Here is a 72,089-nt window from a genome sequence, read left to right as displayed (position 1 = left end):
TTCCTATTTTAATAGCTTTTTCTGAATGTGGCCTATGCAAAGTGCCAGGATATTGGATCAGGCCCACCATAGAAAATGAGTTTGACACCTTGAGGTAGACAATGTCAACCAGATTCCCCCATCCACCAACCTAACAACTTCTTTACAAACTCAAGCTAGCTTGTAAGACGTGACCATGTTTACCGGAATCCATGTTCAGTATCTCTAATGGCCCCTTCCCTTTCCCCATGATGGAAAACAGCATCTCGCAGGATCCCTTCAAGCACCTTCCCAGTGATTGAGGTCACGTTGATGGGCCTTCAATTCCCGAGCTCTGACTTGTGCCCAATTTGAAAAATGGGAACTACGTGTGCTACCTTCCAATCTCAGGGAACAACCCATGATTCTACTGAGCTGTTGGAGATATGGGCAAGGGGCTAACAGAGCACCCGTCCCATCTCTTTAAACACACTTGGGTGGATATCATCCGCACCTTACACCATCAAGATTACCCCGCTCGGTGACTTTGCTGACAGTGAAGTGTGATGAGAAAGACCAAAGTGCCGTTTGCCCCTCTCAGTGTGATCCTGAAGGACTGTGCCCATGCTGAAGTTCTCCCCCCATACAATCCTCCCCACAGATTGTCCTCACTGAGCTCCAGCCAGGTGATGCTAAACACTCCCGCATGGTAAAGACAAAAATCCACAGCAATATGTTGAAAGCAACACTAATTTATTTGTCTATATCGCAAATATTAAACTCCAGTCAAGTTACAGGAGTTATTAGCATCAGCAGAAACAAACCTCAACTGTCAGAATGAACATGGTTCAGTCGGGATGTGATTAACAGCAGCAATAATAGCAGAATCCCACCCCTGCAGTCACTTGTGAACTCTCTGGTGTTTCATCACGGTGGATGGCTGAGTGAATCCCTCCCCACACTCGGAGCTGGTGAACGGCCTCTCTCCAGTGTGAACTCGCTGGTGTATCAGCAGGTCGGCTGACCAAGTGAATCCCTTCCCACAATCGGACCAGCTGAATGGCCTCTCCCCAGTGTGAACTCGCCAATGTGTTTCCAGCTTGAAACATTTCCCACAGTCCCCATATTTACACAGTTTCTCCCCAGTATGACTGCACTTGTGTCTCTCCAGGTTGGCTGATCGGCTGAAGCCTTGTCCACATGCAGAGCACGTGTACCATTTCTCCCCACTCTGAACAGTGCTTTTTGCTTCCATGGTCAAAGGCCGATGATATTCCATTCCCGATGAATTGAGTGACTCCGTCATATCTTAATGTGATGTTTGGTTTGAGCCTCTGGTCGACAAATCTTCTCCTTTTAATAACCTGTAAAGTGAGTTTCAAACAGAAAAAAGGGTGGGTGAGAGAGAACCCATAAAAACACAAAGGCAGGTTCTGAAATTGAGCTGAATGAACCTGGCTATTTGTGCGGCCGCCAACAGAAAAAGTGACCATGAAAGCTGCCGGATTGTCATAATAACCCAACTGATCACCAATGTCCTTCAGGGAAGGGAACCCACCACCCGGTCTGGGCCTACACAAGACTCTGGCCTCTATGGGAGGAGGGAGAGGTGGGCAGGGCGATGGGGAGGGAATTTAAACATCTGTAACTCGACCAGAACTTTGACAGAACCTCCCAAACCCACAACCTCTCCCACCTAGATGGACCAGGGCAGCAGGTGCATGGAAATCCATCACCTCCAAATTCCCCTCCAAGTCTCACACCATCCTGACTTGGGCATATATCACCATTCCTACATCGTCACTGGGTGAAAATCCTGGAACTCCTCACCTAACAGCATTGTGGGAGGGCCTTCACCACACGGACTGCAGCGGTTCGAGAAGGCCCACCATCACCTTGTCAAGGGGCAAATGGAAATTGGAAATATATTCTGGCCATACGAGCGACACCCACATCCTAAGAATGGATTCAAACAAATCTGTATATTGAAAGCCTCTGTAGAAATACTTGTTCCTAAAACAATACGCTTCTACCTTGTGCGGGCAGTGTCTGTTTCACAACCTAATCTCCCCTAGAATCCACCGCCGTTGATAGTCTCTCATCGGAAATTGTTGGTCCCGACTGGGCCCAGAGTTACTGGGGGTTAAACCCAGCAGCTTCTCCCCCCTCTCCAATCCAGCTCAAACTGATGCATCAAACCGATCCACACAGGAGGCCAGGGAGCGACTTCCGCATCCAGCACCCACCCTGATACAGAGCGGCTCTGGATTGGTCTCTCTGTGTTTCCAGTATCGATGGACTTACGATCAGCATATGAGGGAGAAGGGAATGGAGGCTTATGCTGAGAGAGTTAGAACCATAGAATCAGAGAATGGTTACAGCACGAAACAAGATCATTCGGCCCGTCGAGCCCGTGCCAGCTCTCTGTAAGAGCACCTCAGCTAGTCCCACTCCCCCACCCTTACCCCACAGCCCTGCCAATGTTTTTCTTTCAGGTACTTATTCAACTCCCTTTTGAAAGCCGTGATTGAGTCTGCCTCCACCACCCTTTCAGGCCGTGCAATCCAGATATTAAACACTCGCTACGCAAAAAGGTTTTTTCTTGTGTCGCCTTTGTTTCTTTTGCCAATCACCTCAAATTTGTGTCCTCTGGTTCTCGACCCTTCTGCCAATGGGAACAGTATCTCACGATCTACTCTGGCAAGACCACTCATGATTTTGAACATCTCTATCAAATCTCCGCTCAATCTTCCCTGCTCTAAGGGGAACATAAGAAATAAGAATGAGAGTCGGCCATTTGCCCCTCAAGTCTGCTCCGTCATTCAATAAAATCATGGCTGATCTAATCATGGACTCAGCTCCACTTCCCCGCCCGCTCCCCATAAAACTTTACTCCCATAATCGCTAAAAAATCTATCTATCTTCGCCTTAAATATATTCAATGATCCGGTCTCCACAGCTCTCTGGGGCAAAGAATGCCACAGAATTAGAACCCTGAGAGAAGAAATTCCCCCTCATCTCAGTTTTAAATGGACAATCCCTTATTCTGAAACTATGCCCCCTAGCTCTAGATTCCCCTATGAGTGGAAATATCCTCTCTGAATGCACCTTGTCAAGCCCCCTCAATATCTTATATGTTTCAATTATATCACCTCTCAGTCTTCTGAACTCGAATGAGTATAGGCGCAAGCTACTCAATCTTTCTTCATAAGTCAACCCCCTCATGTCAGGAATCAACCTAGTGAACCTTCTCTGAGCTGCCTCCAATGAAAGTATATCCTTCCTTAAATACAGAGACCAAAACTGTACGCAGTACTCCAGGTGTGGCCTCATCAAAACCCTGTACCGTTGTAGCAGGACTTCTCTGCTTTTATACTCCATCCCCCTTGCAACCTCAGCTGCTCCAGTTGTCCAGGTAACTGAAGTCCCTCATCCCTGGAATCATTCTCGTAAATCTTTTCTGCACCCTCTCCAAGGCCTTCACATTATTCCCAAAGTGTGTTGCACACAATTGGGCATAATACTCCAGTTGAGGCCGAACCAGTGTTTTGTACAGGTTCATCATAATATCCACGCGTTTGTACTCTATACTTCTATTTGTAAGCAGTGATACTGTCTAGTGTAATATAAACAGGGACAGGGTCTAGTGTAATATAAACAGAGGCAGGGTCGAATGTAATATAAACCGAGACAGGGTCATGTGTAATTATAAACAGTGACATGGTCTAAGGTAATATTTAAAATTACTCCTGGTGCCATGAGCTAGTGAGTACAGAAATAGGAGGATAGAGCAGATGAATGCGTGGCTGGAGAGATGGTACAGGAGGGAGGACTTTAGATTCCTGATGCATTGGGACCGCTTCTGGAGGGAGGTGGGACCAGTACAAGCCGGACGGGTTGCCCCTCAACAGAGCCGGGACCAATATCCTCGCCGGGGGTGGGGGGGTTTGCCAGTGCTGTTGGGGAGGGTTTAAACTAGCTTGGCAGGGGAATGGGAACCTGAGAATAGATTCAGTAGGTAGGGAAGTAAAGCTGGAATTAGAAAGCAAAAATGTAGAAAGTGAGTTTGAAGGACAGAAGAAAAAAGCAGCAAAAACAGGTAAAAAAAACAAATTTAAAAGTTCTTTGTCTAAATGCATATAACATTCGTAACAAAATAGATGAGTTGACGGCACAAATAGATACAGATGGGTATGATCTGATAGCCATTACAGAGACGTGGTTGCAAGGTGACCAGGACTGGGAACTAAATATTCAAGGATATTTGACAATTCGGAAGGACAGACAGAAAAAAAAGGAGGTGGATAGCTCTGTTAATAAAGGATGAGATCAGTGCGTTAGTGAGAAACGATATTTGCTCAGAGGATCAAGATATTGAATCAGTTTGGGTGGAGATGAGGAATAATAAAGGGAAAGTCACTGGTGGGCAGAGTCTATTGGCCCCCAAGCAGTAGCTACACTGTTGGACGGAGTATAAATCAAGAAATAATGGAGGCTTTTAATAAAGGAACGACAATATTTATGGGTGATTTTAAACTTCATATTGATTGGACAAAGCAAATTGGCCAGGGTAGCCTTGAGGAGGAGTCCATAGAGTATATCCGGGATAGTTTCCTTGAACAGTACGTTGTGGAACCAACCAGGGAGCAGGCTATCTTAGATATAGTACTGTGTAATGAGGCAGGATTAATAAATGATCTCGTACTAAAAGATCCTCTTGGAATAAGTGACCATAATATGGTTGAATTTCAAATTCAGCTGGAGGGTGAGAAAGTTGGTTCTCAAACTAGGGTCCTAAGCTTAAATAAAGGAGACTGCAGAGGTATGAGGGCAGAGTTGGCTAAAGTGGACTGGGAAAATAGATTAAAGAATGGGACGGTTGATGAGCAGTGGCAGACATTTCAGGAGATATTTCATTACCTGCAACAAAAATATATCCCAATGAGAAGGAGAGACTAAGAGAAGGGATAACCATCCGTGGCTAACTTAAGGAAATAAGGGAGGAATCAAATTGAAAACAAAGGCATACGGTGTGGCCAAGACTAGTGGGAGGCCAGAGGTTTATGACATTTTTAAAAGCCAGCAGAGAACGACTAAAAAAATGATTGAGAGGGAAGATAGATGATGAAAGTAAGCTAGCACAGAATACAGAATACAGTAAGAGTCCTTCATGGTAGAAGACACTAAAAACATCCCAGCAGTGGATAAGCGAGGGGCTATCGGTAGGGAGTTACGTAATACAATCACTAATGATGTAGTATTAGGTAAAATAATGGGACTAAAGGCAGAACAGTCCCCTGAACATGATGGCTTGCATCCTAGGGTCTTAAGAGAAGTGGCTGCAGAGATAGTGGAAGCATTGGTTGTGATCTACCAAAATTCCCTGGATTCTAGTGCGGTCCCAACAGATTGGAAAGCGCAAATGTAACTTGCCGATTTGAAAAAGGAGGCAGACAAAAAGCAGGAAACCATATACCAGGTAGCCTAACTTCTGTCGTTGGGAAAATGCTGGAGTCCATTATTAAGGAAGCAGTAGCAGGACATTTGGAAAAGCATCATTCATTCAAGCAGATTCAACATGGTTTTATGAAAGGGAAATCAAGTTTACAAATTCGCTGGAGTTCTTTGAGGATGTAACGAGCAGGGTGGATAAGGGGTAAGCAGTGGATGTGATGTATTTGGATTTCCAGAAGGCATTCGATAAGGTGCCACCTAAGAGGTTACTGCACAATATAAAAGCTCACTGGGTTGGGGGTAATATATTAACGTGGATAGGGGATTGGCTAACTAACAGAAAACAGAGGGTCGGGATAAATGGGTCATTTTCCAGTTGGCAAACATGACTGGTGGGGTGCCGCAGGGATTGGCGCTGGGTCCTCAACTATTTACAATCCATATTAATGATTTGGATGAAGGGACCGAGTTTGCAGTTGTTACAAAAATTGTGTGGAAGACACAAAAAACCTGCAAAGGGATACAGACAGGTTTAGTCAGAGGGAAAATATTTGGCAGATGAAGTATAATGTGGGAAAATGTGAGGTTATCCACTTTAGCAGAAATAATAGAAACGCAAATTATAATTTAAATGGAGAAAAATTGCAAAGAGCTGCATTACAGAGAGACTTGGGGGTCTTGTGCATGAAACACAAAAAGTTAGTATGCAGGTACGGCAAGTAATCAGGAAGGCAAATGGAATGTTGGCCTTTATTGCAAGGGGGATAGAGTATAAAAGCAGAGAAGTCCTGCTACAACTGTACAGAGTAATGGTGAGGCCTCACCTGGAGTACTGCGTACAGTTTTGGTCTCCGTATGTAAGGAAGGATATACTTACATTGGAGGCTGTTCAGAAAAAGTTCACTAGGTTGGTTCCAGAGATGAGGGGGTTGATTTCTGAGCATAGGTTGAGTAGGTTTAGCCTCTACACATTGGAGTTCAGAAGAACGAGAGGTGATCTTATTGAAACTTAATGATAATGAGGTGGCTCGCCAAGCTGGATGCAGAGGGGATATTTCCATTCATAGGGGAAACTAAAATTAGCGGAAATAGTCTCAGAATAAAGAGCCGCCCATTTAAAGCTGAGATTTCTTCTCTGAGGGTTGTAAATCCATGGAATTAGCTGCCCCAAAGAGCTGTGCAAGCTGGGTCTTTGAATATATTTAAGGTGGAGAGAGACACATTTTCAGCGATAAGGGAGTAAAGGGTTATGGGGAGCGGGCACGGATGTGGAGTCGAGTCCATGATCAGATCAGCCATGATCTTATTGAATGGGGAGCAGGCTCGAGGGGCCAAATGGCCTACTCCTGCTCCTATTTCTTATATTCTTATGTTATAGACTGCTTCATCTCCACTCCCAATTTTCCCCACCAATTCTAGCTGCGTACAGTTCGACACTCACTGGCTCCCCTCCCCCCTTGATGGTGCTGACTCTGGCTGAGTCAAGTTCTACAATCACTGGTTTCATCTCCCTCTCCTCCAATAATGGTGCTAACTGTGGCTGGGTCTAGTTCTACATTCACTGGTTCCCCTCCCCTGAAGGCACTGACTCTGGCTGGGCTCAGTTCTGCACTCACTGGTTCCTCTCCCCTGAAGGTGCTGACTGTGGCTGGGTTCAGTTCTACACTCACTGGTTCCCCTGCCCTGAAGGTCCTGACTCTGGATGGGTTCAGTTCTACACTCACTGGTGCCCCTGCCCTGAAGGTCCTGACTCTGGTTGGGTTCAGTTCTGCACTCACTGGTGCCCCTGCCCTGAAGGTGCTGACTCTGGCTGGGTTCAGTTCCAGACACGAACATTCCAGCACCAAGATGGCCGCGCATGCACTCTGCTACTAACTCGATCCTAAATGGCTTACACCTTCTCCTTAAACTCTGACCCCTGGTTCTGGGAACATTCTTCCTGCATCTAACCTGTCGAAAACCATCAGAGCCCCTCTCATTCTTCTGAACTCCAGTGAATGCAAGCCCAGTTGATCCTGTCTTTCTTGATATGTCAGTCCCACCATCCTGGGAATCAGTCTGGTGAACCTTCGCTGCACTCCCTCTATAGCAAGAATGTCGTTCCTCAAGTTAGGAGACCAAAACTGTACACAATACTCCAGGTGTGGCCTCAACAAAGCTCTGTACAACTGTACTAACACCTCCCTGCCCCTGTACTCAAATCCCCACGCTATGAAGGCCAACATGCCGTTTGATTTCTTAACCGCCTCCTGTATCTGCATGCCAACCGTCAATGACTGATGTACCATGACACCCAGGTCTCGTTGCACCTCACCGTTTCCTAATCTGTCACCATTCAGATAATAGTCTGTCTCTCTGTTTTTACCACCAAAGTGGATAACCTCACATTAATCCACATTATACTTCATCTGCCATGCATTTGCCCACTCACCTAACCTATCCAAGTCAATCTGCAGCCTGATAGCATCCTCCTTGCAGCTCAGGTCCCACTTCCCCCAGAACTGGTTCCAATGTCCCAGGAATTTGAATCCCTCCCTCTTGCACCACTGCTCAAGCCACGTATTTATTCTAACTACCCTGCTCCCTCTGCTCTGATTAGCACGTGGCACTGGTAGCAATCCAGAGATTACTACTTTTGAGGTTCTACTTTTTAATTTAACTCCTAGCTCCCTAAATTCAGCTTGTAGGACCTCTTCCCGCTTCTTACCTATATCGTTGGTACCTACATGTACCACGACAACTGGCTGTTCACCCTCCCTCTCCAGAATGCTCTGCAGCTGCTCCGAGACATCCTTGACCCTTGCACCAGGGAGGCAACATACCATCCTGGAGTCTCGGTTGCGTCCGCAGAAACTCCTATCTATTCCATTTACAGTAGAGTCCCCTATCACTATAGCTCTCCCACTCTTTTTCCCAGTGCCGTCATGCGGTCGGTCAGGAGCTGCAGTTGGACACACTTCCCACACACATAGTAGTCAGGGACAGTGGAAGCGTCCCTGACTTCCCACGTAACACAGGAGGGGCATGACACGTGTCCGAGCTCTGCTGCCATGACTTAACCCTTAAATTAATTTACTTACTAAAATTTACTTAAACACCAAACAGCTACTTATTGGTTGGCTGCCAATTAAACCAATCTAAAAGTCAGTCTAAAAGAGAGTTATACTTACCAGTCGAACAGCCAACCACTTACCAGCTTGGCTGCGACGTCACCTCTCGATTTCAAACCCTCTATCTTTGTCTGCAACTGGTTGGGCTGGTCTCTGGGCCTCTGTCTCCTACTCTCGCACTCCTTATCAGCTGCTCTAGTGTCAGCACAGATAGCAAAAACAAGACAAAGCAGCATCTGCCACCCCCGCTTGCCCGAACTCACCCACTTCCGGGCTTGCAGTGGACACCGGTTGTTTATGAAGCCTCCCCGGCTCCCTGCTGGTCCATTACTCCGCTCCGTCCCGCTAAAAAGGTCACTTCTGAGGAGCCTGTCCAAAACATGTCTCCTCCGCCATTACACACACCGCGCATGCTCCAAACACAGCAAGGCCCGCGCCTGCGCACTGAGCTCCTGTAGTCTGGGTGCAGCACATTCTCCCCCGCGGAGCATGCTGGGTACATATGACCATGAGAAATAGGAACAGGAGTGGGCCACTCAGAACCCCGAGCCTGCTCCCCATTCAATAAGGTCATGCCTGATCTGATCATAGACTCAGCTCTACTTTTTAGGAAGCTCAGGTTTGAAGACTAGAAGTATCATCTGTTAGTTGGGAAGGGACTGTCGTTTCTCTCCGTTCTGTTCATTGTGGAAATATATCCTGCAGTATTCTGACTATTATGGGCTTCTGAACTCGCACAGATGTTCTGACCACTGGGCAGAATAATGCAAAGCTCCAATCTATGGGTGTGGAATTGCTGCTGGCATGTATCAATCAGTCACATGCTGATTGCCGATTTAGGTCTAAGAGCAAAGCAATTTGAGAGTTGTTCAACCATGATTGGACAGCAATTTCAGTCCAATTGTATGGGTCGACATTTAACAGACAGAACCTTCTCCAGGCCAAAGCCTGGACCCATGTAAACCATAAAGCCACACCAGACTTCTAAGCTGCTATTCTGAAGCGTGAGACAGAACAATCAATGAGTTGCTCAAGCAAAATGTTGACATTTCTTTGAGCGCAGAAGGGTGCTCAAGAATAGACCTGGTGTCTCGCTGTACAGATTACAGAATCAGACATCAGTACCTCACTACTTCTTACAGTTGTCTTATTTGTTTCCACTGATGGTGTAGTTGGTATAGCTAGTGTGCAGCTGAGCCCAAGAGGCGAGATAGTCCCAGGTTCAATCATTGCTTTCTGCAGAGCTAGCTGGTCTGAGACAGCAGTTTGGAGATACAGTTGGTTTCGGTGCCCCTGGACTCAGGAAACTAGAATTTCGTCCAGATCCACTGATCCCTACTTGCAAGAAAAATTGTCAAATTTGGACTCGGTTGTGATACCCCTGGTCAAGTTCCTTTCGGACATTTACTGAAGGATTGCCACTTGGGAAAGTAGCATAATGCATCCATGTGCTGTCAAACTGTCCCCAGCATGAGTTAGCACCTTGAGGGGACAGGGTAGGACAGTGAAGAAATTGCCTTGTACATTTAAGGAAAATAGGATCCAATGTCAGGATTGAGTCAGATGGCATTTTCTTTTCAGACTTGTTAGCCAAATGTTGGAACAAATTCTCCACCAAGCGCAGCTCTCCACCAGCTGGAGTGGCGGCTGTCCTGCAGGAGTTGCTGCTCAGGAATCCGGACTTCCACGATCAAGGTTTTAGGTGGCAGTCGGACGAGAGGGCTGTGGCTGGCGAGGTGACCATGGTCAGGGACCTGCTGGATGGTGGAGGAGCAGGCTGGATGGCGCCAGACATGCTGGCATGGCGCCTAAATTCGGCCGACGTTCACTGCGTGGCCGATGCCATCAAGTCGCTAAAAGCAGCTCTGGGCCCTGACTCTGTTAGGTGTGTCGAGGAGGCTCAAGCACGTGGGGAGATCCCGTCCAAACTAACCCCCATCTGGACGGAATTCCTCATCGGCGCCAAATCCCGGAACCTCCCTCGGGAGCCGGTGCCTCACAACTTGAGCCGCCTCGAGGAAATCCCCTCCTTGCCTTTCAATTCCGCGCGGTGGGGTTTCCTGTACGGGCTGCTCCTGCACACTCTCAACCTTGCCATCCTCGTCTGCCATCCGGACACGCCATGGCGTACCATCTTTCCATCCGGAGGAGGCGGGGGTCCCCGATGGAGTGCACTCTACGCAGGAGTCCTCCCGCTATATATCGGGAACTTGGCCTGGAGGGTGGTGCACGGAGCAGGCCCGTGCAATAAATTTTTAAGTCGGTTCATGGGCTCCCAGGCCGCCTGCAATTCCTGCGGTCTGGAAGAGTCTGTGTTCCACGTTTTAAGTGAATATACGAGGTTGCAGCCCCTGTTCCATTATTTAAATGAGCTGCTCCTCAATTTCTGGCTGCACTTCTGTCCCACACTCCTGATCTTTGGGCACCCTGTGCAGAGGGGAGCGGGTAGGTCCGAAGGCCTACTTGTAGGACTGCTCCTGGGCACTGCCAAGGGTGCCATCAGCCGGTCCAGGCAGCGGGCGGTCGAGGGGGTCGTTCAGCCTGCCTGCCTGCCTCTCTTCCGTGCTTACATCCGGGCCACGGTGTCCCTGGAGATGGAGCACATGGTGTCCACTGGTACGCTCACGGCCTTCCGCGAGAGGTGGGCACCGGAGGGACTGGAGTGCATCGTCACCCCCGGCAACCAAATTTTAATTTGATTTTATATGTTTTAAAGTTTAATTTGTTTTAATTGCTGGGTTTTAGTGTCCCCCTCCCCTTTTATAGGGGGCACTTGTAAATTATCGTTTTACTACCCAAAAAAAACCAACAAAAAAACCCCACAAAAATCACAAAAAAAAAGGGCACGTGAAAAGTGTTTGGAGTGTCCCCCAGATTGGGGGGCACTTGGATTAATTTATTATGTTTTCCTCAAAAGAGTTGTTAGCCAAATGTTCCCACGTGGATATGTCGACTAGTTCAAAGAGTCAATAACGAAAAGGAAATCTAACAAAAAAAAATCGAGCTCTGATTATGACGATACTAGTCTACTGATGTACAACCAACCACTCAATGGCACCTCGATGCAGATAGACAGCTGAGCAGTGTCCTGGAAAGGAATTGTCCAACTTAACCCTGTGTTGAAAAAAAAAGTCTTATTCTTGTCTCCAGTGGCCAAAGGTTCATCAACACTCTTTGACCATTTGATGCTGCAGACCTCATCGAAATAATGTATTAATTTTTTCAGATAGGTTTCATCCCTCAGCAAGAGGACCTAATTGCCCTGAAATGTGAAGGGATGCAAGGCTGAAGAAGTAACATGCAAAATAAGCAAGCTCATACCATCCCAGCAGAATGTTTGTGATCTGTGTTTGTGTCGAGTTACAGGTACCGAAGTGTTGGTACAGGTGCCAAGCTGCTTGTGTTTAAAAGATCATTTCAGTGTCTCATTGCATTTTATTGCAAGGATAGTGTTACTGATCTGTAGGGAAAGCCAAGGACTTTAACATGCTACCATTAGGTCATCAACTTAAATATCATTAAATTTTACAGCACAGAAGGAGGCTATTCAGCCAATCACGTGCCGGCTCTTTGAAAGAGCTGTCCAAATTAGTCCCACGACCCTGCCCTTTCCCCCCATAGCCTTGCAATGTTTTCCATTTCAAGTATATATCCAATTCCCTTTTGAAAGTTACTATTGAATCTGCACCAGACTGATTCCCGGGATGGCTGGACCGACATGTGAGGAGAGACTGGATCAACTGGGAATTTATACATTGGAGTTTAGAAAGATGAGAGGGGATCTCATAGAAACATATAAGATTTTGACGGGACTGGACAAGTTAGATGCGGGAAGAATGTTCCCGATGTTGGGGGAGTCCAGAAGCAGGGGACACAGTCTTAGGAAAAGGGGTAGATCATTTAGGACTGAGATGAGGAGAAACTTCTTCACTCAGAGAGTTGTTAACCTGTGGAATTCCCTGCCGCAGAGAAATGTTGATGCCAGTTCATTGGATATATTCAAGAGGGAGTTAGATGTGTCCCTTATGGTAAGGGGATCAAGGGGTATGGAGCGAAAGCAGGAAAGGGGTACTGAGGGAATGATCAGCCATGATCTTATTGAATGGTGGTGCAGGCTCGAAGGGCCGAATGGCCGACTCCTGCACCTATTTTCTATGTTTCTATGTTTCTATGATTCCCTGCCCACTCCCCGGAACCCTTTACTCCCTTATTGCTCAAAAATCTGGCTATCTCTACCTTAAATATATTCAATGACCCAGCCTCCACTGCTCTCTGAGGCAGAGAATTCCACAGATTTCCAACACTCTGAGAGAAGAAATTCCTCCTCATCTCAGTTTTAAATGAGCTGAGCAAAAAGGCTGCATTTGTGACTCGAACAGGATTTACTGTGATTGCTTTGGGCACTGAACCATGTTCATTCAGGCACCTCATGTTTGTTTCTGATGATCTTAATAACGCCTATACCTGAGCTGGAGATTAATATTGTGTATAAATGTTGAATACATTAGCTTTGTTTCAAACACATTGTGTCGAATATTTGATTCCTCCATGATCAGAGGAGACTAATTGATGTTCTGTTACTGACTCTTCCATTTTAGTGCTTTTTATTAATCTAACTTATATCACTTCTCACCTAGTTCGCCTTCTATCAAACCCCAAACTTGTTCCATTTGAGTACATGGGTTGTGGTTGTTGTAGACTTAACTGCAGTGTCTCACCTTAAACTCAGCTGAAATCCTTTGAACCACCCCTTTATTGAACCATCTTGCATAAGGTTTGAAATCTGTTACTTTCTGTAACCCATTTTTGGAACCGATTGAATTTTAAAAACTCATCCATGCATTTTGCACGTGATAGCCTGTGAAATATTCTGATATTTGTAATTGTCATTGCCACACACTCCGTTCCCGAGTGACAAACTCCATCCCTCTCCCCAACTTCTGTCTGAGCCTGACTTTTCGCAACCTTGGTTTCATACTTAACCCTGAAATAGGTTATTTGATCAGATATCAACAGCATAATTAAGACTGCCTATTTCCACCTCTGTAACATCATCCGTCCCCGCTCTTGCCTCAGCTCATCCACTGCTGAAGCCCTCATCCATGCCTGTGTGACTTCTGGACTTGACTATTCCAATGCACTTCTCCCACATTCTACTCTACATAAACTAGTGTTAATCCAAAATTCGGCTGCCCATGCCCTAACTCGCACCAAGTCCAGCTCACCCATTACCCCAGTGCTCACTGACCTACATTGGCTTCTAGTTGATCAACGCCTTGATTTCAAAATTCTTATACTTATTTTCAAATCCCTCCGTGACCTTGCCCCTCACTAGCTCTGTAAATTCCTCCAGCCCCACAACCACCGCTGACACCCGCCCACCCATGAGATATCTGTCTTCCTGAGCATCCCTGATTATAATTGGTGGCTGTGCCTTCTGTTGCCCAGGCCCCAAGTTCTGGAAAACCCAGCCTAAACCTTGCTGTCTAACCTGTGCAGTACCTGCCCTGGCAGTTCTTGATGGGATAGTGTAGAGCAAGCTTTTCTCTCTTATCTAACCTGTGCTGTATCTTCCCTCCGAGTGTTTGATGGGACAGTGCAGAGTGAGCTTTACTCAGGATCTAACCCGTGTTGTTCCTGCCCTGGGAATGTTTAATGAGACTAGCGGGAGTTTTACTCTGTATCTAACCCGTGCTGTACCTGCAATGAGAGTGTTTGATGGAGCAATCTATGGGGAGCTTTACTCTCTGACTGACCCGTGCTGTGCCTGTTGTGTGAGTGTTTGATGGGACAGCGTAGAGGGAGATTAACTCTGTATCTAACCTATGCTGTACCTACCCTGTGAGTGTTTGGGACAGGCTAGAAGGAGACTTAACCTTTAATAACCCATGCTGTGCCTACCTGGGAATGTCTGGTGAGACTGTGTAGAGGGAGCTTTACTCTGCATCGAACCTGACTTGTCCTCCTCATCATCATCATTATCATCATAGGCAGTCCCTCGGAATCGAGGAAGACTTGCTTCCACTCCTGAAGTGAGTTATTTGATGTCTGAATAGTCCAATATGAGAGCCACAGACTCTGTCACAGGTGGGACAGATAATCATTGAGGGAAGGGGTGGGTGTGATTGGTTCGCCACATGCTCTTTCCGCTGCCTGCGCTTGATTTCTGCATGCTCTCGGCATTGAGACTCGAAGTGCTCAGCAACTTCCCGGATGCACTTTCTCGAATTAAGGTGGTCTTTGGCCAGGGAATCCCAGTTGTCAGTGGGGATGTCGCACTTTATCAGGGAGGCTTTGAGGGTGTCCTTTTAACGTTTCCGCTGCCCACCTTTGGCTCTTTTGCCATGAAGGAGCTCCACAGAGAGCACTTGGTTTGGGAGTCTTGTGTCTGGCATGCGAACTATGTGGCCTGCCCAGTGGAGTTAATCGAGTGTGGTCAGTGCTTCAATGCTGGGGACGTTAGCCTGGACAAGGACGCTGATGTTGGTGTGCCAGTCCTCCCTGGGGATTTGTAGGTTCTTGCAGTGACATTGTTGGTGATATATCTCCAGTGACTTGAGCGTCTACTGTACATGGTCCATGCCTCTGAGCCATACAGGAGGGCGGGTATTACTACAATCCTGTAAACCATGAGCTTGGTGGTACCTGCCCTGCGAATGGTTGATGGGACAGTGTAGAGGGAGCTTTACTCTGTATCTAATCCATGCTGTACCTGCCCTTGCAATGTCTGGCAGAATAGTGTAGAGGGAGATTTTCTCTATATCTATCCAATGCTATATCTGCCCTGGAATGACTGGACAAGTTAGATGGAGCTGTAGTCTGTTTCCAACTTGTGCTGTACTTGCCCTGGGAATGACTGATGGAACAGTATAGAGGGAGCTGTATTATCTTTGTTTAACCCATGTTGTACTTGCTCTGGGAATGTTTCATGGGACAGTGTGGAGGGAGCTTTACTCTATATCTAACCCATGCTGTACCTTCCCTGCAATGTCTGATGGGACAGCGTATTGAGTTCCTTACTGTGTACCTACTCATGTCCGTCATACACCGTAGAGGACGAAAACCACACTGTGACTCCGGGAGGAGCTCCTCAGCCACAGGGAGAAGACGGTTTGGGAGGATTCTAGTGATGGCTTTCCCAGTGGCTGATAACAGGGCGATCCATCTGTAATTGCTGCAATCGGACTTGTCCCCTTTGTTAAGGATGATCACGATTACTGCATCTCTGAGATCTCCAGGCATGCTCTCCTCCTTCCAGATGAGAGAGATGAGGTCATGCATTTTTGCCAATATTGCCTCTCTGCTATACTTTAGTGCCTCAGTGGGGATTTCATCCGCTCCCATTGCCTTGTTGTTCTTGAGCTGGTGGATGGCCTTTTCTATCTCGTGCAGGGCTGGGGTTTTGCGGAGATGTTGGCGGGCAGCATGCTGTGGGTTGGAGTCGAGGACACTCGAGTCAAAGGCAGAGTCTCAGTTAAAGAGATCGTCGAAGTGCTCCTTCCAGCGCGTCCTGACTGCCTCAGTGTCCTTGATGAGTGTTTCCCCATTCTTGGCCAGCAGTGGGGTGGGGCCTTGGGTGCTTGGGCCATAGGTGGCCTTGACTGCGTTGAAGACTCGTCACACATCAAGGCTGTCGGCCAGCTGCTGAACCTCCTTTGATTTCTCGACCCACCATCTATGCTTTCAGTCACAGGTTTTTTCTTGGACCTCGGCCTTAAGCCCTCTGTAATGCTGCTTTGATGCTCCCGAGTTGGGTTGTTGTTTTAGGTTCAGAAATGCCCTGTGCTTGCTAACAATTAGCTCTTGCATCTCCTCGTCATTCTCATTAAACCAGTCCTGGTGTTTCCTCGATCAGACCAACATCACCAGCATCAAAGCACTGACCACACTCGACCAGTTCCATTGGGTGGGCCACATTGTTCACAACTATTTTAAGTAAAACAATAATCAAGTGTCGCCTGATTAAAGTGAGGAGGGGCGTCACACTCCAGAAACTTTCATTAAAGTGCCCCTTTATTATTTTTGAGGGCACCAAAAACAAAACTTAACAATTCAACATTAAGGGAAGCTTTGTCAAATCAAGTCAAATTTATTAAAATTAAAATTCAGTTCCCTCTTGAAATGATGCACTCCAGTCTCTGCGGTGCCCATCTCTCGTGGATACCGCATGCTCCATCTCCAGGGACACACATAGAAACATAGAAACATAGAAAATAGGTGCAGAAGTAGCCCATTCGGCCCTTCTAGCCTGCACCGCCATTCAATGAGTTCATGGCTGAACATGCAAATTCAGTACCCCATTCCTGCTTTCGCGCCATACCCTTTGATCCTCCTAGTAGTAAGGACTTCATCTAACTCCTTTTTGAATATATTTACTGAATTGGCCTCAACAACTTTCTGTGGTAGAGAATTCCACAGGTTCAACACTCTCTGGGTGAAGAAGTTTCTCCTCATCTCGGTCTTAAATGGCTTACCCCTTATCCTTCGACTGTGACCCCTGGTTCTGGACTTCCCCAACATTAGAACATTCTTCCTGCAACTAACCTGTCTAAACCCATCAGAATTTTAAACGTTTCTATGAGATCCCCTCTCATTCTTCTGAACTCCAGTGAATACAAGCCCAGTTGATCCAGTCTTTCTTGATATGTCAGTCCCGCCATCCTGGGAATCAGTCTGGTGAACCTTCGCTGCACTCCCTCAATAGCAAGAATGTCCTTCCTCAAGTTAGGAGGCCAAAACTGTACACAATACTCCAGGTTTGGCCTCACCAAGGCCCTGTACAACTGTAGCAACACCTCCCTGCCCCTGTACTCAAATCCCCTCACTATGAAGGCAAACATGACATTTGCTTTCTGAACCGCCTGCTGTACCTGCATGCCAACCGTCAATGACTGATGTACCATGACACCCAGGTCTCGTTACACCTCCCCTTTTCCTAATCTGGCTTGCCACATTGTTCACATGGTTCACACAAGACTCCCAAAGCAAGCGCTCTGCTCAGAACTTCTACATGGCAAGCGAGCTCAAGGTGGGCAGACAAACCATTTCAAGTGCACCGTCAAAGCTTCCTTGATAAAATGCAACATCCCCACTGATACCTGGGAGTCCCTGGCCAAAGTCCACACTAAGTAGAGGAAATGCATCCGGGGAGGGCGCTGAGCACCTCAAGTCTCATCGCTGAGTGCATGCAGAAACCAAGCAGAGGAGCATGCGGCAAACCAGTCCCACCTACCCTTTCTTTCAACGACTGGCTGTCCTACCTGTGACCGAGACTGTAATTCCCGTATTCGACTGTTTAGTCACCTAAGAACTCACCTTTCGAGTGTAAGCAACTCTTCCTCGATTTCGAGGGACTGCCTATAATGATGATGATGTGTACCTAACCTGTGTTGTACCTGTCCTGTGCAATTTTGGATTGGCTGTTTAGAAAGACATTTACCCTGCATCTAAATTATGCTGTACTTGCCCTGTGAGTGTTTGATGGGACAGTGTAGAGGGAGATTCACTCTGTATCTAACCCATGCTGTGCTTGCACTGGGAGTGTTTGATGGGACAGTGCAGAGGGAGCTTCACTCTGTATCTAACCCCTGCTGTACCTGCCCTGGAGTGTTGGATTGGTGAATGTAGAGGGAGCTTTACTCCGGATCTAACCCGTGCTGTACCTGCCCTGGGAGTGTTTGATAGGTCACTGTAGAGGGAGCTTTACTCTCTATGTAACATGTGCTGTACCTGCCACCAGTACGCTTGCGGCCTTCTGTAAGAGATCAGCACCAGACGGACTGGAGTGCATCATCGCCTCCAGCAACCAACTGTTATTTGATTTAAGTTTACCGTCCAAAGTTTAATTGGTTTATTTTGTGCCTCCTCCCCCCTTTAATCAGGGGGCATTTTATTTTATCTAACCCGTGCTGTAAATGCCCTGGGAATACCTGGTGGGACAGTGTAGCTGGATCCTTGCTGTGTATTTAATATGTGCTGTACCTGCCCTGGGAGTGTTTGATGAGTCAGCGTACAGCAAGCTTTAAATTGTAACTAACCCGTGCTGTACCTGCCCTGGGATTGTTTAGGACAGTACAGAGGGAGCTTTACTCTGTATATATCCCGTGCAGTATCTGGCCCACTCCTGCACCGATTTAACATGGTCTTATGTACCCAGCATGCCCCGCGGAGAAGAAAGTGCCGAACCCAGACTTCAGTAGCTCAGTGCGCAGGCGCGGGCCCTGGCTGTGTTTGGAGCATGCGCGAGGCTTGTAATGGCGGAGAAGACATGTTTTGAGCAGGCTCCTCAGAAGTGTCCTCTTCAGCGGGACAGAGCGGAGTAAGGGACCAGCGGGGAGGTGGGGAGGCTTCATAAACATCCGGTGCCCGCCGCAAGCCCGGAATAATAACCGGAATATCGGCGGTTGCAGCTTCGGGGCTTTCTCCGGTCACAGGCCCAGGATAACGGCGGCCATCTTCGTACAGGAAGGCAGGTTCCGCGTTCCTCCATTTTGATTCAGTGAGTAGCAGCGCGCATGCGCGGCCATCTTGGTGCAGGAACAAAGTGAATGATGTCAGTGTCTGGAACTGAACCCAGCCAGAGTCAGTACCTTCAGGGGAGGGGAACCAGTGAGTGTAGAACTGAACCCAGCCAGAGTCAGTACCTTCAGGGGAGGGGAACCAGTGAGTGTAGAACTGAACCCAGCCAGAGTCAGTACCTTCAGGGGAGAGGAACCAGTGAGTGTAGACCTGAACCCAGCCAGAGTCAGTACCTTCAGGGGAGGGGAACCAGTGAGTGTAGAACTGAACCCAGCCAGAGTCAGTACCTTCAGGGGAGGGGAACCAGTGAGTGTAGAACTGAACCTAGCCAGAGTCAGCACCTTCAGGGACCAGTGATTGATTGGTGCCGTGGCCCCGCCCCCCAGCACTGATTGGGGCGGAGCAGAGCGCTGGGTGGGCTGGTGCCCCGCGCCGCCTCGCCATTGGCTGCGGGCTGAGTGTTGCGGGCGGGCGGTTGGGTGGTTTGTTGGTGGGCTCCGCTCGCAGCCTTTGAGCTCGGGGCCCAGGTGAGGCGGGGCAGAGTTGTGCGCAGGCGCGGGGTCAGCCTATTGTGGGAGATTAGCTGCGGACGGACGATGTTTTGCCCCACGCGGAGGATGGATGAGCAGCCCGGGCAGCGCGCTCAGCCTCCCTGAGGACTCTCAGACTCACGGATACGTGCGGGCGGTGAGATTTGGCCGCCGAGTCGGTGGGTGGCGGCTGTGGGGCACCTTCGGGCGGGGACGGGCCTTGGTTACTGTCGGGGGTTGCCGGGAGTCCGGCCGCCATCTTTGGGCAGCACGGGGCTGCCCGCCACGGGGAGCAGGGAGCAACAGGGGCGGGGCTTCCTCGACGTCACAATACTTTCCATTGTCCCGCTGCAGGGCAGGGAGCATGCGCGGCGGCCATCTTACTGCAGGGAGCAGGTGCAGGATGGGGACCAGTGACATGAATACATGAGAACATCAGAAATAGGAGATGAGTCGGCCCTTTGGCCCCTCGAGCCTGCCGCCATTCAATAAGATGATGGCTGCAGCATCTGGGGTGGTTCTCCTTGGAGCAGTGAAGGTGCAGGGCAGGTTTAACAGAGATGCTCACAATCAGGAAGGCTTTAGATTGTCAGGGAACAGAGTGGTTCTGCTCACACAATCAGAGAATGGTTACAGCACGGAAGGCCATTCAGCCCGTCGTACCCTTGCCTACTCCCCTCCCTTTCCCCCGGCCCTGTTAATGTTTTTTTTCCAGATACTTATCCAACTTCCTTTTTTTTAGAAAGCTGTGATTGAGTCTGCCTCCACCACCCTTTCAGGCCGTGCATTCCGGATCGTAACCACTCTGCGTAAAATAGATTTTTCTGATGTGACCTTTGGTTCTTTTGCCATTCACCTTAAATCCGTCTCCGCTGGTTCTCTACCCTTCCGCCAGTGGGAACAGTATCTCTCTATCTACTTTATCCGGACCCCTCATGATTTTGACCATCTCGATCAATTCTCCTCTCAACCTTCTCTGCTCCAAGGGGAACAACCCCAGCTTCTCCAGTCAATCCACGGAACTGAAGTCCCTCATCTCGTGAATCATTCTTGTCAATCTTTTCTGCACCCTCTCTCAGGCCTTCACATCCTAATGTGTGGTGCCCAGAATTGGACACAATGTTCCAGTTGAGACCGAACCAATGTTTGAAAACGTTCATCATAACCTCCTTGCTTTTGTACTCTGTGATGCCCAGGATCCTGTAAGTTTTTTTAACTGCTTTCTCAACCTGTCCTGTCACCTTCAGTGATTTGTCCACATATACCCGCAGGTCTCACTGTTCATGCACCCACTTTAGGATTGCACTCTTTAGTTTATATTGCCTCCTTGTTTATTTAATCACGCTTTTCGTATTTTATTTCTTTTCTTAGATTCACGGCCTCATTTTATTTTTCCCTTCGAGCCCCTCAACTTAATGTGGCAGCGTAATGTTGGCGAGTGGTGATTGATTGCCCTGGGAACCAACAGGAAGAGAGGTCAGAGGACGGAGGGCCCAGGGAGCAGCGTGTTCTGCAACCAATTGTGGTGCTTGAGGGGTGGATCCTGAGTCGGCCTATCAGGTGAGTCTGTGTGAACCCCTGTTAAACAATTCATCTTTTAAAGTTAAATTGAGATTTCTTTTGTCAACAAAACAGTTCAACATTTGTCAGTATTTTCTTTCCCTGGAGTTCCTATTATGAGTTTCAGACACTTCAGTGCCAAGTGGACCACGTATTTAAAGGTCATTCATTTCCCCTTTTCCACATAGAAAATTCTTCTGGGCTTGACAGTGTAGCTCAGGGGTGTCAAACATACGGCCCGCGGGCCGGACACGGCCCCCCCAAGCCCCTTCCTCCGGCTGCCACATGTTTTAATTTATACACCACCACTCCCGATCTTTCGCTTGATGACTGGAACACAACCTGAATTTGTCGGCCGTCACGGAACAGGAGGAGGGCGGCGGAGGCACGGGGAAGGTCAGTCGGTGTCCACGGGGAGCAATTCTGGGACAACGAGGGCACTCACACCGACTGTCAATGGGAGATAAGCTTTGAGTGAGGCAGTGAGTAGATAAATACCGAGAGAGAGGGGGAGGAGTGTCGCTGGAACTCCCGGTGATTTAACAGATGATGGGGGTTAGTGCAGGGTAGGTAGTGAGGGGGTTGTGTTCCTGCACTTCTCCCCCCTCCTCGGCCCCAGCGAGGCGCTGATTTAAAAATTCTCAGCCTCCTGTTCAAATCCCCCTCCCCTCCCCTCCCCTCCCCTCCCCTCCCCTCCCCTCCCCTCCCCTCCCCTCCCCTCCCCTCCCCTCCCCTCCCCTCCCCTCCCCTCCCCTCCCCATCCCATCTCTGTAACCTCCTCCAGCCCCTATACACCTCCCTATCTCTGTAACCTCCTCCAGCCCCTATACACCTCCCTATCTCTGTAACCCCTTCCAGCCCTACACCCCTCCCTATCTCTGTAACCTCCTTAGCCCTACAACCCTCCCTATCTCTGTAAGCTCCTCCAGCCCTGCACCCCTCCCTATCTCTCTAAATCTCCTCCAGCACCGACACCTCTCATATCTCTCTCAACCTCCTCCAGCCCCAAAGCCCCAGCCCTACATCCCTCCCTATCTCTCTAAACCTCCTCCAGCCCCTACACACCTCCCTATCTCTGTAACCCCATTCAGCCCCTACACACCTCCCTATCTCTGTAACCTCCTCCAGCCCTACACCCCTCGCTATCTCTCTAACCTCCCCCTGCCCCTACACCCCTCCCTATCTCTGTAACCTCCTCCAGCCCCTACACTCCTCCCTATCTCTGTAACCTCCTCCAGACCCTACACCCCTCCCTAAATCTGTAACCTCCTCCAGACCCTACACCCCTCCCTATCTCTTTAACTTCCTCCAGACCCTACACCCCTCGCTATCTCTGCAATCTCCTCCACCCCTCCCCATCTGTATACTCCTCCAGTGCAACACACCTCCACATCTCTCTAACCTCCTCCAGCCCCGACACCCGTCCCAATCGCTGTAACCTTCAGCACCTGCACAGCTCCCTATCTCTGTAACCTCCTCCAGCACTAGACCTCTCTCTATCTCTAAGCAACTCCAGCCCCTAAACCCCTCCCTATGTCTATCACCTCCTCCAGCCCTAAATCTCTCCCTACCTCTAATCTCCTCCAGGCCCAACACCCCTCCCCATCTCCGTAAACACCTCCTGTTCCGATAACCCTCCCTATCTCTGTAACCTCCAGCCCCTACACCCCTACTTATCTCTGTAACCTTCTCTAGCCCTACAGCCCTCCGTATCTATGGAACCTCCTTCAGCCTCTACAACCCTCCCTATCTCTGTTGTCTCTTCCAGCCCCTACACCCCTCCCTTTATCTGTAAGCTCCTTCAGCACTACACCTCTTCCTATCCGTGTAACCTCCTCCAGCCCCTACACCACTCCCTATCTCTTACCTCCTCGAGCCCGCACAACGCTCCCAATCTCTGCAACCACCTCCAGCCCCCACAACCCTCCCTATCCTTGTAACAACCTCCAGCCCCTACAAACCTCCCTATATCTATAAGCTCTTCCAGCCCTACACTCTTCCATATCATTCTAACCTCCTCCAGCCCTACACTCCTCCATATCTCTCTAACCTCCTCCAGCCCCGACACCCCTCCATATCTCTGCAACCTTCTCCAGCACCTGCTTATTTCTGTAACCTCCTCCAACCCTACACCCCTCCTTATCTCGAACCTCCTCCAGCCCTGACCCCATCCCTATCTCTAATTTCCTCCAGCCCCGACACCCCTCCCTTTCGCTGGAACCTCCTCCTGCCCCTACACCCCTCCCTTTCTCTGTAACCTGCTCCTGCCCCTACACCCCTCCCTATCTCTGTAACCTCCTCCAGACCCGACACCCGTCCCGATCTCTAACCTCCTCCAGCCCCTACACCCCTCTCTATCTCCGTAACCAGCTCCAGCCCGACAACCCAACTTTCTCTGTTACCTCCTCGAGCCCCTACACCCCTCCCAATCTCTGCAACCTCCTCCAGCCCCTACACCCCTCCCAATCTCTAACCTCCTCCAACCCTACACCCCTCCCAATCTCTAACCACCTCCAGCCCCTACACACCTCCCTATCTCTGTAACCTCCTCCAGCCCTACACTTCTCCTTATCTCTGTAAGCTCCTCCATCCCCTTCATTCCTCCCTATCTCTAACCTCGTCCTGCCCCGAAACCCCTCCCTATCTCTGTAACTTCGTCCAGCACCTACACCCCTTCCTCTCTCTGTAACCTACAGCCCCTAAACCCTTCCCGATCTCTGTAACCTACAGCCCCTACACCTTTCCCTATCTCTGTTATCTCCTCCAGTCCTCCACCCCTCCCTATCTCCATAACCACCTCCAATACCAGAACCTTCCCTATCTCTGCAATCTCCTCCAGCCCCTTCTTATCTCTGTAACCTCATCCAGCACTGCACACCTCCCTATCTCCGTAACCAGCTGCAGCCCTACAACCCTCCCTATCTCTGTAACCTCCTCCAGACCCTACAAACATCTCTATCTCTAACCTCCTCCAGCCCTTAAACTCATTCTGATCTCTCAAAGCTTCTCCAGCCCTAAACCCCTCCCTATCTCTGTAACCTCCAGCCCCTACATCCCTCACTATCTCTGTAATCTCCTCCAGCCCTAAACCCCGCCCTATCTCTAACCTCCTGCAGGTTCTACACCTCTCCCTATCTCTGTAACCCCCTCCAGCACTACAATCCTCCCCTTTGTAACCTCCTCCAGCACTAGACCCCTCCCCCTCTGTAACCTCCTTCAGCTTTTACACCCTCCCTATCCCTCTAACCTCCTCCAGCACCTACACACCTCTCTATCTCTCTAACCTCCTCCAGCACGACACCCCTCCGTATCTCTCACCTTCCTCTTCCCACTGACCCCCCTTTACAGTTGAGCCACCCATGATGCCTTGGACTTGGCTCTGGCTGTACTCTCTGAGGAACCACCAGTACAGAGAGTGAGATGCACTGAGAGGTGTCCTGCGCTACATGCCTGGTCCTCCATGTCTGTCTGGGCAGTCACCCATTCCCTCTCTGCCTGCACACTCTTATGCTGCGAGGTGACGACTCCCTGAAAGGTGCTATCCACGTAGCTCTCAGCCTCTCAGCCTCGCGGATGCAGTGACACTCGCTGTTACTCAAGCTCTGAAACCCCATGCTCAAGCATGTCTCCTCCAGCCGAAGTGCCTTACCCCACTCCCAGTGCATGCCTCCCCCAGCCGAAGTGCCTTACCCCACTCCCAGTATATGCCTACCCCAGCCGAAGTGCCTTACCCCAGTCCCAGTATATGCCTCCCCCAGCCGAAGTGCCTAACCCCAGTCCTGTTTCTCGGCACCACCTGCATGGAATGATTCGGGCTTAGAGGGGGCGGGGCTTGTCACCTGTCCATCAGGAAAGTGCAGAACAAATAGTTCCCTGCGTTAATAAACCCCGGGGGGGTCACGCAGCCCGGGGGGGGTCACGCAGCCCGAGCGCGGGCCCAGGCTCGAGAGACAACACTCCGCACCTTCCGTGACAACACTCCGCACCATCCGTTACACACACACCGGGGCTCGGTCCCAGGCCCCGAATCACAGCCCGCAGGCCCCGTGTTTGCAGCCCGGTTCCAGGCACACACTATTGGGCAGCACAAAAGACCCAGAGTCCGGCGTAACACAAACGGAGACAGGGTTCGGCGTAACACAAACGGAGACAGGGTCCAGCGTAACACAAACAGAGACAAGGCCTAGTTTTACACTATAAACAAGTATTTAATAATTGAAACAGCATTTTTGCAATAATAACGAAGTGTGACACTATCCCCTCTAACAGAAGCCTTTAACACTTTAACAACACCAGAAACATACTCTGTAGAATACAACAGAGACACGATCTACAGCTATAATAATAGAGGTGTGCACTAGAACTGGAACTACAGGGGCAGGTTATTTTCAGGTCGAATGTAACAATTCCAGAGACAGGGTCTGGAGTAATAACAGCAAATGCATGGCCCACTGTGAGAGTAACAAAGACAGTGTTTGATCCAATAATAACAGTGGCAGACTCTAGTGTAATACTGAACACAATGCTGGATCGAGTGTGATGGTCACACAGGCAGTGTCTAGTGCAACAAAACCAAGATTGGGTCTCCTCTAATAGTGTGTGCAAGTCGGGGCCTATTGCTATAACCTCATTCACCCATCCCCCTGTGCTCACTGACCTACATTGGCTCCTGGTTAAACAACGCCTCGATTTTAAAATTCTAATCTTTGGTTTCAAAACTCTCCATGGCCTCGCCCCCCCCCCCCCCCCCCCTTTTCTCGAACCTTTTATGTGGCACATTGTCAAATGCCTTCTGGAAATTCAAACACACCACATCCACTGGTTCCCCTTTATCCATCCTGTTCGTTACATCCTAAATAACTCCAGCAAATTTGTCAAACATGACTTCCCCTTCATATATCCATGCTGACTCTGCCTGACTGAATTTTGCTTTTCCAAATGTCCTACAACTGCTATTTTAATAATGGACTCCAACATTTTCCCAACCACAGATGTTAGACTAACTGGTCAATAGTTTCCTGCTTTTTGTCTGCCTTCTGTTTTAAAAAGGGGCGTTACATACGCAACTTTCCAATTTGCTGGGACCTCCGCAGAATCCAGGGAATTTTGGTAAATTACAACCAATGCATCCACAATCCCTGCCGCTACTTCTCTTAAGACCCTAGGATGTAATCCATCAGGTCCAGGGGATTTATCTGCCTTCAGTCCCATTATCTTACTGAGTACCACCACCTGAGTGATTGTAATTGTGTTATGTTCCTCCCCCACCCTATAGCCCCTTGACTATCCACTATCGGAATATTGTTAGTTTCCTCTACCCATGTCATTGGTCCCGATGTGGACCACAACCTCCGGCTGTTCACCCTCCCCCCCCCCAGAATGCCCTGCAGCTGCTCAGTGACATCCTTGACTCTGGCACCAGGGAGGCAACATACCATCCTGGAGTCATGTCTGTGGCCGCAGAAACACCTGTCTGCTCCCCGACTATTGAATCCCCTCCCACTATAGATCTTCCATTCTTCTTCCTCCCTCCCGCACCCAGTGCAGCTGAGACACCCGTGGTGCCGTGGATTTGTCTCTGGCTCACCCCCAGAGCCACCATCCCCCTCACCAGTACTCAGAACAGAGAACCAGTTGGATAGCGAGATGGGCTCAGGAGACTCCTGCACTACCTGCCTCGTCCTCCTCTTCTGTCCAGGGGTCACCCAATCCCTATCTGCCTGCACATTCTTAAGCTGCAGGGTGACCACCTCTAGAAACGTGAGATCCCCGTAACTCTCAGTCTCATGGATGCACCGCAGTGACTCCAGCCGCCGCTCAAGCTCCAAAACGCGGAGCTGGAGACACCTCCTGCACATGTGGTTGTCCCGGCTGTGTGAAGCTTCCGGGATTTCCCACATGCCACAGGATGTGTAATCCACGGGACTGAGCTGTTCTGTCATCCCTCTAGTTACACTCACAACTATCAAGTAGAACTAAACTCTAAACCTTGGAGAAATACACCCAGCAACTACTCAGCAATCCGCTGATTTAATTAACTGGCTCTCCTTCGATAATAAAGTTCACATATATTTACTGGCAGTTCCGACTTACAACAATGCCAAAGGTTTCCTACTGAAAAGCAAAAGAAAAAGATTTACCAATGCACCAGCCAATCACTGACCCGCTGGGCTGTGACCCTGCACCAGCCGGTTCCTCCCAAACCCCTCCCCATCCTCCGAGACCACTCACGCATCCCCCCACCCCCAGACCCTCACGCCCACCCACCTCACGTCCCCCCACCCCCAGACCCTCACGCCCCCCCACCCCAAACCCTCACGCCCCCCCCACCCCCAGACCCTCACGCCCACCCACCCCCAGACCCTCACGCCCACCCACCTCACGTCCCCCCACCCCCAGACCCTCACGCCCCCCCACCCCAAACCCTCACGCCCCCCCCACCCCCAGACCCTCACGCCCCCCCCACCCCCAGACCCTCACGCCCACCCACCTCACGTCCCCCCACCTCCAGACCCTCACGCCACCCCACCCCAAACCCTCACGCCCCCCCCACCCCCAGACCCTCACGCCCCCCCCACCCCCAGACCCTCACGCCCCCCCAACCTCACGTCCCCCCCCACCCCCAGACCCTCACGCTCGCCCACCCCCCCTGCAACGGCCCCTACCCCCCCCTCCCACCGACGACCCCGACTTAATGAAAGCCTGTCGGCCGATGAGATGCTGTAAAGGTGCTGGTGAGCTGCTGGATTGTTCTGCAATTTGCCTGAACAGAAAATAACTGAACAGTTATCCCAGTTTAACCTTTGCTGTTATGAAATGTTTGTGTAGTTTAATGTGGCTCATGTTCTTGCTCATGGCGGCTGTAATTGTGTAGAAAGGGGATGTGTGAAGTGATGGTGTTTGTATGGAGATGTGAAACAAGGAAACGGTATCTGTGTGTGACAGTGACACAGCCTTGTGGTCACAGGCAGAACCATGCACCGATATCCTTGTGGTTATGGTTTGAGCAGGGTCAGATCAGGAATGTAGCAAACAAGTTCAGTATAAATATTGCCAGTGTATCCGCAGCTTGTTAGACACACCTGGGGAGAGGAGCCCTGGGAACCCACTCCATTATCGCTGTTCTCTGGATCCGGTAACTATACTGTCTGTATGTTTGCATTGCTGTTAATAACGTCAGTTAAAGTCAGTCTGGTGTCCTGAGCTTGATTATCTGGTGTCTGAAACCACAAGACTCAATATTTAGAGTCAACAGGATGAACTAGTGAATACATCACGACCCAATACTCCAGCTCTATATTCACAGGATAAAGGTGGTCATCCAACTCCTCGAGTGGGCAGAATAGAGAAAGATACCGACTCTCAGAACATCTCGAATCTGTTGTAAATATTGTTCAAATCCTGACCGGTTCCAATTGTCAGTTTCCATTACAGTGAAGGCAGTTCAAGACACAAGAGGGGCCGGGAGTAGGGGTGAAGGAGGGGGACCGGGGGTGAGGGGAGTTGGAGAATAGGGGTGAAGGAGGGGATGGGGTGAGGGGGGTTGGAGAGTAGGGGTGAAGGAGGGGTTGGGGCGAGGGGGGTTGGAGAGTAGGGGTGAAGGAGGGGTAGGGGTGAGGGGGGTTGGAGAGTAGGGGTGAAGGAGGGGTTGGGGTGAGGGGGGTTTGAGAGTAGGGGTGAGGGGGGTTGGAGAGTAGGGGTGAAGGAGGGGATGGGGTGAGGGGGGTTGGAGAGTAGGGGTGAGGGGGGTTGGAGAGTCGGGGTGAAGGAGGGGTTGGGGTGAGGGGGGTTTGAGAGTAGGGGTGAAGGAGGGGTTGGGGTGAGGGGGTTTTGGGGAGGAGATGTAATGTAGGAAATGGAGCAGCCTATTTGTGCACAGCAGGATCCCACAAACAGCCGTGTAATGGTGACAAGACAATCCGTTCTCAGTGATGTAAGTTGAGGGATACACATTACCCAGGTCACCGGGATGAACTCCGCCTGTTCTTCCTCTGAATCGTGACTGTGGGATCTTTTAAACCCAACTTAAAATCTAGACAGTGTATCGGTTTAATGTCTCATCTGAAAGACGGCACCTCTGACAGTGCAGCACTCCCTCTGTACTGGCACCTGGAGTCTGGGCCTAGATGATGTGCTCGGGCTCTGGATTGGGAATTGAACCCTCACTCGGCCGAGAGTGCTACCACTGAGCCAAGGCTGACAGGGTCTGTTCCCTGTTCCCGTTACACTAGACCGTGCCGGTGTTATTACACTGACCCACACATTCATACTGCAGTGGGCCTTGACTCTCTTATCAGACATTCGGCAAAGCATTTGTTGCAACCAGAACTTACATTAATATAGCGCCTTTAATGCAATGAAACATCTCACGGTGCTTAACACGATCGATATCAATAAGAAAACATTTTTGACACAGAGCCACAGAGAAAGATATCAGGACAGATTCCCAAAAGGTTGATCGAAGAGGTAGTTTTTAAAAAGAACCTTGAAAGAGGAGGTGGAGGTTTAGGGGGAATTCCAGAGCTTAGAGCTTCGGCAGCTGAAGACACGGCCACCAATGGTGGGGCGATTAAAATCAGGGATGGGCAAGGACAGATTTGGAGGAGTACAGGAAACTCAGAGGGTGGTGGGTCTGTAAGAGTTTACAGAGATAGGGAGGGGCGAGGCCATGGAGAGTTTTGAAACCAAAGATTAGAATTTTAAAATCGAGGCGTTGCTTAACCAGGAGCCAATGTAGGTCAGTGAGCACAGGGGGATGGGTGAATGAGGTTCCAGTAATAGGCCCTGACTTGCACACACTATTAGAGGAGACCCAATCTTTGTTTTGTTGCACGAGACACTGCCTGTGTGACCATCACACTCGATCCAGCATTGTGTTCAGTATTACACGAGAGTCTGCCTCTGTTATTATTGGATCAAACACTGTCTTTGTTACTCTCACAGTGGGCCATGCATTTGCTGTTATTACTCCAGACCCTGTCTCTGGAATTGTTGCATTAGACCTGAAAATAACCTGCCCCTGTAGTTCAAGTTCGAGTGCACACCTCTATTATTATAACCGTAGATTGTGTCTCTTGTATTCTATAGAGAATGTTTCTGGTATTGTTAAAGTGTTAAAGGCTTCTGTTAGTGTGACACTAACACCTCTCAATTATTATTGCCAAAAAATTATTTCAATATTAAAGACTTGTTTCGAATGTAAAACTAGGCCTTGTGTCAGTTATTAGTGCACCAGACCCTGTCTCTGTTTATATTACACTGGACCCTGTCTCTGTTTATATTACACCAGATCCTGTATCTCTTTATATTACACTAGATCCTGTCTCTGTTTATATTACACTAGACCCTGTCTCTGTTTATATTACACTGGGCCCTGTCTCTGTTTATATTACACTACACCCTGTCTCTGTTTATATTACACTGGGCCCTGTCTCTGTTTATATTACACTGGGCCCTGTCTCTGTTTATATTACACGAGACCCTGTCTCTGTTTATATTACACGAGACCCTGTCTCTGTTTATATGACACTAGACCCTGTCTCTGTTTATATTACACTGGGCCCTGTCTCTGTTTATATTACACGAGACCCTGTCTCTGTTTATATTACACTGGGCCCTGTCTCTGTTTATATTACACTGGACCCTGTCTCTGTTTATATTACACTAGACCCTGTCTCTGTTTATATTACAGTGGACCCTGGCTCGGTTTATATTACACTAGACCCTGTCTCGGTTTATATTACACTAGATCCTGTCTCTGTTTATATTACACTAGACCCTGTCTCTGTTTATATTACACTGGGCCCTATCCCTGTTTATATTACCCTGGACCCTGTCTCTGTTTATATTATACTAGACCCTGTCTCTGTTTATATTACACTAGACCCTGTCTCTGTTTATATTACCCTGGACCCTGTCTCTGTTTATATGACACTAGACGCTGTCTCTGTTTATATCACACTGGGCCCTGTCTCTGTTTATATTACACTAGGCCCTGTCTCTGTTTATATTACACTAGACCCTGTCTCTGTTTATATTACACTAGACCCTGTCTCTGTTTATATCACACTGGGCCCTGTCTCTGTTTATATTACACTAGACCCTATCTCTGTTTCTATTACACTGGACCCTGTCTATGTTTATATTACACTCGACCCTGTCTCTGTTTATATTACACTAGGCCCTGTCTCTGTTTATATTACCCTGTACCCTGTCTCTGTTTATATTACACTGGACCCTGTCTATGTTTATATTACACTCGACCCTGTCTCTGTTTATATTACACTAGACCCTGTCTCCGTTTATATTACACTAGGCCCTGTCTCCGTTTATATTACACTCGACCCTGTCTCTGTTTATATTACACTCGACCCTGTCTCTGTTTATATTACACTAGGCCCTGTCTCTGTTTATATTACACTAGGCCCTGTCTCTGTTTATATTACACTTATCCCTGTCTCTGTTTATGTCGAGGAAATTTCTAAGTTAAATTAACTCAGGCGGAGGCGTTCAGAGATGAGCTTCGAGAGAAGTTTATTTCTAAAACTAACGAAATATCTCGGAGAGCCTGCTTAGTCCACACCAAGGCAGAACTCTGAATTTTACAAGCAACCTCGGTTTATCTTTATACAGTTGAAACAGGAATTTTATCTGCAACTCGCCACACATAAACATTGTATCTATTATACATGAGCATTATTCATACGAAACTGTGAGTCCAAAGTTCACCCCGGTAGGCACACTTTATCTGTTTCTTGCATAGTTTCTCTCTGTCCCTATGCTGATAAACAAGGTATCTGGAAACTCATGCAAAGACCAGACAGTCATGTATATACAACATTCTGTTCTTTGAGGCTGATAAGTTTCGGTAATTTTCTCTAGCTCCGTGAATTCTACAGAATCAGCAAAAGCGAACTTAACCCTTCCTTTAACCTAGGACATGGATTGTTTTCTTCCACAACTCCCTCCTTGTTGATCTTTTCCAGATCAACACACTTTCATATTCTTTTCATGTTTAAAAGGGGGTTCATACCCTTCAGGGTAGGGTCGCATTTCAAGGCATTTTCTTCTATGCGATTTAACCTTTCTTTTATGAACACACTTTTTCTTTCCACGCGGGATACTAGGTCCATTTCTTGACCAATTAATTTTTTCAATTTCATCCACATTGCACAAATGATTATCAAAAACACAAGCAGAACTGCCCCCATGATGACTATGTGGTGTATGGCCATTGGTGGATGTCTCTGTCTCGTTTAGACAGAGCTTCCTCAATTTGCTTGTCATTACGTATCAAATTGTGCAGTCTGGTCAAATTAATTATAGGGGGTAGGGGGTCAATCCTATGCACAGACAGGTATTTTTCTACATTTTGCCACTGCCCAAAGGTATAAGTTATTTTTTCTTCAGGGTCATACAAGGTGTATACTCCTCTCACGCATGTATTAATGGGGGGCCTATATAGAATTCCATCCAGATAGACAGATTAGCTTCCTGTCACACAGATTTCATTCGGTCCAATTTCTGCAATCTCAGTGTCATTTCATTTATGACGTAACCTGATATCTGTAATTGCTGTAAACCTTCATCCCAGGCATTTCTGATCTTTATATCTTCCCCTATCAGTCCTCCGATGACCTTGATTTTATTTTGTAGGGCCTCATTATCCATAGTGTTTAATGCTCCTATTCCTGCTCCCACTCCGCCTAACACAGTCCCTAACACATCCCGTTTCTTTCTTTGGGGTCTTTCTTTTTCAAAAGATACCTTAACACTGGTTGTGTGGCAACCATCTTCTTTCTTTGGGGGATATTTAATTCTTATTGTTAGATTTAATACACCTGGGGATCTTACCACTGGGATGCAAGTGGTCAGTATCCTTTTTAAATGTCCCGGGTCCCGGTCTTCTGGGTGGCCGGATTCTTTTACTGACCATTTTACCACGAATGGGTCTCCTCCATTCACCGGGGTGTTATTCATGCACAACATCCGCTGCCCATCTACCATACTTGTAAATGAATGACGGAGGAAGTCTTTTCTCTCGTTCGGCCCTCCTATGTCCCCCCATCTCTTGTTTTTTCCTGTGCTCCGGGTACACTTCATCCACACATCGGCCTGGTATTCTATGAACAACTGATACCCTTTCCCCAATATAAATTGGAATTCCCCTCTTTCTTCCTTCATTCCGCATGCCTCACATCGTGCCGTAAAATTCCCTACTTTACAACTTTGGCCTACTGGGCATATAAAATTTCCTTGCCGCCTTGCACTATTACTGCTTTCCCATACCATATTTCCCTTCCATACTCTTCCTTCTTTTAGGACCTCTACCTCCTGCCGGGAGTTCCCTGTCGCTAAAATGATCAGTATACCTAACGTCCATTTATAATTTTTCCGAGAATCCCTTCCCATCTTCCCTTTCTTGTTTGTTTCTATACCACTCTTGAATTAAGTCGTTATAATCTGTTCCTGAACTATTGGGCAGTACTTTCAAGTCCAAATATTTAATACAAGAGCAGGTACAGTTCTTCAGCGAGAAGATGGCCTGTTTCTTAGTCAGGCAATCGTAGTATGTCCTGGTTCAATGCCTTTTCTTTTGTCTGTATTTTGTCGGGAAAATAATATTTACAGCGGGTTGCATGCACCCAGTTCGGGTGCTTTGCCAACTTCAGCGCGGTTCGTGTTGTGAGAATTATCTGATATGGTCCTTTCCACCTAGGAGAAAAGAATTCTTTGTTTAATGTTTTTACCAACACTTGATCTCCAGGCATAAAGGGTGCATATTTCCTTCCGACGGGGGCACCTGTGTCTGCTTTATTTGTTCATGCAGACTCCTTGCTATTTCACACATGGCCTGAGCATACTTTAGTGATTTTTCATCATTCCAAATTAATGCTATTTTTTCAGCCAACAATGGTGGTTTTACGCCGGTAGGCATTGGTCTTCCCAACAAGGCTTCATGTGGTGTCAAACCAGTATTTCGGTTTCTTTGGTTTCTCATTGTATGCAGTACCAATGGTAAGGCATCTGGCCATTTTAATCCTGTTTCCTGACATACCTTGGTGAGGGTAGATTTTACTATCCCATTCGCTCTCTCTACCATTCCCGAGGACTGTGGTTGATATGGGAGATGGAACTTCCACTGGAATCCTAATGCTTCTGCAAGATTTTGCACTATCTTTCCTGTGAAGTGTGTTCACCTATCACTATTGATTCCCATAGGTATCCCATATCTTGGTACTGTTCCTTTAAATAGAATCTTTACTACTGTTCGGGCATCGTCTCTCCTAGTGGCGTACGCTTCTACCCACCTTGTGAACATGTCTATTATCACCAATAGGTACTTAAAACCTGATACTGGAGGCATGTGGACAAAATCAATTTGCAAATTTTCAAAGGGCATACTAGGTTGGGGTAGATGATCATATTCAGCAGGTGTTTTACCTCTGTTATTTTGTTGACAAATTTGGCATGTTCTAGCAACTTTCTCAATTATTACTGATATTCCTGGTGCATACCACTGTGCATTAATAGCATGTATCATCCCTCCCTTGCCCATGTGAGCCTGACCGTGTGCCAGTCGAGACAGGGGCAAGAATAGAGACCTAGGGCAAACAGTTCGCCCATCAGGGTGATATCAAATGTTGTTTCTCAGAAAACAACCCTGGTTTTCCCAAGTCCTTCTTTCCTGCATAGTAACTTGTTGGGCTGTTTTAAGTAGTTGGATGTCTAGTGTCTGTGGAGGGGAGACTGAGACTGCTTGAAGGCAGTCTGCCTCTACCGAAGCGGCCTGTTTGGCTGCCTCGTCAGCCCTCCTATTTCCTACCGACACGTCATCCTCACCGGTTGTGTGAGCTGCACATTTGATAACGGCTACCTTACTTGGCAACTGAATGGCGTCTAATAGATTAAGCACCAGTTGAGAGTGCTTAACATGCTTTCCTCCAGAGGTGATAAAGCCTCTGTTTTTCCATAGTTGCCCAAAATCATGGACCACACCAAATGCATACCTAGAATCAGTATAGATATTGGCAGTTTGATCTTTTGCTATTATACAAGCTCTGGTGAGGGCAAACAATTCAGCAGCCTGAGCCGAGGTTCCGGGAGGCAGGGCAAATGCTTTGACCATTTCAAGGGGGTTTACAATTGCATAGCCTGTCAAAAGTAAATCATCTGACGGCCTGTACGATGATCCATCTGTATACAGAATGAGATCAGGATTGTCCGTAGGTTCTGTGAGCAAGTCTGGTCTTGATAAGGTGGCTACTTGCACTGTTAATAGACAATCATGCTGGTCTGGATCTTCTATGTCAGTAGTAGGAAGGAAAGTGGCTGGGTTTACTACCGGTGCGCGTCGAAAGGTGTAATTAGGGTGTGACAGTAGTAATACTTCATAACCTGTTCTTCGAGACGCTGTAAAGTGTTGTGTGGCAGCGGAATTCAACAGTAATAACACAGCGTGGGCTGTTATGACAGTACATGGATAGTCCAAAACAATAGGTACCGACTTCTCCACCATGACTGCAGTAGCAGCTACAGCACGTAGACATGCTGGCATTCCCCTTACCACTGGAGGCAGCAAAACCGAATAATAAGCCACTGGTCTATTTCCCCCACCGTGTTCTTGGGTCAGTACGGCTGTTGCAAATCCTCCTTTTTCATTCACATACATTTGAAAAGGTTTTCCATAATTCGGAAGTCCCAACGCCGGGGCATTAGTGATCGCTTTCTTTAACTGTTTAAATGCTTCTCTCTCGGGGGTCCATTCCACCTTGGGTGGGGCATCATTTAGAGCAGCATCCCATTCCCGATAATCAGGGATCCATTGTCTACAGTACCCAACCATCCCCAAAAATGACAAGATATCCTTCTTTGTCTTAGGTATGGTGGCTCTTTGAATTATCTGAATTCTTTCTGGTCCGAGCTGCCTTTGCCCATGAGATATGATAAAACCCAGGTACTGGACTTGAGTCTGACAAAACTGTAACTTTTGTAACGACACTCGATGCCCTCTTTCACACAGGTGTTGTAATAGTTTCAGGGAGTCTTGCATACACCTATATCCGTGGCTGGAAGCCACAAGCAAGTCTTCCGCATACTGCAGCAGTACGGACTGGTCTGATAAGGTACAGTCTTCGAGGTCTCTCTTTACTGCTGCTGCACAGACAGCGGGGCTTTCTGTATACCCTTGGGGCAACCTGGTCCAGGTGTACTGCTGTTTCTTGTAGGTGAAGGCAAACAGATACTGACTCTCCTGACTTAGTGGGATGGAGAAAAAGGCTGAACACAGATCTATCACCGTAAAGACAGTTGCTGTTGGTGGGATAGCAGATAATATAATGTTGGTGTCCGGCACCACAGGGGTGATAGGGACTACTATCTTGTTAATAGCTCTCAGATCTTGCACAAATCTCCACTCATTCGGCCTATTAACCTTTGGTATGGGCAGTATCGGTGTGTTACATGGGCTCTGTGTCTTTTCTAGAACTCCTTGTTCCAACAATGCAGAAATGACTGGCTTTATCCCATCTTCTGCCTCTGGAGGCAGTCTGTACTGCTTAATGCTTGGTAACACGGCATTCTTTATTAGCTGTACCCGATGGGGTACTGCAGAGCATACTTGTCCAACATGATTCTTATGTTTTGCCCAAAGTTCAGAAGATACTTGATTCAATGCATTGGCAGCTTAGGGCTTGGGTGTTCAGCGGGCTGCTGTTTTTTAAAAGTGGAGGCATGACCCTTACCCTTCCACCAGAGAATCCCCCTGGTGCAGGCGATGAATTCTATCTGAACATTCTGTAATTCTATTACTGCCCAAGGTCGATAGCCTGGTTGCTGTTTCTCCTTTTCAATTTCTACAATCATCGGACCCATATCTTTGGGTTTCGCTGGCGGTTTTACAGCCAATGTCAGATGGGGTGTCGAGTTCTCTTCTTTAAACCGCTTCTGCTGTAAGGGTGTCAAATTCATGGCTACCCCTAATCCTTCTGGTCCGAAATAAATGCGGGGTGTAGCTTCTATTATTTCTTCTTTATTTAGAAAGGGCTGTATTAAGCACTGGTAAGTTTCAGCTTTTTGTCGAGTGTACCAGGCTGTACAGTGAAGCTGAACTGCCTCAAAGCTTGTTAAAATTATATACATCAATTCTTCGGTATTAGAGTCGAATTTAGTTTTTAAGTTTTGTATAATTTCATGTATCAAAGGGAAATAGGAGTTGCTATTCAACTGCCAATAATAGAGGGTAGCCTTTTCTTCATTATCTTCCCTCTTTTCTCCCTCAATCCCCTTGAGGAACTGATGGATTTTATTAGGTGGGAGTTCCATGAACATTCCCTCTTGTGTACAATAAATTGTGGCTCCTAGTTTGCATAAAATCTGCCTTCCTAATAAAGGGAGACGCGCTGTTTTAGAGACTATCAAAGCCTCGTCATTAACTTGTTGTCCTTCAATGATCAATCTGGTAGGTTCACATAAAAATTATTTCATGGGGATACCGGCCACGCCCAAACTTAAGACGGTGGTGTTGCTTACAGGTAGTCCCACAGAGGGTGGTACAGAAGACATAGTAGCACCGGTATCCACCAGGAACTTCACAAGTGTTTCCCACTTTTACTACTGCTAGAGGGTTTTCTTCTTTGTCTGCTGATAAGCGGAGGGCTGCCGCTTGTACCACTAAGCCTCCGGGGCATCCCTATGCTGATTGGTGCAGGTTGGGGTTAGAGAATGAAAACTGAGGGGCCAAGGGAGGTGGAGGTTCGGGGAAACCCCCTTTCAATCCTCCACCCTGTTTCGGGGGGCATCTGCAATCCCGGGCCCAATGCCCTTTTCTTCCGCAATTTCTACACTCATCTTGGGATCGATTTCGTTGGGGCCACTGTCCTCTTCCCCTTCCACGTCCTTGTCCCCCAAACCCTCCTTTATTATTTTGTGTGTACCCTCTTCCTTTTTGCTGATAGTATTGACCTGTCGTTTTGGCCTCATTGTCTTTACAGGTGAATAGTCCCTCCCTATCCATATTAGCTAGTACTGTAATTGTCTCTTTCCAACTTTTTCCTTGCCAGTCCAAAACCTTTATTTTATAGGTTCTCGCGTGTTGTGGCAACATACAATTTAACAAGGTTTGTACTGCCAAAGGTTCATTTTGATCCATAGGTATTCCTGCATGTTCCTCCCAACTATTTCTCCATCTGCCTGCGAAGCCTATCATTGATTCTTCCGCCTTCTGCAAGCAGCGGGTGACTTCCCCTATATCTCCGTGCTTTTTAGCTCCCTTTAATATGGCATCCTTGCCCCTGTGTTGCAACCAATGTTCCCGGGACTCATTTCCTTCTTCCTCATCATTTTTTCGCCAATCTCCGTTTTCACCGGCGGGTATAGGGAACATATCTTTTACCCCCTGCCAGGAAGACCCATAGGCTGCTTACAATAATAATTTAACATCTCCTGGGAGTGGATTGTAAATTGTACATGTCTGCTCAAGCCGGTTGTGAAAAACTATTGGTCTTTTTACCGGATTCGGGGCGGCCGAGATCATATCTCTGGCTTCTCCGGGAGACCAGAGTTTCAGGACTGCTGTAGTTCCTACCATTACCCTAGGATTTTGGCCAACGGGGGTTTGGGAACTAGAGTCGGCGGCTTCTTTTGCCGTTTGTTGCCTTGTTTGGTGAGGACCTCTCCTCCCTGTGTCCTGGTTTGCTACCCCTCCCTCTACTGCTTCGGCTTCCCCTGATCCTGATGCTCCCGGATCTCCTCCACCGGGTCCTCCATTAGGTGGCTGATCCGGAGGGGCTGCTAGTTCCCTCGGAGCTTGATTTCTATGGGCCGCAATTATTTCTCTCATTTCCTGCCAACTATCTTGTTTTGGGGGTTCTATATGGGGGTAAAGTCCTACTGCTGGTGCTGAGGGGATAGGAAAACCCGGAGGACTGTAAGAGGGAGGTTTTCCACCTTTTCGTTTTTCTTTTTCTTCCGGTTTACTTTTGGGGGGTTGATGCCTTTTGGCAACCTCTGTCCATTTTTTAAAACAGTTTTCCATGTAGTCCTTATCCCAAGTAGGATCTCCCTCTCCTTCTTTGGTTACTTTTCTCCATTCCTCTATCAAGGATAACTTAAAACTTCCTGCATGTGGCCAATCCCCATCAGACCAACCGTACAAATCGCTACTAAACGTTACCACGTATCTGTCGTCTCCTGTTTCTTTAATTACAGTGTCTGCCGGTGAGCCGGGCGGCACAATGGGATCTCCTACCTTCTCTCGTTGCTTTACTACCTTATGGATTCTTTTCTCGGTTTGAGGATCTAATTTCATTTTTTCAGTCGAGGCATCGTCTTTCTTTCCTTTTCTAGGAGCTGGGCGCGAGCGCTCTGCTCGACTAGAGCCGTTTCCCATTTGTCCGGGTGTTATGTCCCACGATCCTTTCTGAAATGAGAGTTTAGTACACGCCTACAAAATATACAGTATTTTACAAAGCGCTCACCGGTGTTCTCTTTTCTGCTCAGCTCGGGGTCTCCTTTTGCCTTTTTGTTACTTTAGCTTCTTTACGGTAGCTACCTTATGCCTCAACCCCTCCCCTGGGGATCTCGGCGGCTCGTCCTTTTTAACTAAGACTGCCCAGGCACCTTCCTCCTTTCAGCTAGGAAGGTGCTTTAAAATTCCTCTTCTTTTTTTTTAAAAAGTTAAATTTAGTTCTTTTTGGATCTCGTTATCAGAGATCCTGCCGACTATGCCAGAAACTGTCGAGGAAATTTCTAAGTTAAATTAACTCAGGCGGAGGCGTTCAGAGATGAGCTTCGAGAGAAGTTTATTTCTAAAACTAACGAAATATCTCGGAGAGCCTGCTTAGTCCACACCAAGGCAGAACTCTGAATTTTACAAGCAACCTCGGTTTATCTTTATATAGTTGAAACAGGAATTTTATCTGCAACTCGCCACACATAAACATTGTATCTATTATACATGAGCATTATTCATACGAAACTGTGAGTACAAAGTTCACCCCGGTAGGCACACTTTATCTGTTTCTTGCATAGTTTCTCTCTGTCCCTATGCTGATAAACAAGGTATCTGGAAACTCATGAAAAGACCAGACAGTCATGTATATACAACATTCTGTTCTTTGAGGCTGATAAGTTTCGGTAATTTTCTCTAGCTCCGTGAATTCTACAGAATCAGCAAAAGCGAACTTAACCCTTCCTTTAACCTAGGACATGGATTGTTTCCTTCTACAGTTTATATTACACTAGACTCTGTCCCTGTTTATATTACACTAGACCCTGTCTCGGTTTATACTGGGTCTTTTGTGCTGGCCCAATAGGGTGTGCTGGGCCTGGAACTGCGGGCTGTGATTGGTGGCCTGGGCCCGAGCCTGGGTGTGTGTGAAGCGGATGGTGCGGAGTGTTGTCACTCGGGACTGGATCTGCACTCGGGCTGTGTAACCCTCCCCCCGCCTCCTGGGGTTTATTAACCCAAAGGAACTATTGGTTCTGCACTTTGTGACCGACAGGCGACAAGCCCCTCCCACTGTCTAGCCCCCGCTCCCCCCGAATCATTCCATGCAGGTGGTGCTGAGAAACAGGACTGGGGGAGGAATGTACTGGGACTGGGGCAAGGCACTTTGGCTGGGGGAGTGCATTTAAAGAGATGGAACCCTGTGAGGTGCAGCAAACATTGCAGCGTTTGGGAATGACATGGATTCATTCAGGCCAGGCAGTGGGGATTATTTCAGGGAATAACAGTGGAATTGTTTTTGTTTAAACAGATGAAACCCTGTCATTGTGGAACAACCACGCTTCTCGTGTCCTGTTCAAGTACGTGTGCAATAAGTGTCGTCATCTGGAGGAGCTCGATCTCCGGGTTTCGGAGCTTGAGCAGCAGCGAGTGTCACTGCATCCGCGAGGCTGAGAGCTACGTGGATAGCACCTTTCAGGGGGTCGTCACCTCGCAGCATAAGAGTGTGCAGGCAGAGAGGGAATGGGTGACTGCCCAGACAGACATGGAGGACCAGGCAGGTAATGCAGGACACCTCTCAATACATCTCACTCTCTGTACTGGTGGTTCCTCAGGGAGTACAGCCAGAGCCAAGTCCAAGGCATCATGGGTGGCTCAACTGTACGGAACGGGGGGAAGGGCAAGGTCAGGTAGGCAATAGTGAAAGGGGTTTTAATAGTTACAGGAACAGACAGGTCTTTCTGCGGCCACTGACATAACTCCAGGATGGTAGGTTGTCTTCCTGGTGCCAGGGTCAAGGATTTCATTGAGAGGCTGCAGGATATTCTGAGGGGCGAGGGTGAACAGACAGATTCCTGAGGGGCTGGGGACTGTACAAGCCGGATAAGGTCACACCTCAACAGGGCCCCTACCATTATCCTCCCGGGGGTTTGCTAATGCTGTTGGGGAGGGTTTAAACTTGCTTGGCAGGGGGATGGGAACCTAAGCGCAGATTCAGGAGGGAGAGAAGCAAAGCTTGGAAATGGGAGCAGAAAATTCGTAAATGAGTTTCGAAGGCTAGAAAATCGACAACAAAGGAGTTTGGCCGTGCTTAATGGTATATACTTCAATGCAAGAAGTCTAGGGGATAAGGCAGATAAGCTGAGGTGTTGTTACAGCAGTGAGGAGGGATGAGATGTTGGAAGGATCATCAAATGAGGCCATATGTGTTGAACTGATGAACAAAAGCGGGCCAATCACAATGTTGGGAGTGTACTATAAACAGTCAGAGGGAGATAGAAAAGCAAATATGGAGGAAGGTTTCTGAGAAGTCCAAAACCAATAGGGCAGCAATAGTCGGGGATTTCAACTACCACAGAATCGTAGACATTTACAGCACAGAAGGAGGCCATTCGGCCCACTGTGTCTGTACCGGTCAAAAAAGAGCTATCCAGCCTAATCCCACTTTCCAGCTCTTGCTCCACAGCCTTTGGGTTATGACACTTCCAGTGCACATCCAAGTATGTTTCAAATGTGGTGAGGGTTTCTGCCTCTACCACCCTTTCAGGCAGTGAGTTCCAGACCCCCACCACCCTCTGGGTGAAAAGTTTCTGCTCAATTCCCCTCTAATCCTTCTACCAATTACTTTAAATCTGTGCCCCCTGGTTATTGACCTCTCTGCGAAGGGAAATAGGTCAGTTCAGAGAAGGTTCACAAGGTTGATTCCTGAGGTGAAGGGGTTGTCATATGAAGATAGATTGAGCAGGTTGGGCCTATACTCATTGGAGTTTAGAAGACTGAGAGGTGATATTGAAATGTATAAGATGCTGAGGGGGTTTGACAGAGTCGATGCAGAGAGGATGTTTCCCCTCGTGAGGGTAACTAGAACTAGGGTGCATAGTTTCAGAATAAGGGGTTGTCCATTTAAAATGGAAATGAGGATTAATTTCATCTCCCAGAGGGTGGCGAATCTTTCGAATTCTCTACCCGAGAGAACTGTGGAGGCTGGGTCATTGAACATAATTAAGGTGGAGATAGACAGATTTTTGATCGATAAGGGAGTCGACAGTTCATGCGAGAGTGCAGGGAAGTGGAGTTGGGACCAAGATCAGATCAGCCATGATCTTATTGAATGGCGGAGCGGGCTCGAGGGGTCCGATGGCCTACTCCTGCTATTTATTTGTCCTTATGTTCTTATGTCCTTCCTATCCACTCCATCTGGGACCCTCATAATTTTGTACACAGTTCCACCCTCAACCTCCTCCATTCCAAAGAAAACAACACCAGCCCATCTTAACATTCTTCAGCTAAAATTCTTCAGTCCAGTCCAGGTAAATCTCATCTGTACCCTCTCCAGTGCATCACATATTTCCTGCACTGTGGTGACCAGACTGTGCGAATACTCTAGCTGTGGTCTAACTAGTGTTTGACACGGTCCGAGCATAACCTCCAGAGTCTGGAACTTACTGCCTGAAAGAATAGTAGAGGCAGGAACCCTCATCGCATTTGCCAAAGTACTTGGATACGCACTGGAAGTGCCGTAACGTACAGGGCTATGAACCAAGAGCTGGAAAGTGGGATTCGGCTGGATAGCTGTTTTTCAGCCACACAGACACAGTGGTCCAAATGGCTTCCTTCTGTGTTGTAAACTGCTATGATTCAATGTCACCTGTCTGATATAAACCCACTCCACAGTCACTGACACCAATCCCCTCCTGTCTGATATAAACCCACCCCACAGTCACTGACACCAATCCCCTCCTGTCTGATATAAACCCACCCCACAGTCACTGACACCAATCCCATCCTGTCTGATATAAACCCACCCCACAGTCACTGACACCAATCCCCTCCTGTCTGATATAAACCCACCCCACAGTCACTGACACCAATCTCCTCCTGTCTGATATAAACCCACCCCACAGTCACTGACACCAATCTCCTCCTGTCTGATATAAACCCACCCCACAGTCACTGACACCAATCCCCTCCTGTCTGATATAAACCCACCCCACAGTCACTGATCCCAATCCCCTCCTGTCTGATATAAACCCACCCCACAGTCACTGACACCAATCTCCTCCTGTCTTCCATATTACAAATGAGGTCTCAGATGTCTGTTAAGTCCAATGCAGGAGCTACAGTCTCTGTCGCAGGTTGGACAGACGGTGGTTGAAAATACATTGGTTGAAGTGCCGGTTTGTTGAAGTGCTTGGGTTGTCATGTGCTCCTCCCACTGTCAGCGCTTGGTCTTCGCTTGCTCCAGGTGGAGAGACTCGAAGTGTTCGACGCCCTCACGGATTATTCTCTTCCACTTTGAGCGATCTTGGGCCAGGGATTCCCAGGTGTCGGCGGGGATGTTGAACTTCAAGGAGGCCTTGAGGGTGTCCTTGAAGCGTTTCCTCTGCCCCCCGGGGCTCGCTTGCCATGTTGAAGCTCCAAGTAGAGTGCTTGCTTTGGGAGTCTCGTATCGGGCATGTGGACGATGTGTCCCATCCATCGTAGCTGATCGAGCGAGGTCAATGCTTCAATGCTGAGGATGTTGGTCTGTGCGAGAACAGAAGTTGGTGTGTCTATCCTGCCAATGGATTTGCAGGATATTCTGGAGGCAGCGTTGATGTTATTTCTCCAGTGCTTTGATGTGCCTGCTGTACATAGTCCATGTCTGAGAAGCGTGTCTGAGGGCAGGTATCACTACTGCTCGGTAGACCATGAGCTTTGTGCCGGTTTTACGGTTCTGGTCTTCAAACACTCTATGCCTTAGGCGACCGAAGGCTGTGCTGACACACAGAAGGTGGTGTTGGACCTAGTCATTGATATGTGCCCTTGTTGACAGGAGGCTCTCGAGGTATGAAAAATGGACCATTTTACCAAAGGCCTCATCGTGGATTTTGATCATCCGGGGTGGGGTGGGGGTGAAGGGCAGTGCTGTGTGGCGGGGGCAGGTTGATAGAGCACCTTTCTTTTATGGAGATGTTTAGTGTAAGGCCTATGCTCTCAGACACTACGGTGAATGTGTTGACGATGGTTTAGAGCTCGTCCTCTGAGTGAGCGCAGACACAAGCATCATCTGCATATTGTAATTCGATGACAGAGGATGGCACGACCTTGGATCTAGTCTGAAGGCGATGGAGGTTGAACAGTTTCCCATTTATTCTGTAGATTATCTCCACTCCAGCAGGAAGTTTACTGACGGTGAGATGTAGCAATGCAGCAAGGAAGATGGAGAAGAGCGTGTGTGCAGTGACACAGCCTTGCTTCACCCCGGTCCGTACATGAATTGGGTCTGTGGTGGATCCATTGCTCAGGATCACAGCTTGCATGTTATCACCAAGCAAGTGGAGGATGGTGACACATTTTAGAGGACAGCCAAATTTGAAAAGTACATCCGATAATCCCTCACGGTTGACAGTGTCAAAGGCCTTGGTCAGGTCAAAGAAGGTTGAACCAATTCCACAGTCACTGACACCGATCTCCTCCCATGTGATATAAACCAATCCTTGTCACTGACACCAAGTGGACTGGGAAAATATGTTCAAGGGTAAGACTAGAAATGCAGTGACAAACATTTAATGAGATATTTCATAATCTCAGCAGAGAAATAAAGATGCTAAGAGAAGGATGAACCATCCCTGGTTAACGAAGGAAGTAAAGGATGATATCAAATTGAAAAAAAAACATACAATGTTGCGAAGGACAGTGGAAGGCCAGAGGATTGAGAAATGTTTAGAAACCAGCGAAGGAGGACGAATAATAAGAAAGACAGAGATGATAGCATACGAGATCAAACTAGTAAGAAATATAAAAACAGACAGTAAGAGCTTCAACAGGTATGTAAAAAAAGAAACGAGTCGCTGAAGTAAACGTTGGTCCCTTAGAAGATGAGACTGGAGAATTAATCATGGGAAACACGGAAATGGAAGAGACTTTGTACAGATATTTTCTATCGGTCTTCACAGTAGAGGACACTAAAAGCATCCCAATAGTTGTTAAAGGAGTTATTGTGGGGGGTGGGGACCTGAAAAGAATCACTCGAGATAAAGTAGGAAGCAAACTAATGGGATTAAAGGTGGACAAGTCTCCTGGACCTGATGGCATGCATCCCAGGGTCTTAAAAGAAGTGGATGCACTGGTTGTAATCTACCAAAATTCCCTGAATTTTGGAGAGGTCCCAGTGGACTGGAAAACTGCAAATGTAACATCCCTATTTAAGAAAGGAGGGAGACAGAAAGCAGGAAACTATAGACCAGTTAGTCTACCATCTGTCAATGGGAAAATACTGGAGTCCATCATTTAGGAAGTAGCAGCAGGACATTTAGAAAATCATATTGCAGTCAAGCAGAGTCAGCATGGTTTTATGAAAGGGAAATCATATTTGACAAATTTGCTGGAGTTGTTTGAAGATGTAACTAGCAGAGTGGATAAAGGACAACCCGTTGATGTATATTTGGATTTCCAGAAAGTATTCGATAAGGTTACTGCACAGGCTAAGTGCTCACGGGGTTGTCGGTAATATATCAGCATGGATCGAGGATTGGGTAACACACAAAACAGAGTCGGGATAAATGGGTCATTTTCAGTTTGGCAAACTGTAACTAGTGGGGTGCCGCAGGGATCAGTGCTGGGGCCTCAACAATTATAATTTATATTAATGACTTGGATGAAGGGACCGAGTGTAACGCAACCAAATTATTCATGATACAAAGATAGGTGGGAAAGCAAGTTGTGAGGAGGATGCAAAGAATCTACAAAGGGATATAGACAGGCTCAATGAGTGGGCAAAAATCTGGCAGATGGACGACAATGTGGTAAAATGTCAGGTGATCTCCTTTGGTAGGAAAAATAACAAAGCAAATTATTATTTAAATGGACGATTACAAAATACTGTTATACAGAGGGATCTGGGGTTTCTTGTATATCTCCATATCTCACCTTGGAATGTCTAGTGGGATAGTGTTGAGGAAGCTTTACTCTGTATCTAAGCAAGGCAAGCCTATCCTTACTTAGAGAAGGAGACCAAAACAGTGCACAATACTGCAGGTGTGGTAAGGGAGTGAAGGGCTCTGGGGAGCGGGCAGGGAATGGAGCCGAGTCCATGATCAGACCAGCCATGACCTTATTGAATGGGGAGTATGCTCGAGGGTCCGGGTGGCCCACTCCTGCTCCTATTTCTCATAGTCGTATGTACCCAGCATGCGCCGCGGGGGAGAATGAGCCGCACCCAGACTACAGGAGCTCAGTGCGCAGGCGCGATCTGGCTGTGTTTGGAGCATGCGCGGTGCGTGTAATGGCGGAGGTGACACATTTTGTACAGGCTCCTAAGAAGTGTGCTTTTCAGCGGGACGGAGCGGAGTAATGGACCAGTGGGGAGCCAAGGAGGCTTCATGAACAACCGGTGCCCGCCACAAACCCGGAATAATAACCGGAATATCGGCGTTTGCAGCTTCGGGGCTTTCTCCCGGTCACAGGCCCAGGCTAACGGTGGCCATCTTGGTGCAGGAAGGCATGTTCACGCCGTCATTTTGATTCACTGAGCAGCACAGTGCGTGCGTGGCCATCTTCATGCAGGAAACAAAGTGAATGATGTCTGTGTCCCGAACTGAACCCAGCCAGAGTCAGTACCTTCAGGGGAAGGGAACCAGTGACTGTAGAACTGAACCCAGCCAGAGTCAGTACCTTCAGGGGAGGGGAACCAGTGAGTGTAGAACTGAACCCAGCCAGAGTCAGTACCTTCAGGGGAGGGGAACCAGTGAGTGTAGAACTGAACCCAGCCAGAGTCAGCACCTTCAGGGGAAGGGAACCAATGAGTGTAGAACTGAACCCAGCCAGAGTCAGTACCTTCAGGGGAAGGGAACCAGTGAGTGTAGAACTGAACCCAGCCAGAGTCAGTACCTTCAGGGGAAGGGAACCAATGAGTGCAGAACTGAACCCAGCCAGAGTCAGTACCTTCAGGGGAAGGGAACCAGTGACTGTAGAACTGAACCCAGCCAGAGTCAGTACCTTCAGGGGAAGGGAACCAATGAGTGTAGTACTGAACCCAGCCAGAGTCAGTACCTTCAGGGGAACGGAACCAATGTGTGTCGAACTGAACCCAGCCAGAGTCAGTACCTTCAGGGGAAGGGAACCAGTGAGTGTAGAACTGAACCCAGCCAGAGTCAGCACCTTCAGTGGAGGAGAGGGACAGGAACCATTGAATGTAGAACTGAAGCCAACCAGAATTGGTGTTGAAAACTGGGAGTGGAGGAGAAACAGGCCAGAAATGTGTGTTGATTCGTATTTCAGCACAGCAGGAGGGACAATGTGTGGGACAGGGATTTACAGCTTTGGAAGAACAAGAGAGGAAAGAATGTTCCATGCAAACTATATGTATCTATCCTGAATTTGTGTCTTGTACTGACAGTGATGAGTTTTGTTATCTCCTTTTACAGCGTATTAGAAGGGGAGATTTTCAGACAGGAAACACAAACCAAACATCGCGTCAAACTCTGACGGAGTCAATCGATTCATCAGGACCTGAATATCATCGGCCTTTGAAAGTGGAAGGAGAAATGTTTGTCTGTTCTGTCTGTGTAAAAAGATTTCAAATATCTGTGTGACTGGAAAAGCACCGAGACACACACACCCGAGTGAGTGTTCCAGGGCACTGCCTGTGGAAAGACCTTTAACCAGTTACACAGCCTGAAGAAACATCACACAATTCACAGCGGGAAGAAACTGTAAACGTGTTGTGTGTGTGTGGGCGAGGCTTCAACTGATCGTCCAACCGTCCAGAGTCACAAGGATACCCGCACCATGGAGAAACCATGGAAATGTGGGGACTGTTGGAAGGGATTCAGATCACCATCTGTGCTGGAAATTCATCAACGCAGTCACACTGGGGAGAGGCCGTTCACCTGCCCTGTGTGTGGGAAGGGATTCACTGTATCATCCAGCCTGCTGACGCACCAGCGAGTTCACACTGGGGAGAGGCCGTTCACCTGCTCGGAGTGTGGGAAGGGATTCACTGCATCATCCGACCTGCTGAAACACCAGCGAGTTCACACTGGGGAGAGGCCGTTCACCTGCTCGGAGTGTGGGAAGGGATTCACTTGTTCATCCAACCTGCTGAAACACCAGCGAGTTCACTCTGGGGAGAGGCCGTTCACCTGCTTTGAGTGTGGGAAGGGATTCACTTGTTCATCCCACCTGCTGACACACCAGCGAGTTCACACTGGGGAGAGACCATTCACCTGCTATGAGTGTGGGAAGGGATTCACTTGTTCATCCCACCTGCTGACACACCAGCGAGTTCAAACTGGGGAGAGGCCATTCACCTGCTCTGAGTGTGGGAAGGGATTCACTCAGTCATCCATCCTGCTGACACACCAGCGAGTTCACACTGGGGAGAGGCCGTGCACCGACTCTGAGTGTGGGAAGGGATCCACTACGTCATCCTACCTGCTGAAACACCATCGAGTTCACACTGGGGAGAGGCCATTCACCTGCTCTGAGTGCGGTAAGGGATTCACTCGGTCATCCCGCCTTCTGACACACCAGCGAGTTCACACTGGGGTGAGGCCGTTCACCTGCTCTGAGTGCGGGAAGGGATTCACTTGTTCATCCACGCTGCTGACACATCAGCGAGTTCACACTGGGGCGAGGCCATTCACTTGTTCTGAGTGTGGGAAGAGATTCACTCAGTCATCCCACCTGCAGTCACACCAGCGAGTACACACTGGGGAGAGGCCATTCACTTGCTCTGAATGTGGGAAGGGATTCACTCAGTCATCACACCTGCTGACACACCAGCGAGTACACACTGGGGAGAGGCCGTTCACCTGCTCTGAGTGCGGGAAGGGATTCACTACATCATCCACCCTACTGAGACACCAGCGAGTTCACAAGTGACTGCAGGAGTTGGATTCTGTTGTTATTGAGGCTGTTAATCACATCCCGACTGAACCATGTTCATTCGGACAGTTGGGGTTTGTCTCTGCTGATGTTAATAACCATATAACTGGGCTGGACTTTAATATTCTGGATATATTGCTGATTGTGTTCTCGGGGCTGCAGTGTCCATTTAAGAAACACTCTGGGTTATCTTAACCCTTAATTCAGCAACTCTCAACGGAAATTTAGTTTGCAATAAAATTATGAACTTTTACTTTAATCCTAAATTGATCTTTGGTACAAAATCTACAATAGTGTGTGAAAGTTTCCACTGAATATAATCTCCAATTGGAAATAGCTTGCTGACAATTCTTAATGACTTGCCTATTACACACAGTGGCCCCTCCATATCCACCAGAAAGAAGGGGAATGGGAATTGGTGGGGAATCAGTGTACCCAAATGTTGTCCTTCCCATCTGGGTGTATCAATCATCTCGGCACGAGAATGGAGACAAGTCCAGACCAAAACTGTGCGCAGTAGCCCAGGTGTGGTCTTACAGTTGTAGCAGTACTTCTCTACTTTTAGATTCCATCCCCTTTGCAATAAAGGCCAGCATTCAGTTTGCCTTCCTGATTAATGCTGTACCTGCATGCAAACTTTTTGAGTTTCATGTACAAGAATCCCCAGATCTCTCTGTATAAAAGCATTTTATAATCGTCCACATCTAAATAATAATTTGCTTTTTTTTTCCTACCAAAGTAAATCACCTGATATTTTACCACATTATAGTCCATCTGCTAGACTTTTGCCCACTCATTGAACCTATCTATATCCCTTTGTAGATTCTTTTGCGTCCTCCTCACAACTTGCTTTCCCACCTATCTTTGTACCATCGGCAAATGTTACACTCGGTCCCTTCATTCAAATCATTAATATAAATTGTAATTAGTTGAGGCCCCAGTAATTATCACTGCGGCACCCCACTAGTTACTGTTTGCCAACCTGAAAATGACCCATTTATCCGGACTCTCTGTTTTCTGTTAGTTTGGCAATCCCATATCCATGTTGATATATTACCCCCAAACCCGTGAGCTCTTAGCATGTGCAGTAATATTTTGTGTGGCACCTTATTGAATGTTTTCTGGAAATCAAAATATACAACATCAAGTGATTCTCTCTTATCCACTCTGCTCGTTACATCCTCAAACAACTACAGCAAATTTGTCAAACATGATTTCCCTTTCACAAAACCATGCTAACTCTGCCTAACTGCAATATGATTTTCTAAATATCCTGCTAGTACTTCCTTAATAATGAACTCGAGTATTTTCCCACTGACAGATGATAAGTTAACTGATGTATAGTTTCCTGCTCTCTGTCTCCCTCCTTACTTGAATAGGGGTGTTACATTTGTAGTTTTCCAGTCCACTGGGATCTCTCCAGAATTCAGGGTATTTTGGTAGATTGCAACCAATGCATGCACTATCTCTGCAACTAATTATTTTAAGACCCAAGGATGCATGCCATTAGGTCCAGAGGACTTGTCCACCTTTAGTCACATTAGTTTGATTAGCACTTTATCTGTAGTGATAGTGATTGTTTTAATAGCTCCTTGATTATCAACTGTTGGTATGTTTTTAGTGTCCTCTACCGTGAAGCCTAATACAAAATATTCGTTTAAAATCTCTGCCATTTCCGTGTTTCCCATTAGTAATTCTCCAATGTCATCCTCTAAGTGAGCAATGTTTACTTTAGATAATCATTTCCTTTTTATATCCTGGTAGAAGCTCTTACTGTCTGTTTTTATATTTCTTGCTAGTTTGCTCTCATCTGCTATCTTCTCTGTCTTTTTCATTTTTTAGTTGTCCTTTGCAAGTTTCTAAAAATTTCCAATCCTCTGGCCTTCCACTGTTCTTCACAACATTATATGCCTTTTTTTCCAATTTGATACCATCCTTTACTTCCATGACGACACTTGTTGCACACGTGATTGACCAGGACACGAGAAGTGTGGTTGCTGCACAACGACAGGGTTTCATCTGTTTCAACAGAAACAACTACACTGTGTTATTTCCAGAAATAATCCCCGCTGTCTGGCCTGAATGAATCCATGTCACTACCAAATGCTGCAATGTTTCCTCCACCCCACAGAGTTCCGTCTGTTTAAAGCCACGACAGAAATGTCCCGTTTCCACCTGGAGTTTGAGGGACATCAGCTTTAACAATGGGGCAGAGTTTCAGCCAATGAGCGAGATCCAGATCCAGCCCCGCCCACTGGGGGCTGCAAGCCCCACCTCTCGTACACTGTGATTGCTTGGAGGATCAACCGCCTGCCTGGTCCTCCAGCCCCGCCCCCACTCTCCCTATTGGTCGGGAGCTGCCGTCAATCAGCCGGGCAGTGTGAGCTGAGCATGCACAGTGGGTGAGTCAGCAGGTGAGAGACAGGCGGAGGGAGGGAGCGGGTTAATAAAGAACGCGCTTATTTGTACTGCCAAAATGGCCGCCACGCCGCACCATTTGTCTATGATTGGTCCCTTGGAGGATAAGCCACACCCTGAGATTTCACTGGAATGTGTAACTGGAACCGCCCATCCCAAGGTCTCACTGACTTTGCAAATTGTAACTTGATCCACTTTGAATTCCTGAAGTGACAGAGGACAGAGCTCCCCATAAGATAGCAAGGGCCAGCCAAAGTACCTTGCCCCCATCCCAATGCATGCCTCCCCCAGCCGAAGCACATTACCGCAGTCCCAAGATCTGCCTCCCCCAGCTGAAGTGCTTTACCCCAGTCCCAATACATGCCTCCCCCAGCCGAAGTGCTTTACCCCAGTCCAATACATGCCTCCCCCAGCCGAAGTGCTTTACCCCAGTCCCAAGATAAGCCTCCCCCAGCAGAAGGGCTTTACCCCAGTCCCAGTGCATGCCTCCCCCAGCTGAAGTACATTACCCCAGTCCCATTGCATGCCTCCCCCAGTCAAAATTCATTACCCCCATCCCAGTGCATGCCTCCCCCAGCAGAAGGGCTTTACCCCAGTCCCAAGATATGCCTCCCCCAGCTGAATGTCTTACCCCAGTACCACTGCATGCCTCACCCAGCAGTAGTGCGCGACACTAGTCCCATTGCATTTCTCCTCCCGCTGAAGTATCTTACCACCGTCCAAGTATATGCCTCCCACAGCCAAAGTGCCTTACCCAAGTACCAGTATAAGCCTCCCCCAGCCGAAGTGCCTTACCCTCGTCCCAGTCGATGCCTCCCCCAGGCAAAGTGCCTTACCCCAGTCCCAGTATATGCCTCCCCCAGCCGAAGGGCCTTACCAAAGTTCAAGTGCATGCCTCCCCCAGCCAAAGTGCCTTACCCCAGTCAGAGTGCATGCGTCCCCCAGCCAAAATGCCTTACCCCAGTCCCAGTGCAGGCCTCCCCCAGCCAAAGTGCCTTACTCTAGTCCTATTGCATTTCTCCCTCATCCGAAGTGTCTTACCACCGTCCCAATATATGCCTCCCACTGCTGAAGTGCCTTACCCCAGTCCCAGTGTATCACCCCCCCAGCTGAAGTGCCTTACCAAAGTTCAAGTGCATGCCTCCTCCAGCCGAAGTGCCTTACCCCAGTCACAGTGCATGCCTCCCCCAGCTGAAGTGCCTTACCAAAGTTCAAGTGCATGCCTCCCCCAGCCAAAGTGCCTTACCCAAGTACCAGTATAAGCCTCCCCCAGCCGAAGTGCCTTACCCCAGTCCTAGTCGATGCCTCCCCCAGGCAAAGTGCCTTACCCCAGTCCCAGTATATGCCTCCCCCAGCTGAAGGGCCTTACCAAAGTTCAAGTGCATGCCTCCCCCAGCCGAAGTGCCTTATCCCAGTCACAGTACATGCCTCCCCCAACCAAAGTGCCTTACCCCAGTCACAGTGCATATCTCCCCCAGCCAAAATGCCTTACCCCAGTCCCAGTGCAGGCCTCCCCCAGCCAAAGTGCCTTACCCTAGTCCTATTGCATTTCTCCCTCATCCGAAGTGTCTTACCACCGTCCAAATATATGCCTCCCCCAGCCAAAGTGCCTTACCCCAGTCACAGTATATGCCTCCCCCAGCCGAAGTGCCTTACCCCAGTCCCAGTGCAGGCCTCCCCCACTCGAAGTGGCTTAATCCAGTCCCATTGCATTTCTCGCTCATCCGAATTGTCTTACCCCAGTCCCAGTATATGCCTCCCCCAGCTGAAGTGCGTTACACCAGTCCCAGTGAATTCCACCCCAGCCGAATTGCCTTACCCCAGTCCCAGTTTATCCCTCCCTCAGTTGAAGTGCCTTACCGCAGTCCCAGTGTTAGCATCCCCCAGTTGAAGTACCTTACACAAGTCCCAGGTATCCCTCCCCCAGTTGAAGTGCGTTACCCGAGTCGCAGTGTATCCCTCCCCAGATGCAGTGCCTTACCCCAGTCCCAGTGCATGCCTCCACCAGTTGAAGTGCCTTACTCCAGTTCGAGTGCACACCTCTGCCAGCCGAAGTCCCTTACACCCATGCCAGTGCATGCCTCTCCCAGCCAAAGTACCTTGTCCCAGTCCCAGTATATGCCTTGCCCAGCCGAAGTGCCTTACCCTAATCCCAGTATATGCCTTCCCCAGCTGAAGTGCCTTATCCCAGTCCCAGTGTATCCCTCCCCCAGTTGAAGTGCCTTAGCCCAGTCACAGTTTATGCCTCCCACAGTTGAAGTGTCTTACTCCAGTCCCAGTGTTAGCATCCCCCAGTTGAAGCACCTTACCCCAGTCCCAGTACATGCGCCCCCCAGCCGAAGTGCCTTACCAAAGTTCAAGTGCATGCCTCCCCCAGCTGTGGTGCCTTACGCAGTCATAGTATGTGCCTCCCCCAGCCGAAGTGCCTTACCCCAGTCCCATTGCATGCGTCCCCCAGCCGAAGTGCCTTACCCATGTCACAACATATGCCTCCCCCAGCCAAAGTGCCTGATCCCAGTCAAAGTGCATGCCTCCCCCAGCCGAAGTGCATTAATGCAGTCCAAGTGAATGCCTCCCCCAGCCGACGTATCTTACCCCAGTCCCAGTTTATCCCTCCCCCAGTTGAAGTGCCTTACCCCAGTCCCAGTGCATGCCTCCCCCAGTTGAAGTGCCTTAGCCCAGTCCCAGTGTCTCCCTCCCCCAGTTGAAGTGCCTTATCCCAGTCCCAGTGTTACCGTCCCCCAGTTGAAGTGCTTCATCACAGTCCCAGTGTATCCCTCCCCCAGTTGAAGTGCCTTACCCCAGTCCCAGTGTTAGCGTCCCCCAGTTGAAGTGCCTTACCACAGTCCCAGTGTATCCCTCCACCCGTTGAAGTGCATTACCCCAGTCGCAATGTATCCCTCCCCGAGCCGATGTGCCTTATCCCAGTCCCACAGTATCCCTCCCCAGTTGAAGTGCCTTACCCAAATCATAATATATGCCTCCCCCAGCTGAAGTAGCATTTCTCAGTGCAAATGCATGCCTCCGTCAGCCAAAATGCCTTGTCCCAGTCCCAGTATATGCCTCCACCAACCAAAGTGCCTTAAACCAATCAAAGTTTATGCCAATCCCAGCCATAGTGCCTTACCCCAGTCCCAGTGCACAACTCACTCAACCGAAGTACCCTACCCCAGTGCCAGTATATTCTCCACTAGCCGAAGTGCCTTACCCTAGTCCCAGTGCATGCCTCCCCCAGTTGAAGTGTCTTATTCCAGACCCAGTGTAGCCCTCCCACAGTTGAAGTGCCTTTCCTCCAGTCCCAGGGAATCCCTCCCCCAGTTGAAGTGCCTTACCCCAGTCTATCCCTCCCCCAGTTGAAGTGCCTTATCCCAGTGCCAGTGTATCCCTCCCTTAGTTGAAGTGCCTTACCCCGGACGAGTGTATCCCTGCCCCAGTTGAAGTGCCTTACCCCAGTTCCAGTATATGCGCCCCCAGCCTTAGTGCCTTACCCCAGTCCCAGGGTATCCCTCCCCAGCTGAAGTGCCTTAGCACTGTCCCGGTGTAAGCGTCCCGCAGTTGAAGTGCCTTATTCCAGATCCAGTGTATCCCTCCCACAGTTGAAGTGCCTTTCCTCCAGTTACAGTGTTTCGCTCCCCAGCCGAAGTGTCTTACTCCAGTCCCAGTGTATGCCTCCCCCAGTTGAAGTGCCTTACCCCAGTGCCAGTTTATCCCTCCCCCAGTTGAAGTGCCTTACCCCAGTCCCAGTATATGCCTCCCCCAGCCGTAGTGCCTTACCCCAGTCCCATGTGCATGCCTCCTCAGCCAAAATGCCCTACCCCAATCCCAGTATATGCCATCCCCAGCTGTAGTGCCTTACCTCAGTCCCACTGTAACCCTCCCTCTGTGGAAGTGCCTTCCCCCAGTTGAAGTACCTTGTTCCTGTCCCAATGTATCCCTCCAACATTTGAAGTGCCTTACCCCAGTCCCAGTGTATCCCTCCCCAGCCGAAGTGCCTTACCCCAGTCCAAGTGTATCCCTCGCCCAGTTGAAGTGCCTACCCCCAGTCCCAGTACATGTCTCCCCCAGCCGAAGTGCCTACCCCCAGTCCCAGTACATGTCTCCCCCAGCCGAAGTGCCTACCCCCAGTCCCAGTACATGTCTCCCCCAGCCGAAGTGCCTTACCCCAGTCCTATTTCCCTGCACCACCTGCATGGAATGATTCGGGCCAGGAGGGGGCGGGGCTTGCCACTTGTCAATCACAAAGTGCAGAACCAATAGTTCCCTGGCTTACTAAACCCGGAGAGACAACACTCCGCACCATCCGCTTCACACACACCCGGGCTCATCCCCAGGCCTCGAATCACGGCCTGCAGACCCCGTGTTTACCCACCGGTTACAGACACGGTCAATGAGCGTCCGGGGGAGTGGGCTCAGCGGCCATCATCTTGGTCAGGGCGGAGCGAGCAGGCTCAGCGGCCGCCATAATGGTCAGGTGGCGGGAGCGGGCTCAGCGGCCGCCATCTTCGCCATCTTGGTCAGGGTGGGGCGTTGGAGATCGTGCTGAGCGGCCGCCATCTTGGTCTGGGCGGGTCTCGCGGCGCATGCGTGGCTTTTTCAGCAGGGACAATGGGTGGGCGGGGCTTCAGGTTGTCTGTCAGTTTGATTGGACCACATGTTTGTGACCAGGACAGTGGCCCCTGAAAGGGAGTCTTCTTGTGCTGATTGTTGCCTGGTGACTCTGGGCCAGCCGGACTCACCTTATTGGGCCAGCCTGGGCTCACCCCATTGGGCCAGCCTGGGCTCACCCTATTGGTCCAGCCCAGGATCTCACTATTGGTCCAGCCCAGGATCTCACTATTGGGCAAGCACGGGCTCACCCTATTGGGCCACTCAATTGCACTCTTTTGGGCCAGCCTAGGCTCAGCCTACTGGCCATCCCGGGCTCACCTTGTTGGGGCAGCATGGGCTCACCCTATTGGACCAGCACAAAAGATGCAGTGTCCAGCAGAGAGAATCAGCAGCTCATTGATTTTATTCTCACTCTGTGCACAGCGGGTGCAGAACTGAACCCAACCTTGTAAACTGGAAATGCATCATCACAGTCACATTGGGGAGAGGACGTTCACCTGCTCTGAGTGTGGGAAGTGATTCACTCAGTCATCCAACCTGCTGACACACCAGCGAGTTCACAAGTGACTGCAGGGGTTAGATTCTGCTGTTATTGCTGGTGTTAATGGCTTCCTGACTGAATCTTGTTTCTTGTGTTGGTTGGAATTTGTTTCTGCTGATGTGAATAACCCCTATAACTGGGCTGGAGTTTAATAATTTGATATTTTAAATAACAGAGTGTGTCTATATTTGATGTCTCCAAGATAAGAGGGGACTAAGTTATTTCCTGTTACCGACTGCACCATTTTGTGCATTTTCTACTTTCTAACTCTACATTATTTCAGTCTCATATCTTTGGTGACTCTCAGGGACAAGTCCCAGTTCCTCTTACCGTCCAGAGTACCTCTCCTTGCCTTGGTATCGAGCAAAGGTGTCAGAAACACGCCCGGGATCACTAAACTCAAAACCCAGTCTCTTAATCACTTTCAGATACTGGACTGAGTGTGTGCCCCTGTTGGAGCGGATTTTTGGACATATACTTGACTAGTATACGGGACCAAACATTTGTTTTTATTTTCCCCTTGAATGTATTTTGTAAGGGACAATACTGATGCATTGTGCTTTATACAAAAAAACACAGTTAGACTTCAAGGTATGCTGGCCTTGAGTTATGGAGATAGGAAAGTGAGATAATGAACGACTGGAGAGATAAGTGGGGGTATGTTTGTCTATACCGGTGCCAAAAAGCCTGCCACTTGTTTTTTTGTTAATAAAAGGGGAACTAGTTCTCTTGGATGTATATAATTTCTGTCACAATGCGATGCTGGTTTATATCAAGAGCTCAGCCTTGGACAGTAATTGTATGAAAAGCTTTGTAAACCTTGTAATGCGATGAATGGACTTAAGGACTAGTGCTAAAGCACGTGATGTAAAGTGACGTAATTTGTAAGATAAAAAACCTCACTGGAGATATCAAATTGAGAAGCTGGTTCAGAGACAGGGATCTCTAACACTTCTCCCAAAGCTTTGTCTCCGATTTAATAAATCTCTCTTTATATATTATACAGTCTCGGAAATATTTTTCCACAACAAAATGGCGTCACAAACAGGATACTGTCCGATCAGACGTGATCACTTAAGACAGTATCTGGAATCTAGTGTTAGAGACAGAGAGGTGTATGAGCACGACGGGATAGTGTATAAGATACGAGTAAGTAGATAGCAGGAGGAGGCTGACTAACCAGTTTGAGTTGTCCCTTTAGTAAATAAGGTCGGTGCAGAAGGGAGCTGATCACTCCAACCTAGAGGCGAAACTCCGGTGGTAAGGAAACACGCTAGCTTTGTTGCGAAGACAAAGGGTCTCCACAGAGCAGTCGTGGCCGTGAGTATTACAGAAACAAAGGGAAACGTCCGAGACTGGCGAACATGGAAGGTAAAGAAGGGAATGTAAAACGCGGGCTGCCCGGGTCATTAATTAATTCCTATCATTAATTGTAACTTGCGTAATTACATAATGCCATAAGAAAGCTGATAGTGACTATCTTAAGTGACATATGGATCCAAAAATAGAACTGGCCAGACTTAAGCTTTGTTGAATGAAGAGAGACTTTTGTGATGTCTATTTTGAATGAGAATACTTGTGTGATTTTGACAGCAGAATGAATGAAAAGCCTGTTTGGGAAGGTATGGAGTGGCTGCCTGTTTTAGCTCCACCACTTTTTCCAAACAGTGAAAGTTTTTTTAACCCTTCGTTGTGTTGTCCTGTATATGGGAAGTTTAAGAAAGTGTGAACCTTCTGGTATTACATTTTATGTTAGAAACGCAGGTGTGGATATATACGGATAATAAGTTACAGAGCTAGGAAATGCACAAAGGATAGGTTTGTTGAATAAAAGATAAAAATTCATGGTCCTGGTAGTAAAAAAATAAAGAATTTATTTGTCATGCTCACTTACTTGTCGAAAGAAAACATGCAATTGGGTTGAAAGACATACATTTAGTCGACGAATGAGATAAAGAATGCCTTTTAAAACGCTCGCATTTTCCTTTGTGTAAAACCTTGACATAAAAGCTTCTAGATCAGTTTAAAAAAAAAAAAGTTTTAAATCTAGAAATACCTTCGGGGATCAGGCCAAACTCCTGGGCGAGTGGTGAGCTATCTGTGAAGGTGTAAAATGGACTTTGCAAAAGACTAAAACAGTAAGTTTTGGCAGTTTAGAAAATAAAAAGATAAAGACACAACTTTGAAAATAAACAAATTGAACGATTGGAAAGAACAAGTGTCTTCGATTGTCTGATGATTTTAAATACAAAACCTAATTTGAAGAAAGGTGATCTAAAAAAAAAGACCTAATGCACTAATTAGGTGCTGAAAAAAAAGGGTTGTTTGCGATGGATAAAGACATAACTTACTAAGTACCAGTTGATATCAGCTGTGAAAAAGATATTGGTTTAATTGGAAAAAAAAAAGAATTTGAAGAGGTAAAAAACACTCTCCATTGATAATGATTCTAAATTATTAAAATTAAGTTAGTGCCGCTGGGGCCCGAGACGAACAGACAAGTATTGAGAAACTATACCAGGAAACTTCTGAAGAGGAAATAGGTATATGGACAAAACAGGGCGCAACGCAAGGGAAGGATAACGTTCGGAGACGAAACGACAAGGAAATGGCGCCTGAATGCATACAGAATACCTTATTGGAGTTGCATCATGGCCTGTCTCATTCAGGATGAGAGGCCATGACCGGGAGTCTTGGGAGAGATTGGTGGTGGAAAGGGATGGGGAGAGATATCACCAAACATTGCCATCGATGCATTACGTGCGCACAATATAATCCAGGCCGGCCCATTAAAATTAAAATGGGACACCAGCCCCGTCCACGGGGGCCATGGGAACATGTACACATTGATTTCACAGGTCCTTTGCCCCCATCTCATGGAGAAAAGATATTGCCTAGTGATTATAGATCAATTTACCCGGTGGGTAGAAGCTTTCCCCACACGTGATTGCACTGCCTCAACAGTGGTAAGGATATTCTGACCAAGGCACCCACTTCACCAGGAAGATTGTAAAAACAATATGCCAGCTGATGGGCATAAAACAAAAATTCCACATCCCCTACCACCCGCAGAGTTCTGTGATTGTAGAGCGCATGAACCATACCCATAAGAACGCCCTGGCAAAGGCCATGCAAACGTCAGGAAAAACGTGGACGGAAGTAGTACCCATTATATTGATGAAGTTAAGAGCCACGACAAATCGGACAACCGGATTAATCCCTTATGAACTAATGACAGGAAGGGCGATGCAATTACCAGAGAACATCATAACAGGGGGGGCCGATGTAGGCCCATTAAAAGACAAAATAAAACGGTATGTCTTGGAACTAAGTACTCAATTAAAAGGGATGCATAAAGTAGTTAGGGACAATCAGGAAGAAAGAGACGCGGAAGCAGAGCTTACAAAGCTCCCTGAAGTCCCGTTGGCGGGAAGTCGCGTTATGGTAAGGGTCCTCCCGGGAAAACTGGGGTTTGCCCCAAAATGGATAGGACTATATGAGGTTATAATCAGCGGGGAGACTTGTGCCTGCATCGATGTTAAAGGGAACGGACAATGGAAGCATTGGACCCAGCTTAATGTTTTTGAACCAGCCGTTTAGCACACGTATTAGTTGTTGTTGTTTGTCTATTTACAGATTGACAGCGAAAGATTCTTCAAGCAAGCCATACGGCCATTTTGACTATTTGTTAATTATAGAGTAATAAGATGAAACTATATATTGCGATCTGTGCGATTATCATAGTTCGTGTTTGGTCCGGCCTGCTAGCTAGACCGAAACGAGAGTTACATGTGAATACCTTTTTGTACATGTCTTATGTTTATGCACAAAATGGGAACTTTTGCATTTGCTGGGTATGTTTGCACATCCCCATACATAACAAAGGAGGCATCCCTTTGAGGTCAATCTCCCTTAACATTTCGGAAGTAGCGGAGTGGGTAATAAAGAAACATGGAGATGGGGCGGTTACCTTTTGGATACATTGACGGATGGTACCAGCCGGAATACAATAGGTCGGTACGACCCCCGTTCCTGGTTTTGACCAACACCTCAGAAGTTGGAAGACCCACCACTGATATTTGTTTCACTCGAAACCTGACTGATGAGGAAACAGGTTTTGAGCAGGATATAGCAATTGTACGCAATACTTTAACCTCACCAGTTGGAACATAACAGACAGCGAAACAATAAACCAGGGGTTCCTTGAAATGGAGGGTTTGAAGAATCAGACAAGTAGCCAGGACTGGGACCCTAAGATTAGGTGGCGACGGGGGCTGAGAGAGAGAGATTGGGATCGAATCTAACAGCATACAAAAGCACTTATTTTGTGTGCGAGCACAAGGCCTACCCCTGGTTGCCACAGGACTGGAGGGGGTCCTGTTATTTGGGATATGTGGTCCCCTTTGTCAGACGGGTACATACGTTAGCAGAAGTACAGACACCAGGTCGAATAAGACGAGCTCTTACCCCGGTAGAGAGGTTATTTGGGGTCATGATGCTCCCATTCAGGATAGGACGCACCATGGATGAATTATGTAACCGAGATAGGGTACTGGAAGAGATAGTTAAAGACACTGCTGAAGCAATGGAGGGCATAACGGCTGAAATGGTAGCCATACGCACAATGGTACTCCAGAACCGTTTGGCCCTAGATACTAGCACAAAGTGGGGGCACACGTGCCTTAATTGGAGCTGAATGTTGCACTTACATTCCCGATAATTCAGAAAACATAACCAACCTCGCTGATCACATAAGAAGGGAGGTAAAGAAGTTATCCACGACAGCAGGTGGATCTGGCTGGTTTGACTGGCTGTTAGGGGAATCCTGGGGGTCCTATCTTATGCATGGAGTAATTATTCTGGTTGTAATAATAGTTACTTGCTGTCTGATTATCGGGTGTTTTAATATCTGCTGTAAAGTTATGAAGGCCCGACTGATCCAGTAGCCAGTGTAATCGCCGAAGAAGCAGCAGCACACCTGATGGAATACCTGAAAACACCAAGGATGAAGAAACAGACGATGTTGACACTGATCACTATCTTTGAAGGGTAGCCTGGAGCTACAGGCAAGGTGGACATACGGAACATCAGGGAAGTAACATATCCCAAAGGACGAATATATGACACCATGCTACTATCATTGTGGTCATCTGGATTTTGTGAACATCCTCCACGGCCAAAAGGGGATTAATGTTGGAGCGGATTTTTGGACACATACTTGACTAGTATACAGGACCAAACATTTGTTTTTATTTTCCCCTTGAATGAATTTTGTAAGGGACAATACTGATGCAATATGCTTTATACAAAAAAACACAGTTAGACTTCAAGGTATGCTGACCTTACGTTATGAAGATCGGTAAGTGAGATAATGAATGACTGGAGAGATAATTGGGGGTATGTTTGTCCATACCGGTGCCAAAAAGCCTGCCACTTGTTTTTTTGTTGATAAAAGGGGAACTAGTCCTCTTGGATGTATATAATTCCTGTCACAATGCGAGGCTGGTTTATATCAAGAGCTCAGCCTTGGACAGCAATTGTATGAAAAGCTTTGTAAACCTTGTAATGCGACGATTGGACTTAAGGACTAGTGCTGAAGCACGTAATGTAAAGTGATGTAATTTGTTAGATAAAATAACCTCACTTGAGATATCAAATTGAGAAGCTGGTTCAGAGACAGGGGTATCTAACACGTCTCCCAAAGCTTTGTCTCCGATTTAATAAACCTCTTTTTATATATTATACAGTCTCGGAAATATTTTTCCAAAACACCTCACAGCATCTCTCTCTAAACCAATGACAAAGCGGATTAAATCACATCGAGGATAATGAGCAGCCCCGCTCCTCCCCCCCTCCCCGTCGTCTCTGCGCTTTATTGTCCAGTGATCATCGCACCGTCACACAGAAGCTCCTGAGATTTACCTCCAGTGTGGATCATTGCTGTAAGTGATGGTAAAAATGAAATTGTATGGGTGAAAGAGGAGCTGGGGTGAAGAGTTGTATTTTGAGAGGGAGTTGAAGAGTCGGGGTGAAGGAGGTGTATGAGTGAGGGCGATTTACTGAAATTAATCACCTCTGTTGTGCTTTGATGCGGTTCATTTTTATTTTAAAATGTTTAGAATTGCGTGTTTCACTGAAGTTAAATGTGGGGCAGCAGTTACTTGTGGGCACTGGGTTGTTTCTGTTGAATTAATGTGGACCGTGTTAATTGGGATAAGACTGAGTGGGATCATTCTGTGCTGAATGCAATGCTGGGCTGCGGGTTTGCAATCAGTCCCAGTGACGAGGATGCTTTCGACAACAAATCCAAAAGCTACTCGCATTGTGACACCAAATCCAGGGACCACTTACAGTGAGACACCAAATCCAGGGACCACTTACACTGAGGCACCAATTCCAGGGACCACTTACACTGAGACTACAAAATTACACAGGATATACGGTACACAAATGGGCCATTCGGAATAACCAGTCCATGCTGGCGTTCGTGCACCATTCGGGGATTAGAGAGTCTTAGTGTGGGCAATGGTCATGATGGTGAAACCACCTCTAGTGAGGGCAAAAGGTGAGAAATGGATGAAGATATCACGGTGGAATCACACGGTGACTGGTAGGGCCTGGTACAGGAACATAAGAAGTAGGAACAGGCGTCGGTCTCATGGCCGATGTGATCATGGACTCAGCTCCACTTTCCTGCCCGTTCCCCATAAACCGTTATTCCCTTATTGCTGAAAAATCAATGTATCTCCGCCTTAAATTTATTCAATTACCGAGCCTCCACAGCTCTCTGGGGCAGAGAATACCACAGATTTACAACCCTCTGAGAGAAGAAATACCTCCTCATCTCAGTTTTAAATTGGCGGCCCCTTATTCTGAGACTTTGCCCCTAGTTTTAGTTTCCCCTGTGAGTGGAAATATCCTCTCTGCAAGAACATTGTCGAGCTTCCTCATTATCCTGTATTTGTCAATAAGATCACCTCTCATTCTTCTGAACTCCAATGAGTATAGGCCCAACCTACTCAACCTATCTTCATAAGTCAATCACCTCATCACTGGAATCAACCGAGTGAACTTTCTCTGAACCGCTTCCAATGCAAGCATATTCCTCCCTAAATACGGAGATGAAAACTGTATGCAGTACTCTTGGTTTGGATTCACCAATACCTTGTGCAGTTGAAGCAGGACTTCTCAGCTTTTATAATCCATCCCCCTCTCAATAAAGGTCATCATTCCATTTGCCTTTCTGTTTATTGCTGTACCTGCATACTAAAGTTTTGTGTTTCATGCACAAGGACCCCCAACTCCCTATGTATTGCAGCACTTTGCAATTTTTCTCCATTTAAATTATAATTTGCTTTTCTATTTTTTTCAATTTTATAATAGGTTATTGTCAGAAGAACTTTTCAGACATGCTGATAATTTGATGCAACCAGCGCAGCAAATGTATCTGTCTGTTCTTTTTCCAAAATACCAAAATCGAACGTCACTAATTAAACGTTGGGTGAGATTTGTAGAGATGTGGACGAAGGGATGAAATGAGGCTTGCAGGAAAGAAGGTTCTTTGAATGAACAATTTGTGCGGCAGTTTTGTGACTCATCTGCATGAGGTTAAAGGCATGAAATGGAAAAGGACACGTCCAGTGACACTTATATTGTCAATAATGATTTCTAAGTTAATTGCTCATCATCATAGGCAGTTCCTCGGAATCAAGGAAGACTTGCTTCCACTCCTGTAGTGAGTTCTTTGGTGGCTGAACAGTCCGATACGAGAGCCACTGATTTGTCACAGATGGGACTGATAGTTGTTGAGGGAACGGGTGGTGGGACTAGTTTGTATACGCTCTTTCTGCTGCCTGCACTTGATTTCTGCATGCTTTCGGCGTTGAGACTCGAGGTGTTCAGAGAATTACTATCTCCTAAGCCTCATCATCATCATCATAGGCAATCCCTCGAAATTGAGGAAGAATTGCTTCCACTCTAAAAGTGAGTTCTCAGGTGATTGTACAGTGCAATATGGGAATTATAGTCACTGTCACTGGTAGGACAGACAGTCATTGATGGAAAGTCTGGGTGAGGAGTCTGGTTTCTCAGATGCTCCTTCCGCTACCTTCACTTGTTTGCAGCATGCTCTCGGCGATGAGACTCGAGGTGTTCAGCGCCCTCCTGGATGCTCTTCCTCCACTTACGGTGGTCTTTGGCCAGGGATTCCAAGGTGCCTAATATCCTACTGACAATCCCAACCACTAACCCCAATCCTAACAAATAACCACAACCACTAAACCCTAAACTCGCACCCAAACCCAGTCCCGAACCAAAGGCTATTCACAGGGATCAGTGGAGGAGCTAAAGACCCGATAATGGAAATATTTAAACAATTATCTTGATGCAAGAAATTCTGCAAGCTATGTAAGTAACAAGAATATATATGAACAAAACTTTCAAAATCAACAAAGACAGTTACAAAGATCACACATTTCAAAGACTATTACATATAGTAACCACATTCAAAAATCGTTAAACAATGTACAAAATAATAGATTTCACGTCTAAAGCATCATAGTTCTATCAATAGTTGGTTGAAAGGAACATCATATGAGTGTAACGTGAGACACTCCGGTTCAGTTTATGACACCCACAAGCCGAATACTCAAACAGAACAACCTTGGGATTTGATATCATAAAAGATGAACTGGGTGAGAAGTGAAATAATCTACAGTAAGAAAAGGCCCAAAATGGAACAGTCGATAACAGAACATTAAGTAGATATTATTATGGAGAAATCAAACATTCGACACACTGTGTTTGAACCAAGCTGATTTATTCAATATTTGTATAGAACATTAATCTCCATCTCAGGTATAGGGGTTATTAAGATCAGCAGAAACAAACAATATCTGCCAGAATGAATATCGTTCAATGCCCAATGCAATCAAATTATATACTGTTATATTCACCAATGCAGTTTTTAAATGGCGGGTTATTTACCCAGTATGCACCACGGGCGAGAAGGTGCAGAACCCAAACTACAGGAGTTCAGTACGCAGGCGCGCGTCGTGGCAGGTTTTGGAGCAGGTGCGGCGAATGTAGTGGCGAAGGAGAAACGGGCAACATGACCTCCGCAGAAGCGTTCCATTTGAGCGGGAGGAGGGGCGCAATGGACCAGTGGGTCACTTGGAAGGCTTCATAAAGCACCGGTCCCCACCGCAAGCCCGAAATATTATAACCGGCATATCGGCGGTTGCAGTTTTGGGGCTTTCTCCCGGTCACAGGCCCAGGCTAACGGCGACCATCTTCGTGCAGGAAGGCGGGCTCAGCGCTCGGCCAGCTTGATTCGGTGAGTCGCAGCGCGCATGCGCGACCATCTTGGTTCAGGAACAAAGTGAGCGATGACAGTGTCTGTTTCTAACCGGGTGCCAGTGGGTAAAGGATTTGGCAGGTATTTTATTTTCACTCGAATTTCTCACCATCTCCCCTAAAGGCGATGCTTAGTACCGACCTTATGGGTTGAGTCCTACATAATTGTAACAGAGAAGGGCCTGAAATATTGAATCCTTGTGTTAGAATCCCCATGTTCAGTCCCAGGATTAGAATCTCCATCTCATCATTATCATGGGCAGTCCCTCGGAATCGAGGAAGACTTGCTTCCACTCCTGAAGTGATTTTATTGGCGGCTGTACAGTCGAATACGAGAGCCACAGATTCTGTCAGAGGTGGGACAGATAGTCGCTGAGGGAAGGGGTGGGCGGGATTGGTTTGCCCCACGCTCTTTCCGCTGCCTGCACTTGATTTCTGCATGCTCTCTGCATTGAGACTCGAGGTGCTCAGCGCCCTCCCGGATGCACTTCCTCCACTTAGGGTGGTCTTTGGCCAAGGACTCCCAGGTGTCAGTGGGGATGTCGCACTTTATCAGGGAGGCTTTGAGGGTGTCCTTGTAACCTTTCTGCTGCCCACGTTTGGCTCGTTTGCCAAGAAGGACCTCCATAAAGAGCACTTGCTTCGGGAGTCTCATGTCTGGCATGCAAACTGTGTGGCCTGCCCAGCAGAGCTGATCGAGTGTGGTCAGTGCTTCAATGCTGGGGCTGTTAGCCTAGACGAGCACACTGATGTTGGTGCGCCTGTCATTCCAGGGGATTTGTCGGATCTTGTGGAGACATCATTGGTGATATATCTCCAACGACTTGAGGTGTCCACTGTACATGGTCTGTGCCTTTGAGCCATTCAGGATGGTGGGTATTACTACAGCCCTGTAGACCATGAGCTTGATGGTAGCTTTGAGGGCCTTGTCTTGGATCACTCTTTTCCTCCGCCGGCTGAATGCTGCACTGCCGCACTGGAGGTGGTGTTGAATATCCTCATCAATGTCTGCTTTTGTTGATAAGACGCTCCCGCAGTATGGGAAATGCTCCATGTTGTCGAGGGCTGCACCGTGGATCTTGATGACTGGGTGGCAGTGTTGTACGTCGAGTACTGGCTGGTGGAGGATCTTTGTCTTACGGATATTTAGCGTAAGGCCCATGTTTTCGTGTTCCTCAGTAAATACGTCGACTATATCCTGGAGTTCAGTCTCAGAATGTGCGCAGACACAGGCGCTGTCCACATACTGTAGCTCAACGACAGAGGTTGGGGTTATCTTGGACTTTCTCCCGGAGGCGGCAAAGATTAAACAGCTTCCTGCTGGTTCTGTAGTTTTGTTCCACTCCAGCAGGGAATTTGTTGACTGTGAGGTAGAGCATGGCAACGAGGACAATTGAGAAGAGGGTGGGAGCAATGATGCAGCCCTGTTTGACCCTGGTCCCGACGTGGATTGGGTCTGTAATGGATCCGTTGGTAAGGATTATCACCTGCATGTCATCATGGAGCAGGCGAAGGATGTTGACACATTTTTGAGGGCATCCATATTGGAGAAAGACGCTCCATAGAGCCTCATGGTTCACAGTGTCAAATCCCTTTGTAAGGTTGAAAAAACCCATGTATCACGGCTGGCGCTGGTCCCTGCATTTTTCCTGCAGCTGTCGCGCTGCAAAGATCATGTCCGATGTGCCCCGTGGGGCACTGTGACTCCAGGAGGAGCTCCTCGGCCACAGGGGGAAGACGGTTGAAGAGGACTCGAGCAAAAACTTTCCCAGTGGCTGATTAGCAGGGAAATTCCTCTGTAGTTGCTGCAGTTGAACTTGCCCCCCCCTTTTTTAAAGATGGTCACGATCACTGCATCCCTGTGATCTCCAGTCATGCTCTCCTCCCTCCAGATGAGAGCGATGAGGTCATGTATTCGTGCCAACAGCGCATCTCCGCCATGCTTTAGCGCCTCAGTAGGGATTTCATCCGCTCCCGTAGCCTTGTTGTTCTTGAGCTGTCATATGGCTTTTCCTACCTCATGCAACGTTGGTGTTTCACTGAAGTGGGGGCGGGACGCATGCTGCGGGATGGAATCGAGAACACTCGATTCAAAGTCAGAATCTCGATTGAGGAGATCTTTGAAGTGCTCCTTCCAGCGGGCCTTGACAACCTCGGTGTCCTTGATGAGTGTTTCCCCATTCTTGGCCAGCAATGGGGTGGGGCCTTGGGAGTTTGGACCGTAGGTGGCCTTGACTGATATAAAGAATCCTCGCACATCATGGCTATTGGCCAGTTATTGTATCTCTTGTGCTTTTTCCATCCACCACCTGTTCCTTAGGTGCTAGGTTTTTTGTTGGAACTCAGCTTTGAGCCGCCTGTAGTGTTGCTTTGCTGATCCTGAGATGGGTTGTTGCTTGAGCCTCAGAAATATAAATTCTTGGATCTCTGATCATTCTCATCAAGCCAGTCCTCGTGTGTTCTGGTTGAATGACCAAGTGTCTCTTCACAGGCACTGGTTATGAGGCCTGGAGGGCAGACCAAGCACTGTGGGCGTTCAGCATCTCAGCGTCATCAAGGCACGTCAGGTTAGCTGTGAAGCGTTGGCTGTATAGGGCTGTTTTAGCTGGGTCTTTAATTGCCCCAGCATTGACTTTCTTGCGGCACTGCTTCTGCTGTCCCCTCCACTTTGGGGTTAATGTCGATGATGGGTCAGGCGGTCGTCCGGCCAACAGTCGTCAGCTCCTATCATGACATGGGTGATGCGCACACCCTTGCGATCCCTGGCTCGGACGAAGACATAGTCGAGCAGGTGCCAGCGTTTTGAGGAAGGGTGTTGCCACGATGCCTTGTATTTTTCCTTCTGGCGGAACAAGGTGTTGGTGATGAGAAGTTCATGTTCTAGATATTTTGTCAGGAGTAGGATAATGCTGGAGTTGGCTTTCCCTACCCCCTCACTGCTAATCACGCCTCCCCAGAGGGCTGTGTCTTTGCCGACCCTGGCATTGAAGTCACCGAGGAGGATCAGTTTGTCACCTGCCGGGACACAGGACAGGGATGCTTCGAGGTTGGAATAAAAGCCAACTTTGGTCTCATCCATTGCATCCAGTGTTGGGGCATACGCACCGATGACTGTGGCGCATTGGTTCCGGGATAGGGTGAGTTGAAGCTTCAACAGGCGTTCGTTAACCCCACAAGGAGTGTCTTTACAGCTGTCGACCAGCTCATTTTGATGGCGAAGCCGACTTTATGAAGGTGGCGTTCTTCCTCTGGTTTTCATTTCCAGAAAAAGGTGTAACCTCCATCTTGTTCCTTGAGCCAGCCTTCCCCTGCCTGCCGGATCTCGCTTAGGGTGGCGATGTCGATGTCAAAGCTTCTAAGTTCCCGGGCAACTATGGTGGTGCGGCATTCTGGCCTGTTGCTGTTGCAGTTGTCCAATGGGAGTCCTGAAGTTTCAGGTCCCGAACTTCATGTTAACGGAGTGGAAGATGCCTGTGTGTGAGTTATTTTAACGTGGGGTGGCTTAGCTGAGCAAGGTCTTGGTCCAGTGGCAAGGGATCCAAGACGACTGGAGACCAGGCACTTCTGTATGAGCCTAATTACCAAAGGCGAAATGTTGGTTGCAAGCTCGGCATTGAGGAGCACCCTTGTTGGTAGGTGGTCCGAGGCTTGGTTGGGGGCAGCCATTAGGAAATCAGTTGTCTGCTGGAGTTCCAAGTGGGAGGTCAGCAAGGAGTAGGAGGGTGAAAGAATCATAGCCAGGCCACCAGTGGGGAAGGAGAGGTCCAGCCATTGACAAGGAGAGACATGTAGGCCCGCTGCTGGAGGGATGTAGGCCCGCCGCAGGAGGGGCCGGGTGATGTCGCGGTCGGAGGCACACCTGCTTGCTGGGCATCGTCGTGAGTAACCTGGTTTCAAATGGCTGGAAATTATGCTAATAAAACACAACAAACTATTTTCTATTTAGATTGGGGTACAGTATTCAATTGCTTAATAAAACATTTTTAGAAGAAAATTATTCTTAAAGGTTCCTCCACGTTGTTTAAAAGTTTCTTCAGAAGTTTTAAAAGTTTTTCCCGGAGTTTTAAAAAAAGTTCCCCAAGTTATTTAAAATATTCTCCAGAGATTTTAAACGTTTCCCCAAGTTGTTTAAAAGTTTCTCTTGAAGTTTTAAAAGTTTTCCCAAGTTGATTAAAAGTTTATAATGAAAGTCAGTAGTAAGCTACCTGCCTTCGTACAGTTCCATGGGTGCTGCCATCCCTCTGCAGCTGCACAAAACCCTGGCTAGACCACACCTGGAGCACTGCGGGGAATTAGAAGCTCAGTCATCTCTGAAGGGGGCCCGAATGCCTGGACGCCATGTACAGTCCCAGGGTCAGAATCCCCATGTACAGTCCCAGGGTTAGAATCGCTCTGTACATTCGCAGTGTCAGAATCCCCATGTACAATGCCAGTATTAGAATCCCCATGTACAGTCCCAGGGTTAGATTCCCCATTTACTCTCCCAGGGTTAGAATTCCCACAATCTCGCCCAGGGATAAAATCCCCATGTGCAGTCCCAGGGTTAGAATCCCCATTTACAGTGCCTGGGTTAGAACCCCCATGTATGGTCCCAGGGTTCGAATCCCCATTTACTCTCCCAGTGTTAGAATGCCAAAGTACTCTCCCAGGGTTCGAATCCCCATGTACAGTCCCAGGATTGGAATCCCAATATACAGTCTCAGGTTTGGAAACCTGTGACTGCACACAGATGAAGAGAAAAATTGAGGCCTTGAATCTGAGTTGGGGAAAAATCATAGAAACATGATTCAATTTCTATCCTAAACTATTTGAAATCAAATAAAATGAATTGTTGCAATTAACACATTACTTTCATGCCAAATGGGAAACAAGTGATGTGTGGGCTGTGCAGGAGTGTTTGCGCCCGGTTACACAGCATGTCCTGGCTCTCCACTCTAAATGCACTTCTTTAGGTTCACAGTCTCATTGACACATCCAACTGACTAGATGGACCTCGCCCTTTAAACACCATCAGAGAAATATCAGCATTTGATGTTTAATTTGCTAAACCTTTATTAAACACTGGTTAGGCCTCAGCTGGAGAATTGTGTTCAAGTTTGGGCTTCAAACTTTCGTAATGATGGCAAGCTTTTAGAGAAGGTGCAGAAGGAATGGTTCCAGGAAGATGAGACTTCCGTGATGTGGAGAGCCTGCTGAAGTTTTCTCCAGGGTGCAGGAAAGGGTAAAAAGAGATTTGATGGAGATGTACAAAATTATGAACGATTTAGATCGCGTAAATATGGAGAAAGTATTTCCAGTGGCATTAGGGTAGGTAACCAAAGGAGTCAGACATCCGATGATTGGCAAAATAACGAGAGATGAGATGTGGGATCATTTGTTACTCAGCGTATTGTTATGATCCAGATTGCACTGTCTGAAAGGGTTGTGGAAGTAGATTGAATTGTAACTTTTAAAAGGGAATTGGATAAATACTTGCTGGGAAAAATATCCCTAGCAATGGGTAAATAGCAGAGGAGTGAGACTCATTGAACAGCTTCACCAAAGAGCCGGCACAGACAGGATGGGCTGCATGGCCTCCTGTGCGTCCTCTCCGTGACAATGGCGGATGATCTTACCCAGAGTGCTCTGCCCGTCGGAATACGCCCTATCTCCATTAGCAGGGGGGTAACGTGGGTAGGCCTGGTTCCTGGAGAGCACGCCCCTGTGCGGAGAGGCTCCTGGGG

General features: G+C 47.9%; 1 protein-coding gene and 1 long non-coding RNA gene across 3 annotated transcripts; one reads left to right on the top strand and one right to left on the bottom strand.

The window, feature by feature from the left end:
* Positions 1-692: 692 nt before the first annotated feature.
* On the bottom strand, positions 693-8,909 carry LOC139235320 (uncharacterized). The gene is made up of 2 exons (XR_011588455.1): positions 8,786-8,909; positions 693-1,322 (listed from the first exon to the last, which is right to left on the bottom strand). It is a non-coding gene; the product is annotated as an uncharacterized lncRNA (long non-coding RNA).
* Positions 8,910-18,853: 9,944 nt separating this feature from the next.
* Positions 18,854-49,657, top strand: LOC139235319 (zinc finger protein 229-like). 2 transcript variants are annotated; one of them, XR_011588454.1, is made up of 3 exons: positions 18,854-19,020; positions 20,942-21,130; positions 47,984-48,000. XR_011588454.1 is itself a non-coding variant. In XM_070866467.1 (2 exons), exon 2 carries the CDS (start codon positions 48,348-48,350, stop codon positions 49,440-49,442), a length of 1,095 nt encoding a protein of 364 aa, XP_070722568.1. In that variant the 5' UTR covers positions 45,293-45,385; positions 47,984-48,347; the 3' UTR covers positions 49,443-49,657. The 2 variants fall into 2 exon arrangements, 1 of the variants encoding a protein (XP_070722568.1); XM_070866467.1 differs by lacking the exons at positions 18,854-19,020; positions 20,942-21,130 and adding an exon at positions 45,293-45,385 and having other exon boundaries at positions 47,984-49,657.
* Positions 49,658-72,089: the final 22,432 nt, after the last annotated feature.

This window comes from Pristiophorus japonicus, chromosome 23, assembly GCF_044704955.1.
Source record: "Pristiophorus japonicus isolate sPriJap1 chromosome 23, sPriJap1.hap1, whole genome shotgun sequence".
Lineage (NCBI taxonomy): Eukaryota > Metazoa > Chordata > Chondrichthyes > Pristiophoridae > Pristiophorus > Pristiophorus japonicus.
The sequence above is the reverse complement of the archived record's forward strand: the minus strand, read 5'-3'. Positions and strand labels throughout refer to the sequence as shown.

Excerpts from the sequence above, each read along its gene's own strand:
- LOC139235319 (XM_070866467.1), top strand. The coding sequence starts at position 48,348 with ATGGAGAAACCATGGAAATGTGGGGACTGTTGGAAGGGATTCAGATCA.